The sequence below is a fragment of the Arachis stenosperma genome, chromosome 4 (genome assembly GCF_014773155.1).
Source record: "Arachis stenosperma cultivar V10309 chromosome 4, arast.V10309.gnm1.PFL2, whole genome shotgun sequence".
Classification (NCBI taxonomy): Eukaryota; Viridiplantae; Streptophyta; class Magnoliopsida; order Fabales; family Fabaceae; genus Arachis; species Arachis stenosperma.
In genome coordinates, this window is record NC_080380.1 from 8,534,110 (window position 1) to 8,606,198 (window position 72,089).

Consider the following 72,089-nt stretch of genomic DNA (forward strand, 5'->3'; position numbering starts at 1 on the left):
AGTCTCTAAAGATTTTAAAAGCATACATTTTAGTTTCCAAAAAAATTATTACACAAATCAATTCCTAATATTTTTCTACATCAAACATAATAATTTCCCATCTATTTTTTAGCATGACTCACTAAATTCTTCAAGTATTTATTAGGAAAAAAATATTAGTAAATATTATAATCAAATTAATTTTTAAGGCTAAATTAAACCTATTTGGTTTCTAATATGGTATTTTTTCAAAAAAAAAAATGATTGAACTATCCTCACTACATACACAATTTCAAATCCAACAACAACAACAAAGGTTGAAACTATTTGATATTTGTATATTTAATATAACTTAACTTGGTGTGATAGCTAGGAATTAAGTATAATAAAAGTTATTCTTCTATTTTCACTTGAATCTTAACTTGATCACCAAATTATCAATTAACTCAAAAAGCTAACTAAATTTCTATTTCATAATTAGACTAAGTTAACATACACATCCATGTGGCACATACATATATTTTTCTTTAATTTATAATGTGTGCAAAAATCATGTTATCAAAAAAAAGTGTCAAATTAACAACTTAATTGCATATGTATAATGTCAAATTGTCAACAAGAATCCGACAATATCCTATTTTAAAAAAATAGTAGTATTAAAAGAAAATATTTTAATTTGGATTTCAAAATATCATTATTTATCTTACTTATTTCCAACGAAAAGAATGTGGCAATATGCTAGTGTCATCATCCGCATTCACAAAGCTATGCTAATAATAATAAAGATTGGCATATAGTAAAAGTAAAATGAATCGGAGAACTATTATGCCTGACAGAAAACAACGTTAGAAACTAATCTATCTATTAATTTTTCTTGGGGACTAAAATGTTCGCTTTTAAAATTCTTAAAGACTAATTTGAGTAATTACTCTACTGAAAATATACGGTAAACTAATTTGTCTATCAGAATAAAACCTTAAAAATTAATTTTTATATTAATTTTTTTAAGACTAAAATATCCGCTTTTAAAATCTTTGAAACTGATTTGGGTAATTACTCTAAATAATAAATAGTACATTTATCCCCATTAATATCAATTACATTGGGGAGGTTTGAAATTGGTGGAAGATCATCCCTCAAAATTTTAAGGAAAATACATAGGTAGGGAAGAAAGGAGATTCCCTTTGCTTTCTATTATGGTTATTTACTCAAAGTTTTGTCTTGATGGTCTACAGCCATAAAAATCAACGCTATTTTGAGCAGCATATTGCTCTCACTATGAGCCTCCTATCTTATGTTATAACAGTGACTACTTATGCTACAGCATAATCTGAGTACGGCTCAATAATAACTATTAAATGTTCATGCCATTAAAATCTTCCCAAAAAAATATCCCATGCTTATTATTAATCTACATGGGAGAACAACAATTATAGTGTCATCTGAATTGGAAAGAGAAAAATCTTATGCTTCCAATAAGTCGAGCATATCAGAAATCTTGCTTGTGTAAAAATCAGGGTGAATATTATTTGAAGGATCTTGCAGAGCTGATTGAGTTGTGCAACCTGTTACCACAACAACAGTAGTTGTAACATTTCATGAATGACTTATGTGGTTGAGTTAAGTGTATGCAAAGGTTATCAAACTCAAAGAGTTCACTTAGGTAAATTTGAATCATAAAACTCTTGTAAGCTCATAAGAGTATGAAATCTAAACATGTAAACTCATGAGAGTTTATGATTTAATACAAGTGTTTGATAACTTATGAGTCTATGATGCAGAAAAAAAGGTAAGTTCCCTTACCAGACAGAACAAGAAGAGTTTTGCAACCAGCATTCTGTCCAAACAATATATCGGTATCTAGTCTATCGCCCACCATGCACATCTTGGAGCAACTTACGTTGAATCTGCTTGAAAGAGTGGGTTATATGCTGAGGAGGGAAAAGTAAAACAAGAAAGTCCCTGACACCAAAATCAATTAATTCAAGCATATTTTAACTCTTACTTCTGGAGTAAAAACTCCATCATAAAGGTTGATGGTTTTCCAACTACTATAGGCTCCTTCTGGGTTGATCCACACATAGCAGCAACCATACACCCAGCACCTGAAATCCAACTTTTAACCATTATGGGGTCATACAATAAGATAACAAACTAATTCCACTATGTGAGATAATGGAATCAGAGATAGAACCAGGCCATTCTTGCCAAGCAGTCATATGTCCAACTGCATCACGGTTGGTAGCAATGAAAAGGCATCCCGGATTCTCACGTATGCAAAGGGTTCCATACCTATTAGATGGAATTTGAACATCACGGTTAGAAATTAAAGTGGATAGAACTAATTCTACCATCGAAATCGAAGAGCATTTTGGGGAATATCAATCAATATATGATCAATCTATCTTGTGATGATAATATTAATCGGGAAAAAAAATGGTATTGATATTGTATATACTCCTTCAGGAGTCCATATGTTTAGTTCTTTAAAACTTCTAAGTAATCAAACGTTCTGAATTTGAAATTTCAAATAGTCTGGAACAATATAAATTAGAAGGTAATGCTGAAAAGAAGAACAAGCGAAAATGTTTTCTTACTGAAGCTTGTAATAGTTAATGTTAGGATCAATGCCAACCACTACAGCCCCAACCTGCAAGAGTGCACTCCTCAATCCTCAGTTAAACAGAAGCATAGTCTCAATGAAGATACTCAAAGAACAATGGGGAAGATGTTACATTACACTCTTATCGTGTTCAAAAAAGATGTTCTGCTTCAGGTCCACTGTTTTATTGGCATCTGCCTGCAATTATTGAATGATTTAGCAACAATAACTTGGGAGACAATCTTGTGATTCTCAGCCCTCTATTAGTGTCTTGTTTTTGAAACATGCATTGTCAATTTGGCATTAAGAAAGTGTAGCCAAAATAGAGTTGAATATGATCACATGAATCAAACTGTTAGTGTAAGGGTTTCCTTTGAAACAATACATACATGCACAAGAACATTCTTTGATACAATTTTACTGATAAATCTGGGACATCAGAATTTATTGTTTTTAGCTATCACTTAGCCGTCAAGTCAACCTTTAGTCTAGTATTCCAACAACATTCTTTATTCCATACTTTTAGGCTTAGTTTGGTAAAGCTTTACTTTTTAAAAAGTGTAGCATTCATGTTTGGTAAATCAAATTAAAAATGACTTTTAATAAACACAAGTAGCAATAATTACATTTGATAAAATTGTTTCTAAAATTTAAAAATACTATAAAAGACATAAATTTAAGTGCTAAATTTGAAAATGAGTTAATATATAAAGTTATATTAAACTTTTAAATTTTGAAAAATACAAGCCAACTTTAAAAAGTTACTCCTTAGTTGCTTTCAAAAATACTCTAATCTTTTAAAAGCTGCACAAGTATATGGTCTTTCTAATTTACCAAACACAAAATGAGGAATTTGTACTTTTAAAAAGCATAAGCACCTCTTCGAAAAGCTTTACTAAACCAAGCCTTAAACATTGATGGCGAAAAACAATAAATTCTGATGAGCTCTAGCATTCCTCGATCGAAAAATCAAAACTTCTACAAACAAAAGATATGAGTATGAAGATGAACATAACTTACCGGACCACCGAAAGCATTGAAGCCAGCAAGGCGCAACTCCTCCAGTATACCATCCCCACCAATTACATAAACCTGAACATTGAGAAGAACATGAAGCAGAAAGGAAAAAAGAATAGATATTGGAATATGAAGGAAGCGAACCTTGTTTTGAGGAGGGAAATTGTAGAGCTTCAAGTACATGGCAGCTGCAAAAGAGGAGGAGAAAATCTCATCCTACAAAAGAGAGAAAGATGAGGAAATGAAATGAAAGAAGAGGAGAGTGAAGAAGAGAAGAGTGAAGAGTAGAGAGTACCGGGGAAACAGAAATCCCTAAAAAGTGAAACTTGAGGGCGTACTGAGCACGTGACTTGAGGGAGTTGTTGGTGACGAAGACGAGCTTCTTGCCCTTGGAACGAAGAAAGTCGAGGGTTTCAGAAACGCCGTCGATGAGGTTATCTCCCTTCCAAATGACGCCATCGCAGTCGAAGAGGAAGGTGTCCACGGAATCCAGCAGGTGAGTCAGATTCTCACGTGATAGAACCTGGCAACTGTTCATGCTGCTGCTTCTTCTTCTTCTTCTTCCTTCTGCTTTCGCCTTTCTTCTTCCTACTATTGGCTGCTTTCTAGTTTCTTCTCTTCTCTTTATTTACTCACGTGCTAAAAATATTTCTTTTCTTTAATCTCATTCACTCACATGTATATTTTTTTATTTTTTAATTCTAAAATAATTCATTTTCAAAAGACAAAATTAGAAAAAATGATAAATGACTCATGTATTTGATATAAAAGCTATATATAAAGAAGTATATCATTTTTTTAAAATAAATTTAAAAAATAATTGTCTCAAAATTTAATTTTTAAAGTTTTGAAAAAAGAATAAATAAGTTCATTTTTTGATTGATTGTGACTCTCATTGTATAAAAAATCTCAAATTTATAACCTCATAAAAAGACTATACCATTTGAATTATAATTCATTGATAACTTATTATTTGACACTTAATTATAAAATATATAAACTAATTATTTGATACTTAATATATAATAATTTATTCATGACTTATTATTTGACACTTATTATTCATGACTTATTATTTGACAATTACTATTTTAATTATAAAATATATAAACTAATTCGATACATATCAGAGATTAAATTACGTAGATTAATCTCTTATTCATCATATTTTGAATGTAGCATTAAATTAAGTTTGAGTATACTATTTATAAAGTTCAGTTATATTTTTTATGCAATTTGATTATATTATGTGATTACGAGACTATTCTATATTTTTATACAAATTATTAATTGGTGATTAGTTTCTATTAATTTTGCATGATAGTTACTCATTTATGACTGATCTATTTATCTCCAATAATAATAACCTATTAATATTTAAAAAAGTTATTTGAATATTAAAATCAGTTATCAATATATTTATGTATAAATACATACAACATATATTTATATTTTAATATCTATTTTATATTAATAATTAATTTTAATAACTAATTAAAATGTACACTTACTAATTACTATAATTGATTAATATTACTATTTGTTTTATCATCTCTTTAGTGCTTTAACATATCTCTCCTCTCTTAATTAGTCAATGAAAAAATAAATAAATAAATAAATAACCCTCACAAAACCAAGCTATCTAAGGCAATATTGTAACACTTTGTGCCATAGTATTATCTTAACTTAATTTTTCCTTGTATTGTTATAGCACCAAATTTACTTCTTGAATAGAAGACACCAAAATTTGCCACAAAATCATGAGAACGTACAGAAGAAATTATTCTGTCTACCACTTGCAATGACATAATAAAATCATAATTATGGTTATTATTATGAATTATAAATTTTAATCATGCTTACCCAAACATTAATCTCGGTGATTTCCAATTATCATGATTCATGCATGATGAAATTAATACCCTTGTGTTCTTTTTTTTTTTTGTGTATTCTCTGGGTTCTTTATTGGGCTAAAACTTGGATCCAGTAATAAACTTGGCCCATATTTAGATTGGGCAACTTCTAGCCTATTAAAAAAGGTTCTGAATGGCCCACTATTGTACCCAAAAAAAAAGGGTCTGAAAAATGCATACCAAAAAAAGTGCTTAACAAAAACAAAGTGATTTTAATTTGTCCTATTTTGTGGAATATTCTCAAAATATGCTGTGTCATAATAAACTGACTTCTCTGAAGCTTCACCCCTTAGCACAACAATAAGGCCAATAATAAGTTAATAACATTTAAAGATTTAATGTAATAATGTAATGTAATGTGTGTCTATAATTACTCACTTCACATGGTGCCAAAACTATATTTTACCTAGCTACCCATATACCTAGCTAGAAAGTAATAATAATAAAATAATTATAACTTGTCAGTCTTTGACAGCCAAATAATATTGCAACACCCTACATGACCCCTTCTATTATATTATTTTTTTTCCCTCTCACTAAAGAAAAGAAAAAGCCTCATTATTAATTTTTTTCAAGCTAAACTCAGTATGTAATTAAAAAACATGAAACAAAGTTTTCAATATCATATTTGGTCCACATTTTTTTTCTTCTTTCTCTTTCTTTCTTTACCAGACAGATTACAGGTCAAATGGGATGAGAATGATGATAAGTCTTAGAAAAGGACATCAAAGAAAGAAAGAAAGAAAGAAAAGAAAGGTATATGACTATATGGACCTTGTTGCCATGCCCAAAACCTTGAGTTTTCTTATTAGGTAATAGGTTTTTCTAAGCTGAGACAGAGTACTAATTTTGAGTTGTAGTTCATTCTTTTAATTATTTTTTTAATTTTTTTATATGACTAAAAATTTAAATATATATTATTTTTCAAAAAAAAAAAAACTATATTCTGCTTTTCATTTGGTGCATGGTATAAAGAGATTTTGACATCTAAAGAAACTAAAAAGTGAAGCCAAAAAGTGAAGCTAGCAGCCAAATCCCACATATCCAAAGTGTTTTTTTTTTCTCTCTTTCTATAAAGCACTTTTTTTCCTTCTCTTCTCTGCTTGGTGAGGTTATCAAACTCTGAAGAATCAGACTTACCCTCTTGAGAGAATATATTCCCTTGGCTTGTACCAGTTAAAAAACAAAAAAGATTCAAATTTTGTAGAGACCCAAGTAAAATAAAAAAACTTTGTAAATTATGTTTGAGTGGCCCAAGGCTCACATGCATGCCACATGTCAAAATCCAGTTGTACTTGTTCTGCCATTGGTTGTTGCTCTCATATCATTTCAGTGTGTACCAGTAATAATATTTAATTTAATCATATCATATAGTAAGTATAAATAATAATGAGATTAATATTATTGGGGGTAGAGGACCACTTCATAAAAATTATATATATATATTTTTTAATTCAAAAAACAACAAATAGAGTTAGCATATGCATGTGGGTATGGAAGGGTAAGTAGCTCAAACCTCTATGTATGGAGCTGTATGTAGATCTACTTTATTTATTTTTCTCTTATTACTTAATTTTAACTTTTCTAATTGTTTATGCATTTTTGTTTAGCATTCCCATATGAATCTTTGAATGAAGTGAAAATTGAATGAAGGGTAAGTAGTGGCATTCTATGCAAAATCAAAAGCTTTATGTATGCTCAACTTTGCATGGGTTTTTAGAAGGCCACAATAATAATGTGTCCTAAAAAGGTCAAAAAGGGTTTTTTCATCACACATTGGTATCACATAGGAGTATTATTTTATGAATTTTACTAACTTGTGTCTTGTCTTAAAGATATAGGTTAAGAACACTATAAAAAATATTTTATAAAAATTATTAAAAAATAAATATTTTTATATTTTTAATATATTAAATATATTAAAAATTTTCTATTATTATTTTTTTAAAATATATCTTTAGGATATAAATTAGCTAAATTCTTATTTTAATTAGAAATTAAAAAATATTTGGTATACATTGTACTAAAACTTTTAAAATTTGCTTTGATCTTCCATTCTCATTAATTAATACTAGTATTTTGATTCAAATGCTCAAACTCAAATGCCATTAGCATCACCTATACTCTAAATTGAAATGATTTTTTAGTTAATTATTATTAGAAAAAAGGACAAATCAATACCTGACTTTTTGGTTTGTGGACATTTAAGTTTTCGAAAAGTTAAAAATACATTTAAGTCTTTGACATATCAGTCCCTGAATCTAATTTGTTCAATTTTAAAAACTCTCTCACATGTGCATCCGTATCAACCAGGTCAGTACAACGGGAGTTACATTTGATTTTTTTCGTTAAGTCTGATAGACTCAAATGAACATGAGAGATAATATATTTAAGTTTTAAAAAGATCATGAACTTGAATATATTTTCAAATACTCGAAAACTTAAATGTCTGTAAATCAAAAGGTTAAGAACTTATTTATTATTATTATTATTATTGTTATTATTATTATTATTAACATAAGTGTTGATATAATGATAGAAATACACTATAATTCAAGAGATTGTGATCTTTAACAAAAAAAAAAAAAAATAAATAGATGGTACCCTTAAAAAAGATTCTAACTACAAGTTTCACAAATAGTTCTTATTACAATATTCTAAAAAGGATGATACTCTTTACACTTATCAAATAAAGAAGGAAAAAGACTAGAAAAGTTTCACTAACGATGATAACTACAATATGGAATTCTTGCTAGACTAGTTATTATTAATTTATTAATTACCTAAGTTTTTCTCTTAGTAGTAGCTAGTAAATTAAAATGACTATATATGGCTTTAACAATAATGGTTATTATAACTTTGACCATATATATCAAATAATTGAAAAACAAAAATAGCTGTCCAAACAAAAAGGAAATCATCCAAATAAATTCAATGTTACTTTTGAAAGGAATAATTAATAATTGTAAATGGATTGAGCAACTTAAAACCCCATGATACAAAAGCCGACCCTATTTTTGTGTTTTAGAAAAGGTTCCTTATAATAAGTTTGGTTCCACTCACTCTCAAGACATCACATGTATTATCAAAACCTAGAAAAAAAAAAAAAGGCAAAGGTATCAAAGGAAAAATCTTATCATCATTCAACATTTTATGATAAGGAAAAGAGCCTGTCTATAACAAAGGATAGAATTGGTCCAAATAAAGTAGTTATGTTTGACCCTCCAAAAAAAATATTAAAAAGAGAAAATTAAAGGGGTCTATTAATAAAGTATTAATAAAAGATGAAAAAAAATAAAGATAAAAAGACAAATCGATCTCTGATTTTTTTGTTTGTAGACATTTAAGTCTTCGATCTTTTTAAAATCTAAACATATCGATTTATGAATATAATTTGTTATTTAAAAAAGAAATTTATGTGTGCATTCATATCAACTAGGTCAATATAACGAGAGTTATGTTTGATTTTTTCGTTAAATCTAACAGACCCAAATAAACATGAGGGATTAATATATCCAAATTTTTAAAAACTTAAATGCCTACCGATCAAAAAATAAAAGACTTATTTATCTTTTTCTCAAAAATAAAAAAGCAACTTAGAAAACAAAGTGTCTGTTTTTAGAGAGGGAAAGGACCATAGAAGCGTGAAGTGCCCTACTTTGCTTTTTGATTGGGACCAAACCTTGGTTTCTATATATATTGGGGAGTCAAAATCCAAAACCCAATGATTCTAAGGTTACAACCCCTTAAATTGAAGGACACATAAACCTTTTTCCCTTCTTCAATTGCCCCCATGCATGTGGCTGAATGACTCCAACCAAATCAAAAGAAATAATGTTTATGCATGCACACCACACTTACAATCAAACAAACGTTGGTAAAATAGAGCCATAGTCAAAGGTTGATTTAATTTATTGTCGTTTTTGGGACACTTATTAGATTCTTAGTTTGTTACTCATTTTTTTCCCATTTGGTGCTAAATTCATTATTTCCCTTTCCCCCCTTTAAATAAATGATGGAACTTATTAACACCATGAGGTGGAGTTAGTAACACTCTTTAAAAAACGTTGTTTAACAATAAAAAAATATTACTTTAATTTTAACAATAGTTTTTAAAATAGCATAATCATTATAGTTACTATAATATAGTCATACTAAAATGATCCTTTAAATTATTATATATTTTTAGTTAGTGCAATGAACTCAACTTGTTTGCTTAGCCCTCTTCCATACATATCTTACCCTAGTTGTCACACCAAAAAAGAAAAAATAAATAAATAAATAAAAGGGGGAGAAAAAGAAGAATGACAAGAAGAAGAAGAAGAAAAGGAATTTGTGGAGAGGGAGATATATTTTGATACTTTATAGAAAGAGAGATATTTGGATTACATATATAAAGATTAAGACCAAGTTGAGAAAATGAATTTCAACCACCTTAATTATCATTATTTATGAGAGTTCATACTCATTTGGGACCAATACACAGTTGTCCTAATTCTCTTATCTTCACACAAAAATAAAGCCCTACACTCTTAGAGTATAGACCACTTCCCTTAAAAACACTCTTATCTATATGGACATAATGTTAGGATTTGAACCAATTCAAACCATAGGGATGAAATTCTTTTTTCTTTTTTTTTTCTTATTATCAAAGATGGAAAGATTTGAACCTGTGACTTTTTAGATGAGTATAGAGAGATTATGTCATTTGAGTTATAATTCATTAATTAGCTCGTTGCGAATGAGTTATAATTCAAATAAAATTTTTATTTATTAATTAATAATGCGATATTAGTATATATTTTATGATATTAATATTCTGTGAAAAACTTTATCAATTGAAAACCCTAATTTTAGGATTTCAGTCAAATTTAGTCGAATTAATGGAATTCCCAATAATAAGAAAATAATTGAAATGCTAATAATTTATTAATGCAAGCTAAAAGGTCTCTCTTTCTCACAAATTAAATAATAGGGTTTGAGTGATCCAAATGGTATCCCTAGTCCCATCATAGCAATTAGCAATAACAAAGGGTTGGGCCCTTCATGGCTAGCATTGTGAAGACATTGAGAATAACAAACGTAATTGCTTGGTAGGGATAATAATACTACAAAACATGACTACAACAACCTCAAATAGACCATATACTTTCCTACCATATACTATACACTATATATTATTGGAAGAATTTTACGATTCTAGCTCGGTATTCTAATAATTTTAACCTTTCATTTCGATTATAAAAAATATATATAATATTAAAAATATTATTCATATATTAAAATATTTATATTTTAATATATATTTTATATTAATAATTAATTTTAGTAACTAATTTTAGTATATATGTAGTATAATTATATATATAAATTAAAATTAATGAATAAAAGTATTAAAATATTAGTATTTCTAGTATATTTTTTTTGTTATATTAGATTTTTCCTATTTCACAAAGGGGAATTGATTGATAAATAAATAAAAAAATAAAAAGGTATAAGTTGGTTGTTTTCTTTTTGGTACATAAACATAATAATCAAAAGCTTTAATGGGGGATAGAAGAGGTCCACCAACAAGAAACTTAAAATGTAATTATGGATGATTCAGTGAGTAGTAATATATACACTTCCATTTCTCATTTCTCATTGGATCACTCCAAAACATTCATTCTCCATCCACCCTTACACCATTTTATTCAATGCAAATGGAAACAGGGCACCTATTTTAGGCAACCAAAATTCTTCATGTCGGCTTTAATTAAGTGATGTGAATTTTTTCATGTAATAATAATAATAATAATATACATAAAAATAAATAAATAATTTGATTGTTATGTATTTTAGGGTAAAATATTTTTGTATTAATAACATCTAATTATTATTGTCATATTAACATTAGTGATGTAAATAATTTTATTAAGATAATAATAGATATGGGAAGTAACAGATTTTATCAGATATGACCATGTATACAAATTAAACCATAATAATTTTACTTTTTATTTTTATTTTTTTTGGAAAAAGTTATTATCGTCATATTTAGATTTGAAGCGAGAATATAGGATAACATGCATGGTTACTGATACGTTATCTGTATCCTCGGTCACCCGGCATACTCGGCATGCAAGCACTTTGAGGCTGACATTGCACTAACCGCCCAATAAAGCTCGGCACGAGCACAGATAAGCTCGGCATCATTCATTCGAACAAAAAGACACGTGCATCACAAAGCTCGGTCCCGTATCAACCATCCGAAAATTTCGGCCCATGATCAGGACCGAACGGCATTACTCAACTGAAGATAAGAAACGTGATCAGATAATTCACAGCACCAAAACAGAATAAATCTTAACTGATCTATAAACTAGGACTCACCCACTAACGGGTAGAAACTAACTCCTATAAAGCATAGCTTACACTAGACTAAGTCTCAGGTTCTATCACTCTCAGTCTCTTACTCTTTACTCTAAACTCATTTCATTCATTCGCTTTGAATCACTACTGACTTGAGCGTCGGAGTATCTTGTGCAGGTATTCCCGCCGCGGTGTTTGATTCCGGCCGACGTAAAGCTCTTCCCCTTCACCGGCGACCTGCTCGGAAGTGCTTGAGCTCGGCCTCCAGTGTTCGGACGAATCAGTTACAATACTTACAATCTAGTAGATGCCCTACAAATAGAATATTTGTACTCTTTTTTTTTTTCATTTCTTTTAATTTCATGATTCTTGTCATACGTTGTGGCTCTTGTCGATAAATAAAGCCTCAATACTTTAGCCAAATTTTATTATTCAAATGGCAAAGTTGTCAAGTCATACATAAATAAATAAAGTAATACTTGTTGCTTGGAAAATTTCTTCATGTGTTCACCTGGTTAGAATCTTGAACACTTATATATGTAGTATTATTGCTTAGCTTAGACAAATCTCCACTTTTTTTTTGGGGGGGTGGGGGAGGAATAAATTTAATATAACAAGTGCCATCCACATAAATAATAATATATAATTTTTTATCTCCTTGAATTGTAAGCTGCCCTTTTTTAAATTTAAGAGAAAAGAACAAATCCATCTTTCACTTTTTAGTTTATAAATATTTAAGTCTTTAAAAAATTTAAAATATATTTAAATTTTTTATTTTTTTAAAATTTAAACACATCGATCCCTAAATCTAATTTGTCTCATTTTAAAAATTTTTCTATGTGTCCATTCATATTAAGGTTGGCAATGGATAGAACATGGTAGGATTTAGACTCTACTCGCGAATTGAAAACTTTTTAAAAATTATACTCTATTATATTCGCGGGTTGAGAATTTTCCAACTCTAACCCTACCCGCATCTTAAAGTTCTAAAGCATATCATACCCGACTCTACCCGTAGAAAAATAACAAAATTTTTAAACAAATATAAAATTCAACCATTCTAAATTTCATGCATATTAATAAAATAGAAAATAACAAATTAAGTTCAAATTAAAATTAAAAACAATAAAATTTTAAAGAAATCTAACATAAAATTATAAATAATATGATCATCAACTAGTTTAGTGGTTATTTCAAGTTTTTATAAGAAAAAGATAGATTTCTTCATTACGTAGATAACTTTTACATATACATTATATAATATATTAGAAATGCGGGTAGAGTAGGGTAGGATATACCCTGAACCCATACCCTACCCTACTCGTACCGTACTCTACCCTACTCTCAGCGGGTTGGATAGACAATCCTATCTGAATGGGTTGCTCCGGGTTGAGTATCCCGAGTAGGGTATAAATTGTTAGCCCTAATCCGTATGAATCAAGTCAATACAATGAGAATTACGTTTGATTTTTCTGTTAAATCTGACAGACCCAAGTGAATATGAGAGATCGATATGTCTAAATTTTAAAAAATCAAGAATTTAAATATATTTTTAAATTATCAAAAATTTAAATATCAACCAATCAAAACATCAATAATCTATTTATCATTTTCTTCAAAATTTAATTTTCCCCTTGGGAAGAGCTGAACTCAGAATAAAATAAAACTGAAAGAGGTGTAGCATCAACATATATTAAACCAAGAAAAAAAAAATGAAGGAAAGAAAAAAAATTAAAAGAATTATTTGGGCAAAGGCATGATAGACAAGTGCAAGACTCAGAAACTGTTTAGTGACTTGGACCCCTGTTGGTCTTGGAGACAAAAAACCATTGAAGTTTTTGTATATTGAAAATGATGAACAAATGAACAAATAAAATGTTATTTTAGTTGATTTCTCAGGTGGATCATCGGCTTATTAACATATTCTAATAAATAAAAGATGAGGCGAATTTGATATTAAATAGTACAATGATAATATGTTCTTAGAATTAGTGTTTAGTGAGTTGCTGAATACCTATTAAAACATATGAATAAGTCATTTATTAAAATAATCTTTATAGAAGTAGTGAAATCTTTAGTTCATCGATTTATAAAATAAATTTTAAATTAGAAAATTTAAAATATTTAATAAAAAAATATTTTATATTAAATGATCAAGATTATAAATAAATAAAAATATTTCTATTAATAATCAATAAATATATGTTATATTATTATAATTTAAACTAACAAAATAATTATCAATAACATATAAAAGTATTTTTTGTTATATAAAATAAATAATAACTTATTTTTATTGTTCAAAGAAGTATATATTTTATAAATAAAGAAAAAAAATTATAATTTAATATTTGTCAAGAGAAAAAATGATATTTTTATTTTGTTGCAACTTTTTTTAACTACAATAACAACATAAGTCGCATTTTCTCTCTCTCCTCTCTATTTGTTGATTAAATATTGCACGAAGGAAAAAAGGTTTTTATTGTTTACAATGTAAGAATATTTAGGCTTTTTTTTTTTGCCAATGAAAGTGAAAAAAGTGATTTACTAAAATATTATAATTTTTTTAGTGTTTTTAAAAATTATAAAAGGTATATAAATAGAAGAATTTAATTTTTATACTTTAAATTTTTTAAATTTTTAAAAATAGAAATTGAATCATCTCATTTTAAAAATGAGATAGTGTGATTTCTATATTTCCCAAAAAAATGAAGAATTTTATTTCTTTATTCCAAATTAAATTGAGATTAACACTCTAACCATTTATAATCTAAAAAGATATTGTTGTCAATTTAATATAAAAAATATAAAAAAACTTAACCAAATGACCATATATAAATAATAATAATAATAAGTGATTTGTCTGAATTTAAATTTATGTTGTAGGAAAAAGAAAAAATGAAAAGAAAAAGCTAGACTTTACTACCTTTGACCCTGATTCTCTCTCTCTTGAATGTGCCTAATAGTCCAACACAGCCATGGGAGCGAGCAAGCAAGCACCTTTCTCTATCTCTCTCCCTCTTCAACTGCTAAAGCAACGTAGCTGAGTGAGTGTCTCTGATCCCACTTTGAATTTTGTTACTCTCTTCATTCTTCTTCTTCTTACTTTCCCTTTTTACCCTCTCTTCCATTGCATTCTCCTTCTTCTTCTCTCTGCCCCTACCTTCTCCTAACCTCTTACTCCTTCCCAAGTTCCACTTTTTCGCATCTGGGTCTCTCTCTTTTCCCCCGATCTGCCTCAGATTCGGATCAAAATCCATTCTTTATTCCCAATTCACTCCATCATCTAACTTACTTTCATCTTGCCCCTCCTTACGGTAATTTCCCCCTTTTTTTCCATCAAAAATCTGTTTTTGCCCCCACTCAATTGGGGTGGCTAATTTGACTAATACCTTGCTTTTTTCTTTGCCTACCCTTTGTTGTTATTTAAATTTGATTTTTGGAATTGATTCTTATCTTGATGGTTGCTAATCACTGTTTAGCTTTACTAAAATGATTATGGTATGTATATGCATGCAGCTTCACAGCTCAAGTTTTCTTCTTTCTAGGGATTCATGCTTTCTTAATTTGCTAACTCTGTTCTTTGGTACTTCTGTCACTGTTGGTTTCATGGATAATATACCATGTGGGTTCACTCAGAAGGAGGTTATGCTGTTATGCTTTTAACAGTTTTAGCTATGTTTATATGTTTGGATTCATACCTATCTGTGCTTCAGTTGAATGTTTCACTGATTAATGGATCTATTTGTTCCTTGTTTGATTATGTGAGCTACTTTTGTTCAGATTTCAATCATGATTTATAGACTGTGTTTATCTGTGTACATGTTATTTGTTAAACTGGTTACTTTTTTGCACAGCATACTTGGTGACATAGCTGAATCTTTTTTATGATATTGATGCTTCTGATAGGTTGCTTCTTTGTGGGAAGACATAAATGGATTTTCAGCCAAGGGTTTTGTCAATTTGATCTCAATTGAAACTCCATAGGATCTCTGATGGACTCGAAAAGTACTGCTAGAGCTCTCCCAAAACATCATCACAACACAACGAAGACGGGCAAACTGGAGCCGACTGCTTCCGAAGGTTCTTTGAAGTCTACACAGAACACAACGAAGAAGGATACTGGGGAGATTCCGGGAAGCAAGAACTTGGGAGCTTCGGTCCAGAAGGTGTCTGCTGAATCCTTGAGTCATAAACTTGCTGCTGCCACTATTGGTACTTCCTCAACTGTTCTTGCCAAAGCATCTAGAGAAGCGGATCACGGCATTAATGAGAGCTTAGGCTCACTGGAGAACTCTGCTGATCAAGAGAAAAAGATATCAGAATATGGAAGTGTGAAGAGCAGTTCTGTATCTGCGAAAGTTAGTGATGGGGCTAGCAGTCTCGCAAAGACAAGTGGGAGTGCTAAGATCAGTGATCGAGTCGACTTTGTTGAGAGTGGTAAGAGCAGTATCTGCAGAGGAAGTACAAGCAGTGATGTGAGTGATGAGAGTACTTGTAGTAGCTTTAGCAGCACCGTAAACAAGCCCCATAAGGCCAATGACTTGAGATGGGAAGCTATCCAAGCTGTTCGATCTAGAGATGGGGCGTTGGGTTTAGGTCACTTTAGACTGCTGAAGAGGTTGGGTTGTGGGGATATTGGGAGTGTATATCTCTCTGAGTTGAGTGGAACTAAATGTTATTTTGCAATGAAGGTAATGGACAAAGGGTCCTTAGCGAGTCGGAAAAAGCTACTTCGTGCTCAGACAGAACGAGAAATCCTGCAATCGCTGGACCATCCCTTTCTTCCTACTTTGTATACCCATTTTGAGACGGAGAAGTTCTCATGCTTGGTAATGGAATTCTGCCCCGGCGGAGACCTCCATACACTGAGGCAGAAGCAACCAGGGAAGCATTTTCCTGAGCAGGCAGTAAAGTATGTTTAACATGAAAACTCAATTTTGGTTTATTCATATTGGTTATTGTTCATACTTTCATTTGTTATTTCAATTGCATGTCAGTTTTTATATAAGCTTTAGTTGATCTGTTGGTACTGCTTTAATTCTCTCCCATTAGAAACTAACGGGTTCTGCAAATTTTTGTTAAACATTGATTTCTCTATCTTCATGAAACATGCGGTTGGTTGAGACTTAAAAAAGATTTATGGCTCACAATAGAATATTGAAACAAATGAATACATTATCGTTGTTTGCCGATTCAGGTCCAAATTATACATTCATTGTAAGTTGTCTCCTAGTAATGTGCTTAGTACAATAACTTTGGAACTGTCATGCTTGCATGAAGAGTGTGTTTGGGATTAGGGTTAGGGTTTCGTTTACCTGTGGGTCTGCATGCATGCATGCATGTTTGACCTTATTTGTGCATGTTAATTATATGGATGGTTGCTTATTCCAGATAACATCAGTATCAATTTGTTTACAAGGTTGTGAGCACCTTGAATTATTTCGAGTGTCTTCAAACTAATTGTAACAGTCACCAAGAGTAAACCAATTTTTGGAAGCTGGCTTGTGGAAGATAAACTAATTACGAATCTTAGTTGTCATTAATAGTGAAGCAATAATTTAGTCAGTGCAGTGCTGATGACTTGTGATTGTGCCTTTTTGTTTTGGTAATTTGTTTAAGCTGGTGAAGATTTAATTTAATATATAGTGGTAATGAAAAGGCTAATTTCCTCTGAACTTGCAGGTTTTATGTGGCGGAGGTCCTACTGGCTTTGGAGTACCTTCACATGCTTGGGATCGTCTACCGTGACCTTAAACCGGAAAATGTCTTGGTTAGGGATGATGGTCATATTATGCTCTCTGACTTCGACCTTTCGCTCCGCTGTGCTGTTAGCCCAACTCTTGTTAAAAGTGCGTCCATGGATACCGAGCCTCTAAGAAAGAATCCTGTTTATTGTGTCCAGCCAGCATGTATTGAGCCGACTTCCTGTATCCAGCCATCCTGTGTCGCTCCTACTACATGCTTTTCACCTCGGCTCTTTTCTAGTAAATCAAAGAAGGACCGGAAACCCAAAAATGAAATTGGCAACCAAGTGAGTCCCTTGCCGGAGCTCATTGCAGAGCCTACTGATGCTCGGTCTATGTCATTTGTCGGAACCCATGAATACTTGGCACCTGAGATCATTAAAGGCGAAGGTCACGGAAGTGCAGTTGATTGGTGGACTTTTGGCATCTTTCTATATGAGCTCTTGTTTGGTAAAACTCCTTTTAAGGGATCCGGGAACCGAGCTACATTGTTTAATGTTGTAGGTCAGCCTCTGCGGTTTCCTGAAGCACCTGTTGTCAGTTTCGCGGCGAGGGATCTCATAAGAGGGTTGCTCGTAAAAGAACCTCAGCACAGATTGGCATATAAACGAGGTGCTACCGAGATCAAGCAGCATCCCTTTTTCGAAGGTGTGAACTGGGCATTGATCCGCTGCGCTACCCCACCTGAGATCCCCAAGCCTGTAGAGTTCGAGAAGATACCTTCCCCAGCCTCGTCTGCCGGCGAAAAGGCCGTGAATCACATGTCAATAGCGAATCAGAAGGGTTCGGATAATTATCTGGAGTTTGATTTCTTCTAGATATAGACAATATTGATTGCAAGAATGGTTTCTGTTAGGTGGGGGGTTGGAGGAACTGTTTTTCAATGTTTCAGGAACAGATGATGAGGAATTGTATGTTTGTTTTTGTTGGCTATTTGCAAAGTTTCAAATTTGTATGGCATAATCAAAATGCATGGCTTCTCTCTGTCATCTCAAAGGCATAAAAGAAGGAACTTGAGCTGTGATTAATGGTGGTGATGATGGTAAGCATGAAACTGTGGAAACTCAGCCACATGGGCATCCCCCAAAATTCTGTGCCCATGCAGACCTGAAAATCAATGCTTGATTTGAATGCTTTTATTTCCTTTGAAAACATGAGTGTCATGTTTTTGAAAAATGACAACTTTTTTTTCTGCCTTGGAACTCATCATTGCCGAGAATCTATTTCTCATTACATGACACTCATGTTTCTTAATCTAAAGGAGTATCTACATCCAATACAACAAGAATTGATGTTAAAAATTTAAGGAACTAAGAAAGGTTCATATCATATATCAAATTCCTGGTCTAAGTCTAATAAAGAAAAAAACTTCCTACACTTTAATGCAATCTTTATTTAATATCTTGTTATTGAAATCTTGGTCTAAATGCCCTCATAGAATTGTGCATAAGACGTGTAAGAGGAACAGATTCAATGGATTCATCTTCTTTTTGTGAAACTCTGTAGTTGGTAACATCATTAGAGGGTCATAAAGTGCAAGGATTAATTGATGAAAGGATTAAACTTGTCAAACAGATTAATAGAATGAAATAGTTGTTTAAGATTGCACAAGTCAATGAACTTTGAAGAAGCAGTTTCCTTTTGCCTTTCTCTTCTGTCAAGTAACTGTCAGCATACTCCTCATTCACAAGAGTCCTTGGAATTTTTCCAACTACCATTAAACATTAAGAAAAAACAGAGAAACATCAAGAAGACAAAGTCATAGCTAGTTACTTTCTTTTATTAATTAAGAATTGAAACAACCGTTTTGTTCGTTAGTTGAATTTAGCATTCTTTATCAATCAAAAAGTCAGTTTAACAATTAAAGTTGGTAGAAAATTTTGCATCATAAACCAATAAAACTCTTGTATTCATGACATTCCTTGTTTCTAACAATAACCTATTTTTGTTAGGGACTAATGTTTTCTATGTTCGCCAATCTTATTTGAATCTTAGTTGAGATAACATGAAAAATTGTGCAAATATAATTTCTTTATTTATAATTTTGTTAGTCTTTGTTTAAAATAGTATGAACAAGGCAAAATTAAATCATTTGGTCAATTCATGTGTTTATTAATATAAGACTAAAAAAGATATACATGAGAAACGAAATTATACTTCACATGTCAATAAGTAAAAAAATAAAATAAAATTAAGAGTTTATTACTATTGTTATTTGGGCAACAACTGTGACAATAATAATCACATGAATTTGATTTTAGGTAAAAAAAAAAAAAGGTTAAATTTTTAGGTTGCTGAGGTGTAAAGGAATTAAACCTTAGGATTTCCGAAAGGTTAAGTTTCTGAAAAGACAATTTTATTTTCCATATGTTACAACTTTTCTTCATCACCTGTGATCATTTACATGAAGCAAAATTATTAATATATATATATTGTCTGGTTTAAACTATACCGTGTATTCTCTTTAAAGTTCTAATTAAGCTAAATCTATATTATTCGTAACGAAAATGTCTAGTAATTAAAAATATTAATCGTCAATGAGTTATAACTCAAATGACATATTTTCTTTATATTTACTTTAAGAGGTTGTGGGTTTGAGTATCTCTATCTTCGATAAAATAAAAATATTAAACAAAAATAGCTTAAATTTATTTTATTTGGCGTTCATTAATTGTCGTTAAAATTAATAAATGCTAAATAACACAAGTTTAAACCAACTTGAATTGATTGAGTGGTCATAAATTCATTCATTCGCTTAAACAAATTTTGAGAATTCGAGTTCTACCTTATGCATACAGTAATTCATTGTCCAACAACCAATCTTTAAATAAAATTCAAATTTGTAACAAATTAAAAAAAAAAAAGAAAAACGGCATGAAAGAGCATCATTATGGCTGTATTTGTTTATAGAGATAGGACACAGAGACATAAAATCGTGTTTGACAGAAGAGATATAGACAGAAACAATATGTTCAAAGACACTGAATTAGTGTATTTTGTGTCAATCATGACATGAAGGACACAGAGACAAGGGACACAACTTATTTTTATTTTTTCTTTCATTATTATTGTTAATTTTTTATAATTATATTTTTTATCTCAAAATTTTTGAATGAAAAAAAATGAGAATAAATTAAATTTTCATAATTTGTTCTAGTTTATCACCAAACAGAATACAAGAACATAAAATTTTATATCTCTATCAATCAGTGTCTTGTCCTTTCCTGTTTTCCGAAACAAACGCAGCCTATTAGAATTAATTATTAATATTTACCTCAGACAAACTTTAACTACTTGCATGTATCTACGTTGAACAAAATTTGTATGGGAAATTGAGAGGTTCGTTCTTCAAATAGACCTGATCTATTATATATTATATTAATAATTCATTTAAATTAAACTAAAGCTAATATAAAACTTAATTATATATATATTTTTTTCTTTGAGATCAGCTGATCATCATGGATGCATGCACGTTTCTTTTGTTTGGCTGCACCTATCATAAGAAATTAACTAATTTTAATAATCATATAGTTATTCCTTTCAAGCAAGAACAAAAGCTAAAGTCCACACGAAAATTTTAGCGGTAATATGATAATAATTGAGTATCTATTGTATTTCTTTATTAATTATAACTACTTTATTATCAATATTATTGTCTTTTTTAATAAAAATCTTCTGTCACTCTAGAATTATTACAATAATTAAGAGATAAGTTAAAAATATTACGATAATTTCAATATATTGATAATATCATAAACTTTGACCAACCAACTAAAATTAGAGAATATATTTCAAAATTTAATAAATACTTACAAAAAACAAAACTCAAACCTGCATTCATATAAGATACACATTACATGACCAATCTTTATAACCAAATTATAAATCATTTTTTCATTCCATAATTTGTAATATTCCTATATAGAAATTATACAATAATAATAATCATGACATAGTAACACAGAATGGAATGAAATTGAAGAAGTTTGGCTTAAAAGTTAAAACAAGTGCATGAAACAGAATCTTTTTTGAGAGGCTCTTTATGGGGCATGGAAGTGGCATGAGGAGAAGGAGAGGGTGATCCTGAACCTAACCCTGATCCAGTTATGTTTTCACTAATTTCCTTCCCTTCACACACAATTCTCACCTTGCACATTTCTGGTGCACTCTGAAGTACTTGATCTGCTATGCCATTCCCTTTTCTTGATCTTAGTTTTCTGTTCATCCAAAATCTTATAAGTGCAACTTCCATTTCACTCCCCTATGTGATCTTTGATAATTGATTGAAAATTTTTCAAATATTTCTGAAATATCAGTGCTATAGTCATTTTAACGGTTGATTTCAATTAACTTATATTATATGTATTTTTTATAATTGATACCGACTATTAAAATTATTAGAACACTGATATTCTTAAGTAATTACATGTGATTAGGTTATATAAAAGAGTAGAATTCCAAATTTATCTTCAAATATTTTTTGAACAATCACTTTGATCACTAACCTTTACAATTTAAAATCTTAATGACTAAGGAGTAATGTAAAATTGTGATTTATAAAAAATTGTACCTTAATTGGGATTTGTTGAGTCCAAGAACAAGTTTTGTAATATGAAGAATGGGGATCAAGTCCAATATAGCCTTTGCAACAAAATCACTCTCAATGAGAATGGTGTCCACCTTAACCTTGCAAGCAGAACAAGTTTGAAGGAACTTGTGAAGGAGGTTTCTTCTCTTGGCTCTTTCTTGGGCCATGTAGCTCTCTACTTGCTCACCACTCACTTGGCTCTTTGGGATCATTCCCATTCCCACTGTCATTGCAGAAACAACAGCTAGTCCCAAATACACACTATTTACACATTGCTTAATTATTACAAATTTAACTATCTATCTATTAAGCCTTTTAGCATTTACATTCTAATAAAATACCTGAAAAATATTTATGTATGTTTTGGGGTATGAAAAAGTCTAGGGGTAGCAACTTTTGTGTTTTGTGATCAGTACTTAACCATAAAAAAAGTGAGTGATTTCTTACTATTGGATCTAATCTCACACCATTAAAAACACTATTGATAGCCAAACACAAAAGTTGCTGGTCCCTTAGCACACCTCGAGAGTATATCCACTTTTCAATAGAGCTATTGAAAAAACGAGTGGACGGGTTCTAATTAACTTGCCACGAGCAGCGAGTCAAAATTAAAAAATGAGTTACTTTCTTTTTAGTAGACCAAAGAAATGATAATTTGATTTGATTTGTCCGAAATGATGAGTTAAATAGGTTAATTTTGTTTTTAAGTTTTTTTTTTAAACTAAACTACAAAATATATATTAGATGATTTTGACATTTTGTAACTAATATCCATGCAAGCTGAGAAATTATCACATCATTTTTGTTGTTAGACTTGTCATTTTTACTGACAAACCAAACCAGCTTATTTTATATAGTATTTGAATATTAATATATAAAAAATAATGCAATGCAAATTCAATATGTTGAAAACAATGCAACATCTTGAAATAATCTAAAAGTATTCTTCATGATGGTTGACTTTTGTCCTTGGAACTCACATTCTTGCTTCATTAATGATTGTACAAGCTAGCCAAGGTTTACTGATCTAAATTAAAGCTCATCAAACTGAGAATTCAATCTTCAGCAGTCTTTTATTGACTTAGGCATCATTTTAAGCTCACAAATTAAAATTGGTTCACAGGTGATGTTGGAAAAACAAACTGTGTTTATTAGTACTTTGTTTCAATCAAAGATTCAACAATTTTCTATATATGTCCATGAATATTTGATACTTTACTATTAAAACAAGGATCATATATTTCTGATCTTAAACCAACTTAGTGGTTAAGGTCTCAACCTCACTTATGTAGGACCAGGGCCTCAAAATCTTGCACCATCTACTATTCACACACAGACAAACTAAAAAGGAAAAAAAATTGATTTATTTAAAGCATATATATTTTATGTTTGTTACTGAAATTGAAAAGATTGATATGATAAGAAGACTAAGGTTTTAAAATAGAAAAAAGAAAAAAGAGAGTGTTTGACTTACATGGATTTGGAATGTGTTTGATCTCAGGAAAAACATGGATGAGATAAAGCATGGTAGATGAGGTAGTAGCCAAGTTCTTGAGAGTCCATGTTAGAGCTTCCATGCTTGTCTCACTCTTACCAACTGCTACATAAACACTTTCTTCTTCCTCACTACTCTTCCCTTCACTAATTCTTGACATAGTCTTAGGAGCATCATTATTAAGGTACAATTTTGATGTCTTCATGTCTTGTTCTTCTTCTTCTTCTATCTCTACTATCTCACTACTACTACTAGTGATGATTCCATAGTAGTCGCTGAACATTTGGGAACTTCCCATGGTGGATTTAGCACCTTCATCTGATGATGATTGGTGCATACTATGCAAGGACTCTGTTAATAATGTTGCAGAGGACATGTTATTATGTTGAAGGTTTCAGAGAAAAGGGAAAAGAGAGTATTGGTGTTACCAATGCATTGGTGATGATGATGAATTTAGATGTTGACTTGTGATATTGTAGCTTTGCTATTATAGAAATAATTCAGAATTTCAAACACCAACTTTGACTTTTGAGTTTTTTTTTTTCCATTTTTTATTTTTCAGAAAATTATTGTGCTATGCGTGTTTTATCAACAAACAACAATGAAGTCTAGTTGATACTTTAATAAATTTGTCCCTCAATTTCATTTCTAGTCTCTTTGCAAATAAACACTACCTCAAGATATATCTCATTATTATAATATTTAAATATTTTTATCTACTAATTTATTTTCTACTTTCTCAATTTTGGTGGAGGCAAAAAATTTTTGAAAAGCCAATGATTTAGATTAGTTGAAATATTATGATTCGTCCAAAAAGAAAAAGAGACCTTGAATTTAAAAATCTTAGAATTTTAGAAATAGTAATGCTATACTGTAAAAAATTAGAGTATTATTTTTTTGAGGATGAAAGAACATATTGGAAAAGGTCAAAAAATTGTTGAAGAGGAGTAGAGGACCTTAACTGAACTATGGACACAGGAGAAAATATTTAAACTTTTGAAAATTTTTGGTTGTCTCCTCTATGTCTTTTAATGATTTCTAAAAAATACCAAATATATAGGCTACTTTTAATTTAGTTTCAAGAGTTAAAAGACTTAATTATTGAAAATAGGAATTGAAATCAGAATCTCATTCTAAAATTATTTTTCGAAAACATTGCAAATAGGATTTTGTCCATTAAAATTATTGGAGTAGTGACAAATTGCAATGTGATTTGAATAAATCCAAACATTATGATATTAATTAAGACTGGCAAAACTGGGCACTAGGGCCAACTAAGCCTCTGCCGTCTGACCTCGAATCACAAACAACTCCGTAAGCTGACCGTATGTCGACTTAACCAGGGCGGTTACCGGAAGATTTCTTGTACCCTTTAATACAGAATTAACATACTCAGATATATTGGTCGTCATGTGACCGAATTGTCTGCCACCATCCTGGTGCTGAGTTCATTTATCATACTCTATTCTGTTTGCCCAGTCACACATCGCCGGATTCTCAGTCCTCATGATATCAAACCAATAGTCAAACTCTGCCTTGGTCTTTTGATGCGGAATTTATAACCCACACTTACTAACCGGTAAGTGCACCGGGTCGTACCAAGTAATACCTTACGTGAGTAAGGGTCGATCCCACGAGGATTGATGGATCAAGCAACAATGATTGATTGATTGGATTAGTTAGGCAAGCAGAAATTGATTTTGAGATGTTCAAAAGATTTAAGTTTGAATTCAAAAATATCAAAAGTATAGACAATTAAATAAATTGAGAATAAAATATGGATAAACAGTTAAGGCTTTAGAGTTATCTATTTTTCCAGATTAACTTTTCTTACTAACTATTTTAATTATGTAGGATTTAATTTATGGCAAACTATATGTGACCAGGGACGGATTTATGTTGAAGGGAGTGGGGGCAAGTGCCCCCAGTGGAATTTAAAAATTTGTTAATTAATACATAGTAAAAAAATTATTTGCCCCCATTATATAATCAAATTTGACCCCACAATAAGTAAATTTCACTCATTAACATCAATGATAAAAAAAATAAATAACAATTCAAAATTCAAATGAATTTGTTACAATAACATTTAAAGAAAAAAGAGTAAAATAATTATAGATTTGTTATTTTATAATTGTGACTAATAAATAAATTTAAAATTTAAAAAATATGTTTGTATACTCAGTGAATAGTACTGTTATGCTGTGTATATATATTATATATATTTGATTATTTTTTAAAATAGAGGTAACTACTAATTTGATATCTAAAAGATTTAGACGCAGACAAAATAATCGTTAAATAATTTGAAAATTGTGATAAAAATAACTAACAAATATTATATTTATTAAAAGTGACAAAAAAATATTTTAATATTTAACAAATAATATATCATTTAATCTAAATATTTGATAGTCAATAGAATTCAGCCTAATATTTTATTATATTTGATTATAAATATATAAAATTATTCTGTTAAATTTATTTCAAATTAAATAAATTATCTTATTAAACTAATTTTAATATTAAATTAAAAATGACTAATAAAAATATTAATTTTATATTAATTATTAAATAAAAATGGTTAAATAAATAATAATAATAATAATAATAATAATAATAATAATAATAATAATAATAATAATAATAATAATATATAAGAAATCAAAATAATACTGTTTATTCATTAATATTTTTTTTAAGTTAACTTTAATTTTTTCTGGATAACATCAGTTGAAAAAAAATTTAAATATGAATATTATAAAGAATCGATTTTGTAATCGTATGAGAGATAAATTTTAAATGATTATTTAACGACATATATAAAAAGAAAGACATTTGATTGTATTGACAATGAAAAAATTATTTAATCTTTTTAAAATATAAAACCTAAAAAATGAAATTTTAAATTATATATTATTATTTAAATTAGGGTTAAGTATGATTTTGGTCCCTAACGTAGGGGCCAAAAATCGATTTCGTCCCTCGGCTTTTTTTTGCTTCAAAAAGGTCCCTGAGGTTCCGGTTTGTTTTAAAATCGTCCTTTTTACCAATTATATTTTTTTTATTACCAAATTACCCTTTATTAAAAAAATTATAAAATAAAATAAATATAAAATAAACAAAAAAAAAAAAAAAAAAGAAAGAAAGGGGGATAGGATACAGAAGGGGGGAGGGGGAGAAAGAAAGGGGGGGGGGGGTGAGAAAGGTGGGGGGGGGGAGGGTGGAGGGTGGAGGGGGGAGAGAAGAAGGACGTCATGCCGCCGCACCGCCGCCGCACCGCCGCTCGCCAACCCCACCGCCGCACCGCCGACCCCCCTTCTTCTTCTTCTTCTTCTTCTTCTTCTTCTTCTTCTTCCCGCCGCCCGCCGACTCCACCGCCGACCCCACTGCCACTTCTTCTTCTTCTTCTTCTTCCCCACCGCCGCACCGCCGCCCGCTGTCCGCCTCTTCTTCTTCTTCCCGCCGACACCACCGCCGAGCCGTTGTCCGCCGCTCGCCGCTTCTTCTTCTTCTTCTTCTTGTTGATTCTGGGTTCTTGATGATGATGATTTTCTGATTCTGAGTATATTGTTGTTTGATTTTTCTAGATTTTTTGAATTCTGGATTTTGATGAGGATGACAATAATGATGTTGATTTTCTGATGTTTTGGTTTTTCTGATTTTCTGATGTTGATTTTTCTGGATTTTCTGATGTTTTGGTGTGATGGATGCTGGTGATGGAGTGACAGTGGATGAGGGGTGGTGGTGGTGGTGGTGGTGGTTGTTCTGATTCTGAGTTATGATGATGATGATAATGATGATGGTGGTGGTGGTGGTTGTTGTTCTGATTCTGAGTTCTGGTGGTGGTGGTGGTGGTGGTGGTGGTGGTTGCATAATTTTGGAGAAGAAGGGAGAATTTTGGGGAAGAAGGGATAGGGGCATTTTGGTCCGAAGGACGATTTTAAAACAAACCGAAACCTCAGGGACCTTTTTGAAGCGAAAAAAAGCCGAGGGACGAAATCGATTTTTGGCCCCTACGTTAGGGACCAAAATCATACTTAACCCTTTAAATTATTATTTTAATATTTTAATTTATTGATTAGATAATTTAAAGACTAATTATATTTTATAATAACAAAGTATAATTATAAAAATTATTATCATATTATGTATATTTTGCCCCCACTCACAAAATTTTCTGGATCCGTCACTGTATGTGACTAGACCCCAATTCCTTAGACCTTTCTAGTCTCCTCTAAAGTTCATCAACTGCCAATTCCTTAGTCAATTAATTCCAATTAGAGGGTAAAAATCAATTTTCAGTTTTCATGCCACAAAAACTCTAATTACCCAAAAATAAGGGGATTATATGTCACGCATCCCGTTAAATCCAAATAATTAAAATTTAGGAGAATATGTTTTCAAGCTGTTGTTCAAGTATAGAGCTTTTCCAAGTTATACAATAACTCAAATAGAAAGAGGGTCATACTTCCGTTCCACCCAAATTCATAACATAAAGAACGAAAACAATTCTTAAATATAAATCCAAAACATAAATTAAAATAGAAAAAGTAATAAAATCAATCCATACAAATAGACAGAGCTCCTAACCTTAACAGTGGAGGTTTAGTTGCTCATAGAATGTAGAATGTAAATTTGTATAGAATTCCCTAATAGAATCCCTCTAATCTAGTCTAATCTACCTAATAGGAGAGAAGTCTCCCTTTTTATAACTAATCCTAATTAATTTAAAATCAAAAATTAAAAATAATATCTTTTCCTAAAAGATAAGATTTGAATTTAAATTCGAATTAATTAACAGATCTTCAGTTGATGGTTGGGGACCACTTGATTTGTCCATTCTGCAGCTTCTAATCTGTGTTTTATGGGCTAAAAACTGGGTCAAAACAGCCCAAAATTCGTAACCAGCGTCATTTGTATTTTTGCAGATCGCGCATGTGACGCGTCCGCGTCGTCCACGCGTTCGCGTCATTTGTGCAGATTCCAGTCCACGCGTTCGCGTCAAGCACGCGATCGCGTCATTGCGATTTCTCCATTCCGCGCGGTCGCGTGAGCCATGCGTCCGCGTCGGTCTTCGCTGGTCATCTCTTTGGTTTCTTCTTATTCTCTGCAGAAACTTCATCAAATTCCTCCGAATGCTACCTAAAATAAATAAAATTGCACAAAACTCAAAATAGCATCCATAGTGGCTAAAATATAATTAATTCTTAATTAAACTCAACAAATTAGATGCAAATTCACTAGAAAAAGATAGATAAGATGCTCACGCATCACAACACCAAACTTAAACTGTTGTTTGTCCTCAAGCAACCAAAACTAATATAAGCTTATGATGTGAATTTGCATGAGAATGAGAGTTCGATTAAGCTCATGTTTCTTTTTATAGTGGGGTTTATAACTGTAATCCTGAATAGGTTTGGCATCTCACTCTCCTTTGAATCAAGAATGTTATTGTCATTCAGAATTAGAATCCGGATGATATTATGAATTCTCTGATCTTTACATTTCAGTTTAATCCTTAAACACAGTAACATTTACTTTAATTTATTTTTCTTTGGTGCTTTGCACCTTGAGCCTAGCCGTGACTTTAAATGTTTTGTCTCAAGAGTTACTTGACACAGAAACACCACAAGCACTTAACTGGGGAACTCTCTTTGAGTTCTGATTTTTCTTTCAATTACTCTTAGATAGTGGTGCTCAAAGCCTTTGGCATACTCTATTAAACGCACTTGGTCTCGACTCTAAGTGTTCTGTCTCAAGGATTACTTGACACAATCACACCACAAGCATATGACTAGGGAAACAACTCTTTGAGCTTTTAATCATGTCTGACCTCCCTAGTCATTGATGCTCAGAGCCTTGGACCTTGCTTTTATTATTATTATATTTTTTTTATATAATGATTTTTTTTGCTGTTTCTTTTGCTTCAAGGATTAAATTTTTGTTTATTTCAGAGAAGTCATAATAATTCTCTAAATTCCTGTTCCTTATACATCAACATCCCTTGATTCAAATTCAAATATGCACTGTTCATATCATGCATTCAAAAATTACAGAAAATACCACCACATTTAAGTAAATAAGACTATTCTTAGAATTAAACTCAATTTCTCATGCAATACATCACTTCTTTTTTCTTTTCTTTTTAGATTCAAGTTCATTGAGTGGTACATGAAACATCTTTTCAGCATTAAAGCAATTAAACGAAAACTAATCCTAGGATTCTAACTAATAAAAGATCATGCAACAGACAAAGTAAAATAGCAGAAAACCGAAACATAACATAGAAAAAGAAAGGAGAAATAAAAATGAAAGGAACTCAACCACCTTAGTTATCCTAGCTGTCGTTTTATTCTTCAGGTTGTGCTCCTTAATGAAGATGATTCGCCTCCCTTTTGGTGCCATAGGAAGAGATAGAAAACCCTTAAGCGAAGCGTCAACACCAAACTTAAAGGTTTGCTTGTCCTCAAGCAAACAAAACTGAAAATAGAAAGAGATAAATATTATGAGGAAAGAAAAATAAAAGGATAAAAGAATAAGAGAGAATTAGGATTGGGAGAGAGAGAGAAAGAAAACTGGGTGGCGAGCTAGTGTGGCGCAAGCAACGCGAACGCGTGGGGCACGCGTTCGCGTGATTGCGTTTTAGTTAGTTGACGCGGTCGCGTCGGTCACGCGGTCGCGTGACCCATGTTATGCTTCAGGCGCGAGTGCAGCCTCGCGCCTGCACAACTCTCTGTTCAAATTTAAATATTTGCCAATTTAGGGGTGACGCGATCGCGTGGAACATGCGATCGCGTGAGCGGCTTCAGAAGGGAATGACGCGGACGCGTCGGCGACACGTTCGCATGATAGGGATTATGCGTCTAGCACCAAGCCAGCACCACTCCAGCACAATATTTGGTTGTGCACGCTTTTTACGTCGAAAAATCAGGGCACACGGTCATGTGGGTCACGCGGTCGCGTGGGAGGCTAATATTCCCACATGACGCGGACGCGTCGGCGATTCGGTCGCGTGGGGCGATTTGTGCCACTGGCACGCCTCCAGCCACGCTCCAGCGTGACTCTCTGTTTGTTTTTATTTTCTCCCCTCTCCTTGCGACGCAGACGCGTCGCTGATGCGATCGTGTCGCGTGGCTTTTTTTTTTAAATATAGCTTGAGGTGTTCGGTTCCTGTGTTAAAAATAGCTGTATGATCAGAAAATTAGTAAGAACTCAATAAAAATAAAATAAATGAGAAAATAACTAAGGATACGAAAAAGAACGATCATATCACGGTGGGTTGTCTCCCACCAAGCACTTTTAGTTAAAGTCCTTAAGTTGGACATGTGGTGATCTCCTTGTCATGGAGGCTTATGCTTGTACTGATCCAGGAATCCCCACCAATGTTTGTAATTCCAATAGCTACCGGGATCCCAAACCAGGCGTATAACGCCTTTGAGAAAATTGAAGCAAGTGACAAGGCCACAAGAGAGTTGATTTTGGGGATGAATTCCAGGGTCCCAAATCTTGCTTTTACGTCCGTCTTCTTGTGGATCACCATTATTTCCACCTAGTGGCAAGCAATCTGAATTCTCACAGAGACATCTAAACAACCTTCTAGACCCATTCAAATTAGCTCTACACCAATCCTTGCACTTTAATTTGGAGCATGCAACCATATTGAACCTTGCTTGAAAACTCTTACCACTAACCATATTCCTCTTGCTCTTAATGCCACAAAGAGCTCTAAGTTGACCATCCGTCTCAAGTAGCCCATATTCAAGTGGGAAAGTAAGGATTAAGGGTAGAAATTTTATCCACTTGAATGTTGTATTGGATGGTGATGGCTTTGGGAGATGTCTTGCAAGCTCCACTCCCTTGTGTTCTTCTTTGAATTCTTCTACCTCTTTGCAAGCTTTCTCAATTTCAACCTCTTCCTCTTGGTAGCTTTCTTCTAATTCAATCTCTTTTTCATTACTTACCAAGGACATTGGAGGTTGTGCATCTTCCTCTTCTTCTAATTGCTTGCTTATTTGGCCCATTTGCACCTCCAAGTTTCTAATGGAGGCTCTGATTTCCTGCATAAAACTCATCATCATCTCCCAATTAGGATCTTCTTGGGATTTAGAGTTTGCCTCTTGAAGAAGATTTTGGGTGTTGATAGCTGGGACTTGCATGCCACCCATCTGTTGAGTAAGTAGATTTAATTGCTGAGTCATAAGCTTGTTCTGGATAAGAATAGCATTCAGAGTTTCTACTTCCATAACACCCTCCTTTTGAGAAGCCTCAATATCTGATGGTGGCTCTTGATATGGGTAGAAAGATGATGGTTCTTGGTAGTTGAAAAAACTTGGAGTACTGAAGTTTCTTTGGTTTTGGCTTTGCCAACCAAAATTTTGATAGTTCCTCCATCCACCATAGTATGAATCACTACTTGGATGCAAGTAGTAACCCATGTGATCTCTTTCCATTATTTTTCCTTAGCACAAAACACCAAAAAAGATTAAACGCACCATGTGGTAAACAGGAAAGTATAGAAGAAAGAACAGAATTCAAAGAATTAAAATAAAACTACTAGGAAACACCAAACTTAATTTCAAAAAATAAAAAAAATTTAATAAAATAAATCAAAATATTTATTTTATTTTATTTTTTTTTTGAAAATTAAAATTTAATAAATTTTTTTTTATATTATTATTATTATTATTATTATTTTAAATAAGTAATAAAAGAGAAAGAAAAAAAAAATTTTAAACGAAACAGGAGAAGGGGGACAGGGGGTTAAACGAAAAAGGAAAAAAATAAATAACGTAAAGAAAAAGAAAAAAAATTAACGTAAAGTAAAAATAAAAAAATACCGTAAAAAAAAATTTTCTCTTTTTTTTTTTCTTTCGAAAATTTAAAGCAATTTTTTTTTATAAAATTAAAAATAAATTTTTTTTCAAAAATATGTAAAACAAAATTTTTAAATAAAATTAAAACTAAAATGCCTAATCTAAGCAATCAAACAACTAATAGTTGTTAATCACAATCAATCCCCGGCAATGGCGCCAAAAACTTGATGTGGAATTTATAACCCACACTTATTAACTGGCAAGTGCACCGGGTCATACCAAGTAATACTTTACGTGAGTAAGGGTCGATCCCACGAGGATTGATGGATCAAGCAACAATGATTGATTGATTGGATTAGTTAGGCAAGCAGAAATTGGTTTTGAAATATTCAAAAGATTTAAGTTTGAATTCAAAAATATCAAAAGTATAGACAATTAAATAAATTGGGAATAAAATATGGATAAACAGTTAAGCCTTTAGAGTTATCTATTTTTCCGGATTAACTTTTCTTACTAACTATTTTAATTATGTAGGATTTAATTTATGGCAAACTATATGTGACTAGACCCTAATTCCTTAGACCTTTCTAGTCTCCTCTAAAGTTCATCAACTGCCAATTCCTTGGTCAATTAATTCCAATTAGAGGGTAAAAATCAATTTTCAGTTTTCATGCCACAAAAACTCTAATTACCCAAAAATAAGGGGATTATATGTCACGTATCCCGTTAAATCCAAATAATTAAAATTTAGGAGAATATGTTTTCAAGCTGTTGTTCAAGTATAGAGCTTTTTCAAGTTATACAAGAACTCAAATAGAAAGAGGGTCATACTTCCGTTCCACCCAAATTCATAACATAAAGAACGAAAACAATTCTTAAATATAAATCCAAAACATAAATTAAAATAGAAAAAGTAATAAAATCAATCCATACAAATAGACAGAGCTCCTAACCTTAACAGTGGAGGTTTAGTTGCTCATAGAATGTAGAATGTAAATTTGTATAGAATTCCCTAATAGAATCCCTCTAATCTAGTCTAATCTACCTAATAGAAGAGAAGTCTCCCTTTTTATAACTAATCCTAATTGATTTAAAATAAAAAAATTAAAAATAATATCTTTTCCTAAAAGATAAGATTTGAATTTAAATTCGAATTAATTAACAGATCTTCAGTTGATGGTTGGGGACCACTTGATTTGTCCATTCTGCAGCTTCTAATCTGTGTTTTCTGGGCTGGAAAGTGGGTCAAAATAGCCCAAAATTCGTAACCAGCGTCATTTGTATTTTTGCAGATCGCGCATGTGACGCGTCCGCGTCGTCCACGCGTTTGCGTCATTTGTGCAGATTCCAGTCCACGCATTCGCGTCAAGCACGCTGATGAGCGGATAATTTGTACACTTTTTGGCATTGTTTTTAGTATGTTTTTAGTATCTTTTAGTTAGTTTTTAGTATATTTTTATTAGTTTTTAATTAAAATTCACTTTTCTGGACTTTACTATGAGTTTGTGTGTTTTTCTGTGATTTCAGGTATTTTCTGACTGAAATTGAAGGTTCTGAGCAAAAATCTGATCCAGAGACTGAAAAGGACTGCAGATGCTGTTGGATTCTGACCTCCCTGCACTCGAAGCAGATTTTCTGGAGCTACAGAAGCCCAATTGGCGCGCTCTCAACGGCGTTGGAAAGTAGACATCCAGGGCTTTCCAGCAATATATAATAGTCCATACTTTGCCCAAGATTTGATGGCCCAAACCTGCGTAGCAAACCGGCCTCAGAAATTCCAGCGTTAAACGCCGGAACTGGCATAAAACTTGGAGTTAAACGCCCAAACTGGCATGAGAACTGGCGTTTAACTCCAGAAAACGTCTCTACACATAAAAGCTTCAATGCTCAGCCCAAGCACACACCAAGTGGGCCCGAAAGTGGATTTTTCTGTCATTTACTCATTTCTGTAAACCTTAGGATACTAGTTTACTACTTATAGGACCTTTTGACTTGGTAATCAGTACGGAATGCGACCTTATGACATTGTACACCTTTTCTTCCACAGCATGAGTCTCTAAACCCCATGGTTGGGGGTGAGGAGCTCTGCTGTGTCTTGATGGATTAATGCAATTACTACTGTTTCTCATTCAATCATGCTTGCTTCCATTCTAAGATAATACTTGTTCTTAATCCGGATGAATGTGATGATCAGTGACAATCATCATCATTCTCAACTATGAACATGTGCCTGACAACCACCTCTGTTCTACCTTAGATTAAGTAGTTATCTCTTGGATTCTTTTATCGGAATCTTCGTGGTATAAGCTAGACTGATGGCGGCATTCAAGAGAATCCGGAAGGTCTAAACCTTGTCTGTGGTATTCTGAGTAGGATTCAATGACTGAATGACTGTGACGTGCTTCAATCTCCTGAAGGCGGGGCGTTAGTGACAGACGCCAAAAGAATCACTGGATTCTACTCCGGTCTGATTGAGAACCGACATATGGAATGCCGTGCCGTGACAGGGCATTAGGAATCGTTCCAATGAGAGGATGGGAGGTAGCCACTGACAACGGTGAAACCCTACACACAGCTTGCCATGGAAGGAGACTTGCGTGTTTGATGAAGAAGACAGTAGGAAAGCAGAGATTCAGAAGATGGAGCATCTCCAAACCTCAACCTATTCTCCATTACTGCAAAACAAGTAACCATTTCATGTTCTTTTGCTTTTCACAATCAATCCCGATAATTTCTGATATCCTGACTAAGATTTACAAGATAACCATAGCTTGATTCAAGCCGACAATCTCCGTGGGATCGACCCTTGCTCACGCAAGGTATTACTTGGACGACCCAGTGCACTTGCTGGTTAGTTGTGCGGGATTGCAAAAGTGTTATTGCAATTTCGTGCACCAAGTTTTTGGCGCCGTTGCCGGGGGTTGTTCGAGTTTGGACAACTGACGGCTTGTCTTGTTGCTTAGATTAGGACTGTTTTATTTTTGTTGGTTTAGAGTTTTTTTTTTTGTTGAGTCTAGTTTCATATTTTAAGTTTGGTGTCATTTGCATGCTTTTGTTTTTCTTTTTGATTTTCGATTTTTGCATGCTCGTAGTCCCTTTTTGATTCATAAAAGTTCTAAGTTTGGTGTCCCCTTTGTGTTTTTCCTTTAAAATTTTCGAAAAAAAAATAGTGTTTGATTTTCTAAAATTTTAAGTTTGGTGTCATTTTGTGTTTTTCTCTTTCCTCTTTTTAAAAAAAAATCAAATCTTTTTCATAAAAACTTTTCAATCATATCTTCTTAATTGCTGTTTTCAAAATCTTTTTTTTTACTAATTGATTCAGTTCTCAATTTGCTTTGATCTTATTTTCTTTCTAATTTTCGAAATCTTATTTTATTTTCCTTTTGACTTTCGAATTTTTATTTTAAATTTCCTTTTTGTTTTTATTTTTATTTTTCGGTTATTTCAAAAAAAAAAAAACAAACAAAATTTATCTCTTTGCAATTGTTATCATTTCCCTTTTGTCCATTATGGACTTAAGTGGAATTAACCAGTCCAGAAGGACTCTAGGGTCCTATGCCAACCCCAATACAGCTGCATATGGGAGTAGCATCTGTGTACCTCCCATCAAAGCAAGCAGCTTTGAGCTAAACCCTCAACTCATTATCATAGTGCAGCAAAATTGCCAGTATTCCGGTCTTCCAGAGGAAGAACCTACTGAGTTTCTGGCACAGTTCTTACAAATTGCTGACACAATACATGATAAAGAGGTAGATCAGGATGTCTACAGACTGTTACTGTTTCTATTTGCTGTAAAAGATCAAGCAAAAAGGTGGTTGAATAACCAACCTACAGCAAGCATAAAGACATGGAAACAGTTATCAGAAAAATTCCTGAATCATTTTTACCCTCCAAAAGGATGACACAGCTAAGGCTGGACATCCAAGGCTTTAAACAAGAGGATAATGAATCCCTTTATGATGCCTGGGAGAGGTATAGAGGTATGCTCAGAAAATGCCCCTCTGAAATGTTTTCAGAGTGGGTACAGTTAGACATCTTCTACTATGGGCTTACAGAAAAAGCTCAGATGTCTTTAGACCACTCAGCTGGTGGATCTATACACATGAGAAAGACAATTGAAGAAGCTCAAGAGCTTATAGACATTGTTGCTAGAAACCAATACTTATATTCTAGCAAGGAATTCGTTCCACAAGAAGAGGTCATGGCAGTAGTCAATGATCCTGATCCTCAAGAACAGATGAATGAGCTTAATCAACAATTGCTCCTGATGACAGAACAGTTAGCAGAATTTAAAGAAATGCTCCATGATACTAAGGTTGCTAACAAGAGCATAGAACTGCAGTTGAATCAAGCAAAACAGCAAATATCTAAACAAATAACAGAAGAATGTCAAGCAGTTCAACTGAGGAGTGGGAAAACACTGAATGCCACTGCTCAAAAGAGCAAGAAGTCAATTAAGGAACAGTTGACAGAGGATGACCAAGCCACTGTTCAAAATCCCTCTGAGGACAGTAAGAGCCCAGAGAGGAATATTATTGGCGTTCAAACGCCAGAAAGGGAAGGAAAGTTGGCGTTAAACGCCCATTCCTTGCCCAATACTGGCGTTCAAACGCCAGAACAGGGAGGAAAGCTGGCGTTAAACGCCCATTCCCTGCCCAGTTCTGGCGTTCAAACGCCAGAAAAGGGGGAGAAGTTGGCGTTTAACGCCCAAACTTCATCCACTCCTGGCGTTCAAACGCCCAAGGAGAATCAGGCACCTGAGAGTTCTGATGATTATCCCCCTAACAAGGCCTCTTCAGCCATTTCTGTAAGGAATAAACCTGCAGCATCTAAGGTTGAAGAATATCAAGCCAAGATGCCTTATCCTCAGAAACTCCGCAAAGCGGAACAGGATAAGCAATTTGCCCGCTTTGCAGACTATCTAAGGACTCTTGAAATAAAGATTCCGTTTGCAGAGGCACTTGAGCAAATACCCTCTTATGCTAAGTTCATGAAAGAGATCTTAAGCCATAAGAAGAATTGGAGAGAAACTGAAAAAGTGTTTCTCACTGAAGAATGCAGTGCAGTCATTTTGAAAAGCTTACCAGAAAAGCTTCAAGATCCTGGAAGCTTTATGATACCCTGCACATTAGAAGGCGCCTGCACCAAGATAGCCCTATGTGATCTTGGAGCAAGCATCAATCTAATACCTGCATCCACTATCAGAAAGCTTGGGTTGACTGGAGAAGTCAAACCAACCAGGATATGCCTCCAACTTGCTGATGGTTCCATTAAACACCCATCAGGCATAATAGAGGACATGATTGTCAAGGTTGGGCCATTTGCCTTTCCAACTGACTTTGTGGTGCTGGAAATGGAGGAGCACAAGAGTGCAACTCTCATTCTAGGAAGACCTTTCCTAGCAACTGGACGAACTCTCATTGATGTACATAAAGGGGAAGTAACCCTGAGAGTCAATGAGGATGAGTTCAAGTTGAATGCTGTGAAAGCTATGCAGCATCCAGACACACCAGAAGACTGCATAGACGTTGACATTATTGATTCTTTGGTAGAAGAGATCAATATGGCTGAAAGTTTAGAATCAGAGCTTGAGGACATCTTCAAAGATGCTCAACCTGATCAAGAAGAACTAGAGGAAGTAAAGGAATTTTCGAAAATTCCTCAGGAGGAGGATAAGCCTCCCAAGCCTGAACTCAAACCATTACCATCATCCTTGAAATATGCATTTCTGGGAGAGGGTGACACTTTTCCAGTGATTATAAGCTCTGCTTTAAATTCACAGGAAGAGGAAGCACTGATTCAAGTGCTAAGGACACACAAGACAGCTCTTGGGTGGTCCATAAGTGATCTTAAGGGCATTAGCCCAGCTAGATGCATGCACAAGATCCTGTTGGAGGATAATGCCAAACCAGTGGTTCAACCACAGAGGAGGCTAAATCCAGCCATGAAGGAGGTGGTGCAGAAAGAGGTCACTAAATTACTAGAGACTGGGATCATTTATCCTATTTCTGATAGCCCCTGGGTGAGCCCTGTCCAAGTTGTTCCCAAAAAGGGAGGCATGACAGTGGTTCATAATGAAAAAAATGAACTGGTTCCCACAAGGACAGTCACAGGGTGGCGCATGTGTATTGACTACAGAAGGCTCAATACAGCCACCAGAAAGGATCATTTTCCTTTACCATTCATAGACCAAATGCTAGAAAGACTAGCTGGCCATGATTATTACTGCTTTTTGGATGGCTATTCAGGCTACAACCAAATTGCAGTAGACCCTCAGGACCAAGAGAAAACAGCATTCACCTGCCCTTCAGGCGTGTTTGCCTATAGGAGAATGCCTTTTGGTCTGTGCAATGCACCTGCAACCTTCCAAAGGTGCATGCTCTCTATCTTCTCAGATATGGTAGAGAAATTTCTGGAAGTCTTCATGGATGACTTCTCAGTATATGGAGACTCATTTAGCTCCTGTCTTAACCACCTATCACTTGTCCTGAAAAGATGCCAAGAGACTAACCTGGTTTTAAACTGGGAGAAATGTCACTTTATGGTGACTGAAGGAATTGTCCTTGGGCACAAAATTTCAAGCAGGGGAATAGAGGTGGATAAGGCAAAGGTAGAGGTAATTGAAAAATTACCACCACCTGCCAATGTTAAGGCAATCATAAGCTTTCTGGGACATGCAGGATTTTACAGAAGGTTTATCAAGGATTTTTCGAAAATTGCCAAACCTCTGAGTAATCTGCTAGCTGCTGACACTCCATTTATCTTTGATAATGAGTGTCTGCAGGCATTTGAGACCCTGAAAGCTAAGCTGGTCACAGCACCAGTTATCTCTGCACCAGATTGGGCATTACCATTTGAATTAATGTGTGATGCCAGTGATCATGCCATTGGTGCAGTGTTGGGACAGAGGCATAATAAACTTCTGCATGTCATTTATTATGCCAGCCGTGTTCTAAATGATGCACAGAAGAATTACACAACCACAGAAAAAGAATTACTTGCAGTGGTTTATGCCATTGACAAGTTTAGATCCTACCTAGTAGGATCCAAAGTGATTGTGTACACTGACCATGCTGCTCTTAAATACTTACTCACAAAGCAGGATTCAAAACCCAGGCTTATCAGATGGGTGTTGCTTCTGCAAGAGTTTGATATAGAAATAAGAGACAGAAAAGGGACAGAGAATCAGGTAGCTGATCATCTGTCCAGAATAGAGCCAGTAGTTGGGGCGTCCCTCCCTTCTGCTGAGATTTCTGAGACTTTCCCAGATGAGCAATTATTTGCCATTCAGGAAGCTCCATGGTTTGCAGACATTGCAAACTATAAAGCTGTGAGGTTCATACCCAAAGAGTACAGTTACATGCAGAAAAAGAAATTAATTTCAGATGCCAAGTACTACCTTTGGGATGAACCATATCTCTTTAAGAGATGTGCTGACGGAGTGATCCGCAGGTGTGTACCCAGAGAAGAAGCACAGAGGATCCTATGGCACTGCCATGGATCACAGTATGGAGGACATTTTGGAAGTGAGCGAACAGCCACTAAAGTCCTCCAATGTGGCTTCTACTGGCCTACTCTCTATAAAGATTCCCGAGAGTTTGTGCGTAACTGTGACAGTTGCCAAAGAGCTGGTAACCTGCCTCATGGATATGCCATGCCTCAACAAGGGATATTAGAGATAGAGCTGTTTGATGTATGGGGAATTGACTTCATGGGGCCATTCCCACCATCATACTCAAACACTTACATTCTGGTGGCAGTGGACTATGTATCTAAGTGGGTAGAAGCAATTGCTACACCCACTAATGATACTAAGACCGTACTGAAATTCCTCCAGAAGAACATTTTCAGCAGATTTGGCGTTCCCAGAGTGCTAATCAGTGATGGGGGCACTCATTTCTGCAATAAACAACTATACTCTGCTATGGTCAGATATGGAATTAGCCACAAAGTGGCAACTCCGTATCATCCACAGACAAATGGGCAAGCAGAGGTCTCTAACAGAGAACTAAAAAGAATCCTAGAACGGACTGTAATGGCCCGAAGAAAGGATTGGGCAAAGAGCTTGGATGATGCTCTGTGGGCATACAGAACAGCATTCAAGACTCCTATAGGCACCTCTCCATACCAATTGGTGTATGGGAAGGCCTGCCATTTGCCTGTGGAACTGGAACATAAAGCCTACTGGGCAACCAGATTCCTAAACATGGATGCACAGTTAGCTGGTGAAAAAAGACTGCTCCAGCTAAATGAGCTAGAGGAGTTCAGACTCAATGCCTTTGAAAATGCAAAAATTTATAAGGAAAAGGCAAAGAAGTGGCATGACAAGAGATTGTCAACCAGAGTCTTTGAGCCAGGACAGAAAGTTCTGCTCTTCAACTCTAGGCTCAAACTGTTTCCAGGAAAACACAAATCCCGTTGGGGGGGGGGTCAATATGTGATTACAGGAGTGTCACCATATGGATATGTTGAGCTTCAGGATATTGATTCTGATAAGAAGTTCATTGTTAATGGACAGAGAATCAAACATTATCTTGAAGGAAACTTTGAGCAGGAGTGCTCAAAACTGAGACTAGAGTGATTCTCAGTGAAAGTCCAGCTAAAGACAGTAAAGAAGCGCTTACTGGGAGGCAACCCAGTCATTAGTAGGTTGTATGATTTGTTCTTACAGAGGCAAATATCAAAAAATGAAGGAATTCACAGAGTTACAGAAGGATTCAGCTCAAAAAGCAGAGAAAATGAGCTTACTAGCGAAAAAACGCCAGTAAGGTGCATTTTGGGCGTTAAACGCCAGAATGGGTACCATTCTGGGCGTTTAACGCCAGTAATGGTACCATTCTGGGCGTTAAACGCCAGAATGGGTACCATTCTGGGCGTTTAACGCCAGGTGTGCAGCATCACTGGGCGTTCAGAAAAACGCCCAGTGAGGAAGGTTTTCTGGCGTTTAACGCCAGCCAGGGTACCTGGCTGGGCGTTAAACGCCCAAAAAGGGTGCCAAGTGGGCGTTAAACGCCAGAATGGGTGCCATTCTGGGCGTTTAACGCCAGAAAGGTGGGGGGACCACATTTTTGTTTTCAACTCAAATTTTTTCAAACTTTCCTCTTTTTACCCATAATCTTCTGCATAAATGCACTTCAACCTTTCATCATTCACTTTCAAATCTTCACAAATCAAAACCATTCTTCAAATCTATTTCAAAATAATCTCAAATCTTCTTCAAAAACTCACCCTTTTCTCAAATTTTTCAAAATCTTTTCAAATTTCCTTTCAAATCTCTCTTTTGTTTTCGAAATTCTCCTCCCCCCACTCTATAAATGAACGTTCCTCACCCCTCCTTCCTCACACCATTCGAATTTCCTCTCTCTCTCTCTCTCTTCTTCTCTTTCTTTTCTTTTTGCTTGAGGACAAGCAAAACCTCTAAGTTTGGTGTGCTTTTCCGTGATCACTAAGCTAAGATCTATCAAGATCATGGCTCCCAAGGGAAAACAAACCAACTCAAGAGGAAAGAAAGAGACTAATCCAAAGAATCTTTGGAATGAAGAGAAGTTCTTAACCAAAGAACATGAAGACCATTATCACAAAATAATGGGTCTGAGGTCAGTGATCCCGGAAGTAAAATTTGATCTGAAAGAAGATGAATATCCGGAGATCCAAGAGCAAATTCGAAACAGAGGTTGGGAAGTTCTGACCAATCCTGAGACAAAGGTTGGAAGGAACATGGTTCAGGAATTCTACTCAAATCTGTGGCTAACAGATAAGCAAAGAATGACTGGAACCGCTTACCATACCCACAGAACCATGGTCAGAGGGAAAGTTATGTACTTCCATCTGGACAAAATAAGAGAAATCTTCAAACTACCTCAACTACAAGATGATCCTGATTCCTTCAATAGGAGGATGGTGAGAGTAGATAAAGGTTTGGATCAAGTTCTAGAGGACATCTGCCTCCCTGGGACTAAGTGGATAACCAATTCAAAGGGTGTCCCAAACCAACTCAAGAGGGGAGACCTCAAGCCAATTGCAAGAGGTTGGCTAGACTTTATTGGGCGTTCCATATTGCCCACTAGCAACCGTTCTGAGGTCACCATCAAGAGAGCAGTGATGATTCACTGCATTATGCTTGGAAAAGAAGTGGAGGTTCATCATGTGATTGCTTGTGAGATCTACACCATTGCAAATAAGAATTCCACTGAGGCCAAACTGGCTTACCCAAGCTTGATTTTCTTGCTCTGTAAAGAGGCTGGGGTGAAGATGGGAGTAGATGAGTTCATACCCATTGAACACCCAATCACCAAGAAGTCAATGGAAGGACAAGTGCAAGACAACTCCATCAAGAGGAGGGCGCAGGAATTCCTCCCTGAATTCCCAAGAATTGACTACTGGTCCAGCCTAGAAGCATCTATTAACAAGCTGCAAGAGACTATGGAGCAACTGAAGGAAGAACAGCAGAATCAGAATTGCATGCTCTGCAAATTGCTGAAGGAACAAGAGAAGCAGGGGCGTGAACTCCAAGAGTTGAAACGCCAAAAGCTCTCCTCTCAAGCTGAGGGAGCATCCACTTCTCAAAATCAAGGTTGTTGAGTCCTAACTCTGTGAAAACCTCTATCATTAGGAGCCTCTGTTTTTCGTTTTTTTTATTTTCCTTTATTTTGTTTTTATTTTTCGTTTTTCTAGTCTCATTCTATATCTATTTTTGAGTCTTGTTTTTAATTCATAATTAATAAAATTAAAGTTATGCCTTAAAGTTATGAATGTCCTATGAATCCATCACCTCTCTTAAAAGAAAAATGCTTTAATCACAAAAGAACAAGAAGTACAGGGTTTCAAAATTTATCTCTGAAACTAGTTGAATTAGTTTGAGGTGGTGACAATACTTTTTGTTTTCTGAATGAATGCTTGAATAGTGCATATGTCTCTTGAATTTGTTGTTTTTAAGAATGTTAAATTTGTTGGCTCTTGAAAGAATGAGGAGAAAGAGAACTGTTATTGAGGATCTGAAAAATCATCAAATTGATTCTTGAAGCAAGAAAAAGCAGTGAATACAAAAAAAAAAAAAAAATTTCGGAAAAAAAAAGAGAAAGGAATAAGAGTTGTGATCCAAGGCATTAAGAGTGTGCTTAAGAACCCTGGATACCTCTAATTGGGGACTTTAGCAAAGCTGAGTCACAATCTGAAAAGGTTCACCCAATTATGTGTCTGTGGCATGTATGTATCCGGTGGTAATACTGGAAGACAGAGTGCTTTGGGCCACAGCCAAGACTCAATAAATAGCTATGTTCAAGAATCATCATACTTTACTAAGAGAATCATTAACATTATCTGAGTTCTGAGTTCTCATAGATGCCAATCATTCTGAACTTCAAAGGATAGAGTGAGATGCCAAAACTGTTCGGAGGCAAAAAGCTACTAGTCCCGCTCATCTAATTGGAACTATGTTTCTTTGATATTTTGGAATCTATAGTATATTCTCTTCTTTTTATCCTATTTTGATTTTCAGTTGCTTGGGGACAAGCAACAATTTAAGTTTGGTGTTGTGATGAGCGGATAATTTGTACACTTTTTGGCATTGTTTTTAGTATGTTTTTAGTATCTTTTAGTTAGTTTTTAGTATATTTTTATTAGTTTTTAATTAAAATTCACTTTTCTGGACTTTACTATGAGTTTGTGCGTTTTTCTGTGATTTCAGGTATTTTCTGACTGAAATTGAAGGTTCTGAGCAAAAATCTGATCCAGAGACTGAAAAGGACTGCAGATGCTGTTGGATTCTGACCTCCCTGCACTCGAAGCGGATTTTCTGGAGCTACAGAAGCCCAATTGGCGCGCTCTCAACGGCGTTGGAAAGTAGACATCCAGGGCTTTCCAGCAATATATAATAGTCCATACTTTGCCCAAGATTTGATGGCCCAAACCTGCGTAGCAAACCGGCCTCAGAAATTCCAGCGTTAAACGCCGGAACTGGCATAAAACTTGGAGTTAAACGCCCAAACTGGCATGAGAACTGGCGTTTAACTCCAGAAAACGTCTCTACACATAAAGCTTCAATGCTCAGCCCAAGCACACACCAAGTGGGCCCGGAAGTGGATTTTTCTGTCATTTACTCATTTCTGTAAACCTTAGGATACTAGTTTACTACTTATAGGACCTTTTGACTTGGTAATCAGTACGGAATGCGACCTTATGACATTGTACACCTTTTCTTCCACAGCATGAGTCTCTAAACCCCATGGTTGGGGGTGAGGAGCTCTGCTGTGTCTTGATGGATTAATGCAATTACTACTGTTTCTCATTCAATCATGCTTGCTTCCATTCTAAGATAATACTTGTTCTTAATCCGGATGAATGTGATGATCAGTGACAATCATCATCATTCTCAACTATGAACATGTGCCTGACAACCACCTCTGTTCTACCTTAGATTAAGTAGTTATCTCTTGGATTCTTTTATCGGAATCTTCGTGGTATAAGCTAGACTGATGGCGGCATTCAAGAGAATCCGGAAGGTCTAAACCTTGTCTGTGGTATTCTGAGTAGGATTCAATGACTGAATGACTGTGACGTGCTTCAATCTCCTGAAGGCGGGGCGTTAGTGACAGACGCCAAAAGAATCACTGGATTCTACTCCGGTCTGATTGAGAACCGACATATGGAATGCCGTGCCGTGACAGGGCATTAGGAATCGTTCCAATGAGAGGATGGGAGGTAGCCACTGACAACGGTGAAACCCTACACACAGCTTGCCATGGAAGGAGACTTGCGTGTTTGATGAAGAAGACAGTAGGAAAGCAGAGATTCAGAAGATGGAGCATCTCCAAACCTCAACCTATTCTCCATTACTGCAAAACAAGTAACCATTTCATGTTCTTTTGCTTTTCACAATCAATCCCGATAATTTCTGATATCCTGACTAAGATTTACAAGATAACCATAGCTTGATTCAAGCCGACAATCTCCGTGGGATCGACCCTTGCTCACGCAAGGTATTACTTGGACGACCCAGTGCACTTGCTGGTTAGTTGTGCGGGATTGCAAAAGTGTTATTGCAATTTCGTGCACCACACGCGATCGCGTCATTGCGATTTCTCCATTCCGCGCGGTCGCGTGAGCCATGCGTCCGCGTCGGTCTTCGCTGGTCATCTCTTTGGTTTCTTCTTTTTCTCTGCAGAAACTTCATCAAATCCCTCCGAATGCTACCTAAAATAAATAAAATTGCACAAAACTCAAAATAGCATCTATAGTGGTTAAAATATAATTAATTCTTAATTAAACTCAACAAATTAGATGCAAATTCACTAGAAAAAGATAGATAAGATGCTCACGCATCATCTTCGCATAAACAACATTCACAAGTAAACGCTTTGCATCCATGCCCTTGAAACTAAGTGAGAAGTTAGCTGCAACATGTCGAATGCAAAATGCTCAATACGCATGAGGGGGTAACCACCCATTATCAGGTGCCTCAAGTGCAGTCTTGATGCAGTTGTGCCTATCCAAGATGACTAGTATCCCCTCTTGCGGAGTCACATGTTGGCGCAGGTTGGTCAGGAAGAAAGACCACGACTCCGCATTTTTCCCTTCAACGTGACTAAAAGCAATTGGCAAGATGTTGGAGTTTCCGTCTTACGCGATGGCCAGGAGCAACGTCCCACCATATTTGCCATACAGATGAGTACCGTCTATGCTGACCAAAGGCTTGCAATCTCGGAAGGCTTCAACACGAGGAGGAAATGTCCAAAAAAGATGATGAAAGTACACGGTGGAATCGTCAACTTGATCACCGACTCCAACCGGAGAAGTCTTCAACAAGGCAACCGCACCCTCCATGGTAGACCAACCAGGCCTTCCTGTAACTTGGCTTGAACCCGTACATTGCTTCGGTAGCTTCCTGTAGCATATTTATCGATACCACCACATCGACTCGAACCAGAGGAAAGATCTTCGCACACATGATAATCAAGCTGTTGGTGGTCACTGAATATCGATGTAGCCAGGCATGTGTGTGGTCCGTTGTACCGTCAAACCTTCCAAGTACTCTTTCGCTGCCGAAGGCTGATGCAAATCATCCACGAGCAACCTTTACCAAACTCCTTGCACCTCCCATGATACTTAAGATGATCCGACTCCATCAACCTGTATTTGACACCACGGCGAATGCTGTAATCCTTTACACTCAAAACATCTTCCTTCTTATTTTGGAAAGATTGGCCAACTTGAAATTCAACTACAACATTTTCCTCGTGCAATCTTTGACCCGCAAAGGTTGGAACTGTGTTCGGTAGTTGACCGATGGCTTCTAAGTGCCGGAACCTAACGGCACCTGACCTGTTGCTGGGTTTGTCCGAATCTCAACGTCACTGTCCCCACCAATTTCAACAGGCTCATCATCCGAATCATCCTCTCGCATCGCATTTTCAACCCAATTCGGTTTTTCCCTCACGTCAAGCATCTGGACTTGGACGGGCTGAAAAAACTACCCCAACTGCACCAGCTGGACGATTAGCTAACAAACAATCAGGTGCAACGACAGGCATCAAGGTAGAAGTACCATCCATCGTAGTCGATTGAGGTTCGGCGTCGATGCCCCAGAACTATCGATGCCATCTTCCAACTTCGCAAACAATTCGTGTATCCTCACTTCCGGAAAACTCCGGCGACAATGAAATAACACCTGCATATCTTCATCGGATCCCATAACAAATGTTTCATATTTCACACCGGTTGACACAATCACACAAACGCAATAGGAATATTGTAGAACAGCTTCTTCTCCGACTTTATGTCGCACACGCCCAACTTCTGCAATATATTGGTTTTCAGATCTAACAGTGTATTAGATGACCTGATAAAAACACTCGGTGGTTCTCTATCGGTAAACTTTACACTGTGACTGTTACTCTTTTTTATTTTTCCAAAGCAATGCACAAACACTAAAAATCTCTCCTCACTCTCCATTCTAAAGTTTTCAATGAAAATGACATATTACACAAATAGTTGGGTATATATAGGCATTTTCGAAGTTGCCACGCCCTTCATAAACTGCTGCAAGGTCTCGCAGATTACGCTTGCAGCTTATCTCTTTATAAACTACTACAGGGTGTAGCAGTTTATGTTGTTTCAGCCTTTGAACGTAAACCGTAACAGAATGTAGCGGTTTACGAGTTAATGGAATCTGCGACAGGGTGTACAGTTTATATACAAATTGAAAAGTTGCAAATGCGTATGATAATTTGTAAAGTAATTGCATAAGCTTTCTTTCCAATTGTTTTGTTTGCGTAAATTGTCCTAAAATGTATTTTGTTACTAATTTATAGGCAAATGAATTTTTTAAAGAAAAATTAATTGGGTGTTTTATACGTGAAAGTAAATTTGATGATGTATAATATTTTAAGTTTTAGAATATTTTTTGTTATAATAATTAAAAATTTTGACATTTTGATTGTTTGAAAAATGTTTGCATCGATAATGAATTTTTAGAATTCAAAGTAATTAAAACAATTTAATAGACAAACATATTAGTTTTTAATTGCATATATTGTTTGTTTATTAATAAAATAAAGACACTAAATAATAATTTAGCAAATTATTAAAATTTTGCTTGAAGAAATAACACGAATAATATATATATTCTTTTGACTGTATTTTACATAATGAAAAAGTTCTATTTATTAAAAAATAATACATAATTGCTAAAATAAAAGTTCTCTTTCACACCGTTGTCAGTCAAGTTCTTTTTCACACTTTTATCGTGTTCGTTGAGGTAACAACTTCCATCTTCATGTTAATCCTTATCCTCCTCGTATTGCTTCAGTTTCTTGCGTTTTTGAATTGCTGACCATATATAATCACATGCATTCCTTCCGGCGTTTTTAATTTATTCACTTTATCCTGTTAAAAAAATTATATAGGAGTATGAACAATCACAACTAAGATTTGATGAGTTTGGGGGGTTGCAAGTTCATATTTTCAATATAACTAGGAAAAAAATAAAAAAATATGGCCTCTGATTCATTGAATTATTTTTTGATTTAAAAAGGTTCCATTTATGTAATTAGTATCGTACATATATCTAATGTTATTTTCTATACATAGTTAGCATGATGCGTCAATTACTACTGGTACTTGTAAATTTAGGTTATTAATGAGTGACATTTAAATTTAGTGCTCCAGATGAATTAATGCTAAGTATTCAACTTTTGATGTTATGAGTAAATGGTTCCTCCAAAGCCAAATGTATTTTTCTGGTGTTCAATTCATATAGTTGGAACAAATTCTATTAAGGGTGTGTTTGGATTTGCATTAGAGGAGAGAATAATGCGTTTGAGTTTCTTGAACACTTCATCTTCATGTTTAAAAATATTGTTATTCTCTAAACACAGAAGTGATTTCTATCTTCAACCCACGTTTATCAAAAGCTACAAATTCTAGTTTTTTCGTTCACCTTCCCATGTTAAATTGAAATTTATGTTCTATGTACCAATTATGTCCTTCATTATTTATATGTTTATTTTTTTATAATATTTTTTTCTAATACTCTCTTATGCATATTATTATTTTTTATGAAATTTTTATTTTTTTTGTTTATATGAGTTCTTTTACAGTTATTGTTATTTCTTTTTTTGTATAGAATATTTTTTTACTTTGAATTATGATTCTATAATCCTATTAGAGTACTAAAGAATATTGAGAAAAAAGAATGTTAAAATTTATTTAAATATTTAAAATAAAATTATAAGATAATATAAAATAATTATTTAAATTTATGTCTTTTTTTATAATTTTTCATTTAAAAGTGATTTTGAATAATGTAATCCAAACAATATTTAGTTTATTATAATCCATTTTGAATAAAAATTACCAAACATAAAATATATTAATACTAACTCACCTTTTATCAAAATCAATTTTATAAAATTAATTTTATACAAACTTCTGTTTGCAAACGATAATCAAAATACACTTAATTCATATGTCTGGTTGAATTGTAAAAATGAGCAACTGAAATATAACGAATATAGCAAAAATTTATAGCTTAAATTTTAGGCAAGCCAATGACTCTCAAGATTCAATTAAATAAATCAAATATGCATATTAAACTGCGTTTCATCCCACATTATTTTCAGATGTATTTAAAAGATATTAAAAGATATTATAAAATTAACACAAATAATTTTAGTGTGTATTAGGTTTTTTATTTTGTAATTTTTCTTTTTAACTTATTTTGGGTATGATTTAACAAAATGTAACAAAACTGGACATATAATATTAAAACCCAAAAGGGATTATTATTATTGGACTGGAAATGGTTGGGTCTATTATCCAATTCCATACTCTTACTTGACCCTGATCCATCACCGGTGAAAAATATGCCACCAGGCTCCATCTTTGTGAGTGTATGTTACTTTTATTATCCAATTCTATATTTATTTGTCTTTATGCGTTTATGTTACTTTTAACTTTTCACTTTCTGTAGTAACCACACCTGTACAAGAGAGAAATCAATATTACAAAAATTATATACTAGTAAATAATACGAATTCAACAAATAATGTAAACCAATCTTTACTGTTTTATCCAATTGCGTTAATTATATCACTTGTAAATTATTATATTAGTCTGAGATTAATTAATATTTTTTGGCAAACTACATGTGTTTATACAAAGATTTTAAAATGCCAAAGAAAGCTCACTACACGAAAGGCACAAGAGTGGAGCCACCACGTCAGCAGCCTCCAGTTGCACCTACTGCGTCTTCAACATCTGCTGACGATGATTGGCTCATCCCCCGCCCCCCAGTAATGGTGGGGTCTCCGCAACGGCTCCTCTCCAACCCTTTCGTTCGCCCCGGAGCGAACCAAGACCTGAGCCACGGACCGCTAACGGTATACAAGTAACGAAACCGTGCAATGAAGACATAGACCCGGAGGCAAACGAGGTAGATTCGTTTGACGAACACATTGACAGGATGTTTGCTGTTTCTGATGCTGAAAAGCGCAAAGAACGAAAGACTACTGAATTTTGGGATGTTGATCTCATTGGTAACAAGTGTTGAACCATACGACTTTTTAATTAATTAGCCAATGATATTGTTATGTTTCTTACATGTTGGGCACATTAGACACACAAATAAGATTTTTTTTTATATAGATTCTGATGAATAGTCAAGCACGCTAAAATGAGTGTGAGGGAGGCTATGGAGCGCTTTCTTAATGGTAGGCAAGATCATACTGAGGTTCAACGAGGAACTGCAAGCAATCGGAGATGGAGGTGACCTGTTGAGTGGCATTCTAGGAGCGATAGGTTCTAATTACAACAAATTTTCTATTTGTGAGAAGAGTTAGGCAAAGCTGTAGGGCAAAGACAGGGCTTATGATGATTGCATAAAGATAATGACTTTCGGCATTGTTTAATCATATAAAACCTTTCAACTTACAATTACTTACAGTTGGACATTGTCATCGCAGGAGATATTCCACTTTCAGTAAGATAGCGGTGGTAGAATCAAGAAAATATTTTTGCAACAAATGGGGATGTCCTGGAAGTATACAAGGGGGAGGCTGTATGACTCGTATTACAAATCAACTTTGACACTTGAGTAGAATCTTAACAACCGCTCGGAGGGAATTTCTAGAGAGTATTGGAGGTGGTTCATTGATTATCGTAATGATCCTGCCACAAAGGTACCCCATTTTTTAAGTAGCCATTGTCCTTAATCCACCTAGGATCCATATAAACGCATATAATACCAACTAATTTTCAGTCTTAGAGATTACTTTATTGCATTCAAGCTTTTTTGGAGTTATATACATTACTTTTCAAAGAAAGAGAAAAAGAATGTATATATAAGTAATACACCAAAGTAAAAGAGAAATATAAGAACATTTAACTATTTATGGTACACTCGTATGTATTCATTTTGTGTCTAACCAATGTCACTGTTGATAACATAAATAGGCAAAGTACAAGCAAAACGCGCTGAATCAAAAGAAGCAGTTTTACACGCACACTGACGATTTTAAAAGCTTGGCTAGGGCAAGAAAAGATGAGGTAATATAAATTTTTAATCAAGTATAGATGTCTATCATTGTCTCGGATAATCCTCTATATTTTTAAGCAAATCAATCTTTAGTTTTGATTTATAAGGAATTGACAACTGATGCTGATTTCCAAAAAACAAATGCGGGAGCTATTAAAATAAATTTACTATTTAGGTATAATTAATTACTCAATCCTTGTAAAATAAATGGAGCAATCATTAGACTGTTAACCGATTGAGGTAAAATAAATTGGTTGGTATGTAGTTTGGGTTTATTTATAGGAAAAAAGAAAACAAAATTATTGGAGAAAATTAAATAGGTGAAACTTATGGTATAAACTGTATTGTCACAGTCACAAAAATAAGAGAGGAGAGATGGTAGGAGAGAAGTATGGATCCTAAAGTACAAACGACGTGATGACACTTACATACACGAAGAAGCGCAGAGGATTGGTGTAAGTACACTTAATCAATTATTATGGTACATGTTATTTTTAATTATTAAAATGTCTTGAGTATGCTATATTCCTAGTATGATTGTGTATTTTTATTTACGTCTGCAGAAAAAAATATCTGAGATTGAGCAGCTAGATAAAACTACGAGAATATTGTCTGAAAATGATTTCCTTGCCCAAGCTCTCGGTAAAGAGCGCTCGGGTAGAGTGCGTGGCATAGGTTTTGGGCTGACACCAAGTCAACTCTTTCGTTCAAGTTCGCAGCCGCCAATGGATAGAGCTCAAATAGAAGAGGCTCAAAGGATACTGTTTGAACTACAGGCAGAAGTGACGGCCGAGAAATTGAGAAAGAAGGCGGTAGAGGATGAAGTAGCAACAGAAAAATTAAAAAGGAAGGCAATGGAGGATGAAATAGCAGCAGAGAAAATGAAGAGACAAGTATTAGAGAGTGTGCTGAGTGATGTAGTCCAAAAATAAAGTCGGGAGCTGCCACCAGACATGGCTGCACGGATGAATTCTTTGGATGGACATGGTGGGAAATAGAAATTAGGATATATGTGATAGTTTAATTTTCAGTATATGTTTTGTTTATGTTACTATGCAGCATTAATTATTAGCTAAATACTTTACTTTTTTGGATGACTATTGAAATATTTTATTGATATTACAATAAATATGTTAGTTTTTTTGCAGTTAAATATTCTTGAGTTTTTTGCCTGCAATATAAAACTTTAAAGAGCAACAAAAAGATTTTTAAAATAAAAAAAATACTCCATACAATTAACAAATACTCCCAAGTTAATTAAATAATCAAAATAAAATTTTAGAATTTATAAAAAAAAGTGCGCGTAAATAAAAACTTTATAAACACGTTGAGCAAATAGCGACGGTTAAAATACGTCGCGAATAAGCTGGTTAAATCTCTCTTGGTGATATAGCAGCGGTTAATAACCGCCTCTAAACCAACCGACGCAAAATAATTGATTTGCTGCCGCTGAAAATCGTCGCAAAATGTCATCTCTATCCCCTTGTATTGTTGCTGGTGTTATGTTTAGCGGCGGTTTAAAACCACCACAAACCGCCGCAAATCGACATTTTAACTGCTGCTAATCTTCGTTCTTGTTGTATTGTAATTGGGTTATACACAAATACATCATAGATGAAGAAGAGCTCGTTAGGTGTTACGATATTAAAATATTTTCTTTAAGTAACATTTTTTTTAAAAAAATTACTATTTAAATATTTTCTATACTCTATATTGTCATTCATCACAAAAAGAATCATGTCTAATGAAATAGAAACAAGTAATTTAAATATGTACTAAATATTAAGTTGGGATAATTATATAAATAAAAGAGATAATTTAAATATTAGATGAATATAATCTATTAATATATAGAAGGAATCATCTCAATAGTTGATTTTATTTTTATATAACAACAAATTTATTTATGTATTTAATTTTTTTATTAGTTAAAATATGCTCTAAAAATGAGTCTAATTTTTAAATATTTACTCTTTGAATATGATTAAATATATCGATTATGTTACGTGTATACCAAAATTAATCATTAAAGTCAATCATCAGTATAAAATACATGTTAGAATATAAATACATATTGAAAATAAATTAAAATATACATGTATTTATATATAAATATATTAGTAGCTAATTTTAATAACTAATTTTAATATACAAATAATATTTTCGTATAATAATAAAAAAAATAATCTCTCATTTCATATAATATGTAAAATAACTTTATAAATTTTTTTTATTCATAGATTACAAAATTAAACCATAAAATAAATTTACGAAAACAACCCGCACTTTCGCGTGGGAGACACACTAATGTAAACTAATAAAATAAGAGGGAGCGAATATGAACCACCATTAATAGATGAGATAACAAACGTCAATAATCAATCATCGTTAGCACAAGATTATAATAAGTATGTAGTTTCAATAATTAAACTAATAATATGGTTGTTATTAGAAGAAAGCAGCAGCAGAACATAATATAAAATGATTAAAATCTATTTGTATTAGTCAACGGTTGACCGAAACTACGGCCACACGTCACTCATCACGATTTCAAAAGAAAAATTTTTAAGAGAATTTTTGCGATCAAGCGATCTTTTTGACCAAATCAAACGACATTTCTTTTCTTTTGATTTCTTTCGTAAAATAACCAATGATGATATAATTGAATAACGGTTTGTCTTCGGTAGAAGATTGAACATTTCTCAGTATATATATAATTATTTAATTTTTTTTGTTAATTTAAATTAAAAAAAAAATAGTATGATGACATGTATGTAAAAGTGATATTATATGAAGATGGAGATATAATAATATTTATTCATTCCCATATATAATTAATGAGAAATCTCTTTAAAAATAAAATGAAAAAAAAAAGGTATTCAATAGAAGGCTAACATAAGAACTAAGAATAAATACCAAGTTGTGCTGAAAGACTATAGGAGGTTTTGAATATTAATTAGGGTTGAAATCTAGTTGTATTGAATTTTCACCAAACAGCTTGGGATGCAATAAAAATGTGTCTCATTTTGTATATACAAGAGTGACGGATCCAGAAAATTTTGTGAGTGGGGGCAAAATATACATAATATGATAATAATTTTTATAATTATACTTTGTTATTATAAAATATAAGTAGTCTTTAAATTATCTAATCAATAAATTAAAATATTAAAATAATAATTTAAAGGGTTAAGTATGATTTTGGTCCCTAACGTAGGGGCCAAAAATCGATTTCTTCCCTCGGCTTTTTTTCGCTTCAAAAAGGTCCCTGAGGTTCCGGTTTGTTTTAAAATCGTCCTTCGGACCAAAATGCCCCTATCCCTTCTTCCCCAAAATTCTCCCTTCTTCTCCAAAATTATGCAACCACCACCACCACCACCACCACCACCACCAGAACTCAGAATCAGAACAACACCACCACCACCACCATCATCACCATCATCCTGTCACTCCATCACCAGCATCCATCACACCAAAACATCAGAAAATCCAGAAAAATCAACATCAGAAAATCAGAAAAACCAAAACATCAGAAAATCAACATCATTATTGTCATCCTCATCAAAATCCAGAATTCAAAAATCTAGAAAAATCAAACAACAATATACTCAGAATCAGAAAATCATCATCATCAAGAACCCAGAATCAACAAGAAGAAGAAGAAGAAGAAGCGGCGAGCGGCGGACAACGGCTCGGCGGTGGTGTCGGCGGGAAGAAGAAGAAGAGGCGGACAGCGGGCGGCGGTGCGGCGGTGGGGAAGAAGAAGAAGAAGAAGTGGCAGTGGGGTCGGCGGTGGAGTCGGCGGGCGGCGGGAAGAAGAAGAAGAAGAAGAAGAAGAAGAAGAAGAAGAAGAAGGGGGGTCGGCGGTGCGGCGGTGGGGTTGGCGAGCGGCGGTGCGGCGGCGGTGCGGCGGCATGACGTCCTTCTTCTCTCCCCCTCCACCCTCCCCCCCCCCCCCCACCTTTCTCGCCCCCCCCCCCCCTCTTTTTCTTTCTTTCTCCCCCCTCCCCCCTTCTGTATCCTATCCCCCTTTCTTTCTTTCTTTTTTTCTTTTTTTTGTTTATTTTATTTTATTTTATTTTATAATTTTTTTAATAAAGGGTAATTTGGTAATAAAAAAATATAATTGGTAAAAAGGACGATTTTAAAACAAACCGGAACCTCAGGGACCTTTTTGAAGCGAAAAAAAGCCGAGGGACGAAATCGATTTTGGCCCCTACGTTAGGGACCAAAATCATACTTAACCCTAATTTAAATAATAATATAATTTAAAATTTCATTTTTTAGGTTTTATATTTTAAAAAGATTAAATAATTTTTTCATTGTCAATACAATCAAATGTCTTTCTTTTTATATGTCGTTAAATAATCATTTAAAATTATCTCTCATACGATTACAAAATCGATTCTTTATAATATTCATATTTAAATTTTTTTCAACTGATGTTATCCAGAAAAAATTAAAGTTAACTTAAAAAAAATTAATGAATAAACAGTATTATTTTGATCTTATATTATTATTATTATTATTATTATTATTATTATTATTATTATTATTATTATTATTATTTAACCATTTTTATTTAATAATTAATATAAAATTAATATTTTTATTAGTCATTTTTAATTTAATATTAAAATTAGTTTAATAAGATAATTTATTTAATTTGAAATAAATTTAACAGAATAATTTTATATTTATAATCAAATATAATAAAATATTAGGCTGAATTCTATTGACTATCAAATATTTAGATTAAATGATATATCATTTGTTAAATATTAAAATATTTTTTTGTCACTTTTAATAAATATAATATTTGTTAGTTATTTTTATCACAATTTTCAAATTATTTAACGATTATTTTGTCTGCGTCTAAATCTTTTAGATATCAAATTAGTAGTTACCTCTATTTTAAAAAATAATCAAATATATATAATATATATACACAGCATAACAGTACTATTCACTGAGTATACAAACATATTTTTCAAATTTTAAATTTATTTATTAGTCACAATTATAAAATAACAAATCTATAATTATTTTACTCTTTTTTTTTTAAATGTTATTGTAACAAATTCATTTGAATTTTGAATTGTTATTTATTTTTTTTATCATTGATGTTAATGAGTGAAATTTATGGGTCAAATTTGATTATATAATGGGGGCAAATAATTTTTTTACTATGTATTAATTAACAAATTTTTAAATTCTACTGGGGGCACTTGCCCCACTCCCTTCAACATAAATCCGTCCCTATACAACCCTACTGTACCCCTATATATATATATATATATATATATATATATATATATATATATATATATATATGTGTGTGTGTGTGTATTCGCACTTTGCAGCCCATTATTATTTACCCAAGCTAACTCTAAATTTTCCTTATTATAATTATATGATCACAATCTTTATTTTGGATAAAGAGTGCAATCGTTTAAAATGACGTAGCAATATATATAAGGAGTCCTCCAATTATTTGTTGACACTTAAATACTATGGAGTTTTTTTTTTACATTTTAATTAGGTGTTGTTAATCACCATAAATAAACTAAAGTTAAGGTAAATACTTCGAAGGTCATAATGGAATAATTTTTTTTTTTTTGGTTAGAAAACATGAAAAAACAAACAAATGTTAGTACATAATGGATGAATGATGAGGTATACTTAAGGTTTTGTGGTTTTGTGGTCATTAGATAAATAATCATACTTATCTCAAATGAAAATTTAATGACCCCAACCAAAGCTACTCGTATTCTTTAGGTAGTGTTTATTTTAAGATATTGGGATGGAGATTGTGAGACTAGAATTTAATATTATGTTTATTAGTTTAGAGATTGATATTAAAATTTCAGTCTTTATTCTTAAAATTTTAATATTTCAGTACCTTCAAAAGTGGAGATACATAGGATTGAAATTTTTGAAAACAGAGATTAAAATTTTAATAACATTTTATACCTAAATTACCTTTATTTTAATTAATTAATTCTAATTTTATCTTTTGTATAAATTAAATTAGAATTTTATTTTTATTTCAGTCTCTATTTTCTATTTTACACCAAACACAATACTAAAATTTATTTCAGTCTCTATTTCTCTATCTCAATTTTGCGGTCTCTGTTTCTCTTTTAAATACTACCTTATTTATTAGTTGGTTCAGCTGGTAGCCAGTAACCACCCCTGGCCACTACAGCTGCGGGTAGAAGATACACAACCTATATATAAATATATACTTATTCTTTTCCTTTATTAAAAATATGCATGTAACTTCTTTTTATTATTTTTCCCACTAGCGTGTTTAGTTCGTTATTATTTCTCTTAACTCCTTCATAGATGTATGCAGTGGCAGAGCTTAGTTCAGACAAGAGGTGGCCATGACTCCCCTAAATTTTTATTAAAAAAATTAGTAATATTCTTTTAAAAAATAAAAAATAGTTCAGTTGGCTCAAATATTTTATTATGACTTAAAATACTAAAATTTAATCTTTATCTCTTGCTTTTATTGCACAATAATTTTTAGTTTTAAACATTTAAAATATATTGGATTTGGAATGAATTGAGTGTATTCGCATTTCGCAACTCTCTATTCAATAAGCAACACTCCCTTTACCTTTGAGTTCAAATATAAAAAATTATGTATTTTTTATTTATGTAATTTAATATTATTTTATATTTTACCGTTTATTTAATTTAATTTTTTATATGATAAAAAATATTAGAATATTCAATAAGTATTGATATTATTGTATGTGTATAAATTGATAAAAAATTTCAATGAATATTATAAATTTTAATATTTGTCATTCTAATTTCTTTTTTACATATTTTACTGGATATATATTCAAATTTTTATATAAAATAGTCATAAAAAATCAAAGAGTTGATGATGCATTTTTTAAGAGGAAGGCTAATATTCAAAAAGAAAAACATATAACTTTTATAATATCAACATTTGTAGATAGTTCTTCTACTTTAATGAATCACGAAAAAAGTAAGATACAATCTTTAAAAGTTTAAAGAGTTACATCTGATGAGTTTGACCTTAATTCTTTAGAACGATACCCTGAAAAATGGTTTCAAATTTGGCAATATTACCCAAATCAGAGAGATGAGGTTAGACGAGCTTATTTTAAATGAGATTCATATCAAAAACATCTTGACAATTATCTTCTATCTGACCCTTCTCAAAATTTCGTTTCAAGCTCCGCCACCGGATATATGTATTATAACTAAGCTATTTATTATCAAACTTTTCACATACATTAGTCAAATTAACTCTTACCAAACTATATTTAGTGTGATTGAAAGAGACTCCATTACAAATTTGTAATCTAGCCTCTTTCAATATTTTAGGCCAAGTTTGTTGAATTAAAATCTCTTCTTTCAAAAAAAGAATAATTCATATACACCGGATTTTTCCCTCAAGTAGTATCTAATTGTTAAATATGTTAATTATAAAGTTATCAAAAAATTTCAATAGTAGATATTATAAACCTGAAGATTTTTGCTTAAGCAAATTGCTTTTTTTTTTGAAAAAAAGATAAATAGGTCTTTAATCTTTTATTCTGTAGATATTTTTGTCCTTGATTATTGAAAAATACTTTTAAGTTCCTGACCTTCACAAAATTTGGACGGATCAGTCCCTGACGGAATATTTTGGACGGATCAGTTCTTGACGGAGGCATTTGGACGGAGGGACTGATCCGTTCAAATTTTATGAAGATCAGAAATTTAAAAGTATTTTTTAATGATCAAGAACAAAAATATTGGCGGGACAAAAGGTCAGGACTTATTTGTCCTTTTCTCTTTTTTCTTTTTGGTCAACGCTTAAGCAAATTGCTAGGTAAGAAGACCGTACAATGTATGAATCAAAACATGGGCTTCTAGCCCATTGTATTGTTTGAGGATATCCCCACTTTCGGCTGAGCCATGAATCATATGGTCCAACATAAAACCTGATAGATTTGTAGAGAGAGAGAAAATTAAATTAAAAAAAATTATTAGTAGCTACTTAATGACGATTACAATTTACATATCACATGACTATTATTACGTGGACGATGGTTATATAATTTTTATGTGTTACTAAAATTAAAATCATAATTTTTTATATTCTTAAAATTAAAAATATTTTCAAATATTAAAAGAGCTGCGTTAATTTTAGAAATTCTTTTAACTAAGGAAAGCTTAGTATTTAGATGTAAAAGATGTCCTACAAGTATTGGTTTAAAAAGTTTTAATTTAGAATAAAATATTATTTTTGTCTTTAACGTTTAGAGTAAGTCACAAAATTGTCCCTAACATTTAAATCGTCTTATTTAAATTCTTAACGTTTTAAAATTGTCTCAATGTTGTCTTGTTATTAGGGATCTGTTAATAGTATTGACGGCGAGACGAAATTGAGACGATTTTAAAACGTTAGGGACTTAAATAGGACGAAAACGTTGGGGACAAAAACGATACATAAAAATAAATTTTAATTTTATCCTTCAATAATATCAATTTTTTACGGTACATAATTATTCATTATTTCTTAACCACATCTAAGTAAATTAAACTTAATCACATTACTTTTATTCTAAATAAATTTATTTTTTTATAATTTTACATTTATACTCTTAGATTTTTACCCAATTTGAAATGTTTGTAGAATGACTAGTACATAAACTTGCGAAAAAGAAAAAAAATTATACATATACAATAAAGTATAAATTATACCTTTTGTCTCTAATGTATCGAAATTCTTTAATGTTTAAGAGTAAAAATTTTTAAAAGTAAAATTATAAAAAATAAATTTATTTAGAATGAAAGTAATGTGATTAAGTGTAATTTACTTAGATGTGATTAAAAAGTAATTGAATAACTATGTACAATAACCACTCTATCCCATAAGGCCTGAGATTTCTTATTCCTCATGACGTTTGCCGACACACCTAGGTTTAAACATATATGCGACATAAGTAGTAAGTTAAAACTATAATCCGTGGCGATAAAATTTTTTAACTTTTCCAAACAATAAGTTTTGGTTAATTAATTAATCACGGCTATAGTTAATTTTTTATTTTAAGACTAGTCACATCTTGTAAATTTATTAAATTCATTAAGTGATAAATTAGTAAAGAAACAACCCTAAATACATCGTCAATCGATTAATACATGATCACAATTTTTATTGTCAAACCAAAATCTCCTTGCTATATGTTAAGCCAAATTAAGGTTTTAACTATCCTTGTATAAAATCATAAATTAACCCTAAATTAAATCATTAGTTCATTTCAACCCATCAATGTTAACCATGGCTAAGAATAAAAATAAAAGAAACCTACCATTTCCTTCTTTCAATTCCCATGGACATCACCCTCAAACCATAGTTACACCACTTAGTTAATTAGTTAGTGTATGCTTAGTCATTAGTGCTGAATACAGGTGTTACTCTATCCTCCTACAAGAGCTACAAAACATATATATCAGCTTACACCTATCCCATCCTTCCCTTATTCAATTTCTCACAACACAAGTAACCTGATTCAAAGAAGGGAGAAGGAGAGAAGATCGAAAGCAACCCCAACAGAGAGCACAGTTTGCATGCAACCATCTCCAACCCTTTCGACTTTTCTAGGAGCTTGAAACAAGGTAGCTCTCACCTTTCTCTATCAACCCTTGCTGTTTTGAAACTCTTCACTAGGTGAGCTAGCTTCGATTCCTTCCCCTCTATTCAATTCGGTTTTCACCATTACCCAACAACCCAACCTTGTCTTTTCTTTCAATTTGTGTAGCTCAATGGCATTTTATCAAACCTCTCTGAACCAGCAAACCACCTAGTTTAAGGAGGTCTTGTAGCTAAGAAAGTGAGCTTAGGAGCAAGACATATCAATTTTCGACATCACCAAGTAAGGCTTAGGACAATTAGACAACTATTTTTGTATCTGTACCTGTGATGAGAGTAGATAAAATATTATATGCTTGATTGATGATAAATGAGGCTCTAGTATGTGTTTGAATGATGGTTAGGTTATATGAATTGTATGTTTGACAAAAATGCAGAAAAGTGAATTTGGGTTATGAATGTGTGTTTGTAAAAAGGGGTAAATTAATGAGTGTAACTTCTTAGAGCTATGTTGACCATGCTAGCAACTTTAGTTAGTCAAAAGAAAGGTAAAAGTATGATTTTAGATGAATTCTAGGCTTGAACATGAGATTTGGTATATGAGGTTGTTGGAAATACATTTTCCAGAATTTCTGCAAAATCTTTATAATTGGCAGCAGAATGAACGATTTTCTGGGAGCAGTCTAGACATAAATTTTAGATGAATATATTTTTCTGTAAGACTATAGTATGTTTTAAATATTCCATAAAATTTCAGAAAATTTGGCCAAGTGATTTGGAAGATATGAATTTTTGAAGTTTAATAGTTGCTGCATAATTTTCTAGTTTTTTGGTTTTACAATACCGACTTTCAGACGCTATAACTTTTTATTTAAAAAAAATTTTGAGTTTCTCCAAAAATTGTTTTAAATATTTATCAGTCTATTTTAAGTGAGAATAAGTTTCAAGTTCATATCTATTTTGTAGACTTAGATAAGTCTTTTGGAAGATGGGTTGTTTGCTACAAATTCTGAACTAATTCATAAACATAGGGCACCTCTTCCAATTGATAATTAATTATTCAAATGAAGTGATATGAACCTGAAATTTATGAATTTTTTAACTTGGGAGTGTTAACTGTAATTCCACCAAAATTTAGAAGCAACGGATTAGAATTGGAATTATTGTGGAACTTATAAAAAATACTGCTGCTGTTTGTTTTTTTAAAATTTTGTAAATGTAGTAGCAGAATTCTAAATCTTGTAAAAAATTCAATTCTAATCCAAATTCAGCAAAACCTAACTTAAATTGAAGATCAAGATCTCTAAAGTTACCTTACCAAGAAAAATAGGTCATGCATAAGTATTTACAATACAAGAAGATTTTAGATTGAACATGCTTAAGGAAATGAAAAGGGAGGTAAGTTGCCCTAGGAAGGGTTAAAGTTAAAAACAATAATATTGAGAGATAAAGAGAAGAAAGAAGAATGAGGAATAAGGAACGAAATAAAAGTTGAGAATTATATTGAATGGGTCTTGTGCCGAACTGCTAATGCGAAAGTGCCCGCCTAATGGATAGCTTGAGATTGCTAATGCGGGAATGTTCGCCTAATTGATAGCATTGTTCTTTACTGTGATACACATTGAACTGTTATTATAATGAGGCCTAATTGACACGGGTAACCATGATGCCAAGGTGTTTAATTGACACAGTAAAGGGACCATATTCGGGGTTCACTCTGAGTAACGTCGGGTTGCGGGTGGACAACCGACGCATGAGCTCATGGCTGACACTAGGAACTGGCATGCATCATCTTGTTTGCGCATATGTATTTCTTGTGAATTAATCACTGCTATTTCCTGCTTATTTATGCTATTTACTTGTTATATGTATATTTGTGCCTTGAGTCTCTGTGCTTGTTCTTTTTCTGTTTCACGACAACTTAGAGTCAAAGACCCTAGGTTCCCCTTTTTCCTTGCTGAGAACTCTAGGTTCTCCCCCTTCTTTCCTTTCTTTTTTCCCTTCCTCAGATGGGTTCGGTAGACGGGTCAGTTGAGTTTCGGATTTCGGTATATCGCCCATGTTTCGACCCCGGCATGTCGTACGTATTCACTCTAGCTGAAGACCATTCCGGAGATCGACCTAGCTGACTTTTTTACTCTTTTTGGTGATCTTAGTATTACTTTCCCCTCACTTTTGTAGTACTTTTAGAGGGGTAGGACATCTTAGTAGTTTGGTTCCAATTTAGGAAACCCGTGTGAGGGTTGGGACTGACTTCTTCTTTTGTATCTGTACATATAACTTGGTGATACTCGGCTTTTGATAGATGGCATGTATCGTTAAACTTAGCTCATGTGTATATTTGTATATTTATATATATGTTATATCTACTATTTTGTGTTTTCCTACATCATAACTTTAAAGAAACTAACCTTGCGAGCAACTAACGCTAATCCACGAATAATAGTTTATTCACGATTAAACCGATAAAGGCTTTTATTAAAATTTGTTTCAAATTTGAGTCTAGATCTAAGTAGGCCCTCACAACGAGTAACACCTGAACATTTGGCATTGGTCATGACGTGTGAAAAGTTGGGGTGTTACAAGTTGGTATCAGAACAGTTTGTCCTTTGAGTCTTGGGACGGACTGTCTATGCTTCCTTTCATACTCTGAATCTTTTATACCATGCAGTTAGGATATTTTTGTAATATATTCTGCATGAAGGTCTGTGAACATCCATTGTAGTAATATTAATACTTAATTTTGATATATTAAGATTGATCACCTTAATATTAATTATTGGGTATTTGATAGGACTCAAATAGCTGCGAATAGGCGAGGATGCCCTCGACTGGGAGGAACAAGTGAGGGAACTTTCCCTGATGCAGCGCCTATTCTTGAATTCGTAAACGCTATGGCCGCTGCTGTACGTGAATCAGTAGCTACTACTAACCGAGCAGCTGAACGTCTTGATCATTAGAATGGAGCTGAAAATAGCCATGAGCCTAGACATGGAAATGAAAATGGCGACGAAGGCAAAGGTGGACGTAATGATAACCAGCCCATGACTTTAGCTACTTTCTTGAAGATAAATCCGCCTCAATTCCATGGGGACACTAATGCTACACGAGCTGATGACTGGTTTAAAGAAATAGGACGAGCAATGTGAGCCCAACAAGTCCCTGAAGGACAGCGAGTAGAATTTGCTGCTTACATGCTGAGGAATGACGCGCAGCATTGGTGGTAGGGAATACTCCAACTACTAGGAAGAGAAGATACTGACATCTCCTGGGAGGAATTTTCAGCTGAATTTTATAAGTATTTTCCTCAGTATTTTCACACCGCTAAGGAATTTGAGTTGCTTCAGTTGAAACAGGAAAATATGACAGTCACTAAGTACACTCGCAAGTTTGAAGAGTTATGCCGGTTCTCAAACGTTTGTCAAGGAGCACCAGCTGCATATGAGAAATGGAAGTGCATCAAGTTCGAAGGAGGACTTAGGGAAGAACTGTTAGCTCATGTGGGTCCAATGGAAATCCAGAATTTTGCAGAATTAGTTAACAAGAGCCAACTGACGGAAGAATGCATAAGGAAGCTGGTGGCAGCCCGAGCTAACCAAAAGAACGTTTCATCAAGGGACTTCCATCGTAACCTCGCCCCTCAAGGAAGAAACTTCAAGGTAACTCGACAGCCAGACCTAGGTAAACCACCCCAATCGACCCAACCAAAATTAATATGCGTCGTGTGTGGAAAGAATCATGAAGGCAAGCCCTGTTTGTTGAAGTCTGGGGTTTGCTATAATTGCAGAAAGCCCAGACATATAGCCAAAGAATGCATACGACGAAAGCCTGAATTTGGTTCTCCTAGACAGCAACAGCAAGGAAGGGTGTTTGTTTTGGATGCGAGAAATACTACCGAAACCGATCCCCACACTCGAGGTAACGACATTTTGGGAGCAAAATTTTCTTTAGGGGGTAGAATGTAACCATCCTACCCTATGAGGTCTGAGATTTCTCATTCCTCATGACGATTTCCGACACGCATAGATTTAAACATATATGCGGCATAAGCAATAAGTTAAAACTATAATCCGTGGCGCTAAAACTTTTTAGCTTTTCCAAACAATAAATTTTGGGTAATTAATTAATTACCGCTATAGTTAATTTTTTCTTTCAAGATTAGCCACATCTTGTTAATTTATTAAATTCATTAAGTGATAAATTAGTAAAGAAACAATCCTAGATACATCGTCAATCAATTAATACATGATCACAATTATTATTGTCAAACCAAAATCTCCTTGCTATATGTTATGCCAAATTAAGGCTTTAACTATCCTTGTATAAAAATTTAAATTAAATCATTAGTTCACTTCAACCCGTCAATGTTAACCATGGCTAAGAATAAAAAGAAAAGAAACCTACCCTCTCCTTCCTTTAATTTCCACGGACATTGACGAATGGATTTTTGACGGTTTAGAATTTCACAAATGAATTCTCGTTGCAAGTATAGTCTCTAAACCAATCGCTAATCCTTTCATACAAAAATTTGTTTGTCACAAGTACAAACCCCTAAAATCTATAAACCGAAGTATTTAAACCTCGGGTCGTTCTCCCTAGGAATTACAATAAAGTGTCTTGTTATTGGTTGTGAGTTATTTTGGGGTTTTTGATATGAAGCATGAAAAGTAAATGGTAATGAAAACAAACTAACAACTAACAAAGCTCTTGGCAAGATGTGAGAACTAGAAATCCTATCCTAGTTACCATTCTCAATTGTGATGAGAATTGTTCATTGCTACCACTTAGTTAACCTCTAACCATGGAGGAAAGTCAAGTGGATGAATCAATTTGATTTCTCAAGTCCTAATCAACTCCTAAAGGAATGACTAGCTTTAGAGGCATTCAAATCAATGAGCAACTTCTAATTATCAATCAACAAGGGAATTAGATAACTCAAGAGTCACTAATTACTCTACCTAGGCCAAGAGGAACAAAACCTACGCTAAAATCCAAACAAGCATTTTATTAAACACTTGGTAAGCATAAAAGAAAAAAACATAGTAAATCAACAACAAGAATGAAATCTAACAACAATTATTGAAAGGAATTAACAACAACAATCAAAGGAAACACATTTATTATGAATTACCTTGAATTGAATTGAAAGAGAGTAAAAGGAGCAATACTAGATCTATAACAAAATGCAAGAACAACATAAAGGAAATTGCAATAAAGGAATGGAAGAAGAATCAATGTAACTACAAGGAATTGAGATGTAGAAGTAGAAGAACATGAATCTAAATCTAGATCTAAGAACTAAACCTAATCCTAATCCTAGCTCTAGAGAGAAGTGAGAGCTTCTCTCTCTAAAACTCTAAACTACTCCTTTAACCAAACTAATGACTAAAAAGTGATTCTTGGTCAAAAGTTGATGATGCCTTCCCCTTAATCCTTCATCCTTTTATTCCTTTCCCTTAGCAATTTGGCGCCAAAAATGGGTTCAGAAACCCTCTCAAATCGCCAGGCACGTGTTGCATTAGTGAGGTCATGTGCCATCATCGGCGCGTGCGCGCATGGTACGCGTGCGCGTCCTTGGCCTGTTTCGCAATGTGCGCGCGAGCGCCTTGTGCGCGTGCGCGTGCATGACTGACTTGCTTCTTTGACGTTTTATGCTTCTCTCCACTTATTTGCTTTCTTCCTTGCTTCCTTTGATCCATGCCTAGCCTATTTCATCCTGAGATTACTAACAAACACATCAAGGCATCTTATGGAATCAAAGAGGAAATAGAATTCATCAAAATCAGGCTTAAAAAGCATGTTTTTATACTTAAGCACAAATACGGGAGAGATAACAAAACCATGCTAATTCCTAGGCTAAATGTGACAAAAGGTTATCAGAATGCTCTAAATTCAATACAAAACAAACCGTCAAATTGGGGTTTGTCAGACATCACCCTCAAACCATAGTTACACCACTTAGTTAATTAGTTAGTGTATGCTCAGTCATTAGTGCTGAGTACAGGTATTACTCTATCCTCCTACAAGAGCTACAAAATATATATAGGGGTGGCAAAGCGGGCCGGCCCGCCCCAATCCGTCCCGTCCCAATCCGCCCCGCCCCATAAACGGGGCGGACCGGCCCGTCCTGCCAACTAAAATGGGTTCAAAATGCTAGCCCACCCCGCTTTATGGCGGATTGACAGATCGGCGGGCTAGCCCGCTTGACTCTTTTATTAAAAAAAATTCAATAAAATTAACCAAGAAATAATAATTAAAAAATCAAATACAAATAAAAAATAGTAAAATTACAATATAATTTTTTAACTTTTTTTTTTTAATTTTTAACTTCAATAAAGTTGTTCAAAATAATATTTGTCAATAGAATCATCTTTATTTTAAAAAATAAGTCACATAATTTGAGAATATATACGAAATTGTAAAATAAAATAAATAAAGTTAATAACTAAAAGAATAATAAAAACAAAAAATGAAAAAGTTTAAAATTCTATAATTATTAATTTTATAATAGTAATAACTTTTTTATTTAATAAAAAAATAAAAAATGAAAAATTTCGGCCCGACGGATTGGCCCAATCCGACCCGCCAAAACCCGCCAATTTGGCTATTTTTTTTAATTTGGCGGACTCCAAATCCTAGCCCGACCCACCTTTTTAGTGGGTTTAGCGGATCGGTCCGACGGACTCGACCCGTTTTGCCACCTTTAATATCAGCTTACACCTATCCCATCCTTCCCTTATTCAATTGCTCACAACACAAGTAATCTGATTCAAAGTAGGGAGAAGGAGAGAAGACCGAGGGCAACCCCAACAGAGAGCACGGTTTGTATGCAACCTTCTCCAACCCTTTCGACTTCCCTAGGACCTTGAAACAAGGTAGCTCTCACATTTCTCTATCAATCCTTGCGGTTTTGAAACTCTTCAATAGGTAAACTAGCTTCGGTTCTTTTCCCTCTGTTCAATTCGGTTTTCACCATTACCCAACAGCCCAACCTTATCTTTTCTTTCAATTTGTGTAGCTCAATGGCATTTTTCCTAACCTCTCTGAACTACCAAATTGCCCAGTTTAAGGAGGTGTTGTAGCTGAGAAAGTGAGCTTAGGAGCAAGACATATCAATTTTTAACATCACCAAGTAAGGATTAGGACAATTAGACTACTATTTTTGTGGCTGTACCTGTGATGAGAGTAGATAAACTATTATATGCTTGATTAATGATAAATGAGGCTCTAGTATGTGTTTGAATGATGGTTAGGTTATACAAATTGTATGTTTGATAAAAATATAGAAAAATGAATTTGGGTTATGAATGTGTGTTTGTAAAAAGGGGTAAATTAATGAGTGTAACCTCTTAGAGCTATGCTGACCATATTAACAACTTTAGTTAGTCAAAAGAAAGGTAAAAGTATGGTTTTAGATGAATTCTAGCCTTGAATATGAGATTTGGTATATGAGGTTGTTGAAAATACATTGTGCAGAATTTCTGTAAAACTTTAGTGTGTTTTGAATATGCCATAAAAATTTCAGAAAATTTGGCCAAGCGGTTTGGAAGATATGAATTTTTGAAGTTTAGTGGTTGCTATAGAATTTTTTGATTTTCTGGTTCTACAGTACCGACTTTCAAACGCTATAACTTTTGATTTAAATAGAATTTTGAGTTGCTCCCTAAAGAGTTTTAAATATTTATTAGTCTATTTTAAGTGAGAATAAGTTTCAGGTCCATAAATATTTTGTAGACTTAGATAAGTCATTTGGAAGATGGATTGTTTGCTAGAAATTCTGAACTGATTCATAAACACAGGACACCTCTTCCAATTGATAATTAATTACTTAAATGAAGTGGGTTTTTAAAATTGGGAATGTTGACTATAATCCCACCAAAATATAGAAGCAATGGATTAGAATTGGAATTATTGTGAAATTTATAAAAAATACTACTGTTGTTTGTTTTTCTGAAATTTTGTAAATGCAGTAGCAGAATTTTAAATCTTGTAAAAAATTCAATTCTAATCCAAGTTCAGCAAAATCTAACTTAAATTGAAGATCAGGATCTCTAGAGTTACCTTATCAAGAAAAATAGGTCGTGCATAAGTATTTACAACACAAGAAGGTTATAGATTGAACATGCTTAGGAAATGAAAAGGGATGCGAGTTGCCCTAGGAAGGGTTAAAGTTAAAAACAATGATATTGAGATATAAAGAAAAAAAAGAAGAATGAGGAACAAGGAACGAAATAAAAGTTGAGAATTATATTGAATGGGCCTTGTGCCGAACTGCTAATGCTAAAGTGCCCGCCTAATAGATAGTTTGAGATTGTTAATGCGGGAATGTTCGCCTAATTGATAGCACTGTTCTTTACTGTGATACACGTTGAACTGTTATTATAATGAGGCCTAATTGACACGGGTAACCGTAATGCCAAGATGTTTAATTGACACAATAAAGGGACCATATTCGGGGTTCACTCCGGGTAACGTCGGGTTGCGGGTAGACAACCGACGCATGAGTTCATGGTTGGCACTAAGAACAGGCATGCATCATCTTGTTTGCGCATATATATTTCTTGTGAATTAATCCTTGCTATTTTCTGCTTATCTATGCTATCTACTTGTTATATGTATATTTGTGCCTTGAGGCTCTGTGCTTGTTCTTTTTCTGTTTCACGACAACTTAGAGTCAAAGACACTAGGTTCCCCTTTTTCTTTGCTGAGAACTCTAGGTTCTCACCCTTCTTTCCTTTCTTTTTCCCCTTCCCCAGATGGGTTCAGCGGACGGGTCAGTTGAGTTTCGGGTTTCGATACATCGCCCATGTTTCGACTCCGGCATGTCGTACGTATTCACTTTAGTTGAAGACCATTCCGGAGATCGATCTAGCTGAATTTTTTTACTATTTTTGGTGATCTTAGTATTACTTTCCCCTCGCTTTTGTAGTACTTTTAGAGGGGTAGGACATCTTAGTAGTTCGGTTCCAGTTTAGGAAACTCGTGTGAGAGTTGGGACTGACTTCTTCTTTTGTATCTGTACATATAACATGGTGTGATACTCGGCTTTTGATAGATGGCACGTATCGTTAAACTTAGCTCATGTGTATATTTGTATATTTGTATATATATTTATATATGTTATTATCTATTATTTTGTGTTTTCCTACATCATAACTTTAAAGAAACTAACCTTGCGAGCAACTAACGCTAATCCACAAATAATAGTTTATTCACGATTAAACCGATAAAGGCTTTTATTAAAATTTGTTTCAAATTTGAGTCTATAGCTAAGTAGGCTCTCACGACGAGTAACACCTAAACATTTGGCATTGGCAATGACGTGTCAAAAGTTGGGGTGTTACATGTACCGTAAAATATTGAGATTATTGAAGGATAAAATCAAAATTTATTTCTATGTATCTTTTTTGTCGCTAATGTTTTCGTCCTATTTACGACTCTAACGTTTCAAAATCGTCTCAATTTTGTTCCTCTGTCAATTCTGTTAACAGATTTCTAACGGCAGGACAACATTGAGCCAATTTTAAAACGTTAGGGACTTAAATATGATGATTTAAACGTTAGGACAATTTTGGAGACAAAAATAATACTTTACTCTTTAATTATTATAAGAATTTAATTTTGATATATTATCAATGTAAAATATATATAATTTTATAATATTATTTTAATAAAAATAATAACTTTTATTTTAATTATATAAATAGTCTTCAAAAAACAAAAGTAATTAATGATTGTATAAAATATTTTATAAATTAATATATCAAAATTAAATATTAAAAAAATTATATTTACTATTTAAATATTTTTGTTTATTTATAATAATATACTTAAAAAGGATTTTAAGACATTTCATAACGAGACCAAAATTCTTATATACGTGTCAGTGTGTCACTGTTGTCATGGACCGATCAATATCAATGTGATAACTTCAAAAATCATAACCAAGCACAATAAGTAGAATTTTAGGTAACTATACGTGAAATTGAAAACGACACCTTAATTATATAAAAAAATCTTATATATACTTTTTTTTGAGTATTTTTAAATATTTTATTTTTGGTATAAAAAATAATTGATATAATATATATATATATATATATATATATATATATATATATATATAATAACATAAATATTATTTTCTAATTAAAAACCCACAAAGCGCGTATACGCATACACAAATTAAATTACCATAAGTCTCTTTTACGAATTTTTTTTCTTTTTGAAAGATAAAGTGTCATTATATTATATGTGCTCCATATGCTTTTTATCACCTTTCCTATATGCATGCATGACTATTGCTACCATTACTTTAATTTAGAATAATGTTTCCTTAACATGATAGTAAAGGTGAAAAAATTGCCATTCGAACTTATTTTGTGTATATGCTGATTTTTTTTAATTTTATTAAACAAATTGTCTACTCTAAAATTTTATTTTCACTTTCTTATCGCTTGTTTTTTTTCTCTTTTTTTTAATTATTTATATTTTTCTATGGCATCCAACCTTAAAAATAATTTCAAATAACAAGAAGGATGAAATTACATAGTTTGTCATCAGTAATCACAAATAGTTTGCAATTTCTTCTTTTTTTAGTATTATTTAAAAATTTGTTATTCATTAATAAATTACTGCATATATAAAATAAAATTTAAATTTTTAATATTTATTTAAATAAATTAATAAATTAACTATAATTTAAAATAAGTTGATTATTTTTTCATTAATTATTATACTGTACTTGTATATAAGTTGATTGTCAATTAAGATGGTCAAAAGTTTGCAAGAATTAGTACAAATCACAAAAGCTAGTTGGTGAAAAAAGCCCCATTTACAAAAAGCCCCTTTTACAAAAAGCTTACCTTCATAGATTGATGATCATGCATTCATGCGTCTTTATCTTAAAAAAAAAATTAAGACTCA

General features: G+C 33.3%; 4 protein-coding genes across 5 annotated transcripts; 2 read left to right on the plus strand and 2 right to left on the minus strand.

Moving 5' to 3' along the window:
* Positions 1–1,075: 1,075 nt before the first annotated feature.
* LOC130974543 (phosphoglycolate phosphatase 2) lies at positions 1,076–15,122 on the minus strand. The gene is made up of 10 exons (XM_057899418.1): positions 14,982–15,122; positions 3,894–4,220; positions 3,743–3,814; positions 3,602–3,673; positions 2,720–2,779; positions 2,577–2,629; positions 2,174–2,271; positions 1,985–2,084; positions 1,783–1,886; positions 1,076–1,544 (listed from the first exon to the last, which is right to left on the minus strand). Exons 1-10 carry the CDS (start codon positions 15,120–15,122, stop codon positions 1,444–1,446), a joined length of 1,128 nt encoding a protein of 375 aa, XP_057755401.1. The 3' UTR covers positions 1,076–1,443.
* On the plus strand, positions 14,742–18,598 carry LOC130973840 (serine/threonine-protein kinase D6PKL2). Of its 2 annotated transcripts, none has more exons than XM_057898518.1 (3): positions 14,742–14,909; positions 15,772–16,777; positions 17,548–18,598. In XM_057898518.1, the coding sequence occupies exons 2-3, from the start codon at positions 15,858–15,860 to the stop codon at positions 18,425–18,427; spliced, it is 1,800 nt and encodes a 599-aa protein (XP_057754501.1). In that variant the 5' UTR covers positions 14,742–14,909; positions 15,772–15,857; the 3' UTR covers positions 18,428–18,598. The 2 variants fall into 2 exon arrangements, with proteins under 2 accessions (XP_057754501.1, XP_057754500.1); XM_057898517.1 differs by lacking the exon at positions 14,742–14,909 and adding an exon at positions 14,916–15,179.
* Positions 18,599–21,431: 2,833 nt separating this feature from the next.
* Positions 21,432–24,166, minus strand: LOC130973039 (U-box domain-containing protein 54). The gene is given in 4 exon segments (XM_057897411.1): positions 21,432–21,694; positions 21,697–21,829; positions 22,183–22,423; positions 23,675–24,166. Coding segments are annotated over 4 exon segments (813 nt in total). The 5' UTR covers positions 24,072–24,166; the 3' UTR covers positions 21,432–21,652.
* Positions 24,167–54,898: 30,732 nt separating this feature from the next.
* Positions 54,899–64,123, plus strand: LOC130974544 (uncharacterized). Its single transcript, XM_057899419.1, has 3 exons — positions 54,899–54,986; positions 63,670–63,763; positions 63,958–64,123. The coding sequence occupies exons 1-3, from the start codon at positions 54,899–54,901 to the stop codon at positions 64,121–64,123; spliced, it is 348 nt and encodes a 115-aa protein (XP_057755402.1).
* The last annotated feature ends 7,966 nt before the right edge of the window (positions 64,124–72,089 follow it).

What these genes read in the sequence shown, in the direction of transcription:
- LOC130974543 (XM_057899418.1), bottom strand. Translation starts at nt 15,122, where the DNA reads ATGGATTTTGATCCGAATCTGAGGCAGATCGGGGGAAAAGAGAGAGAC. An exon ending in ATTTCCCTCCTCAAAACAAG is followed by an intron (nt 3,674 to 3,742) that starts GTTCGCTTCCTT and finishes CTCAATGTTCAG; the next exon opens with GTTTATGTAATTGGTGGGGA. An exon ending in ATGGAGTTTTTACTCCAGAA is followed by an intron (nt 1,887 to 1,984) that starts GTAAGAGTTAAA and finishes TCTTTCAAGCAG; the next exon opens with ATTCAACGTAAGTTGCTCCA.
- LOC130973840 (XM_057898518.1), top strand. Translation starts at nt 15,858, where the DNA reads ATGGACTCGAAAAGTACTGCTAGAGCTCTCCCAAAACATCATCACAAC. An exon ending in TTTCCTGAGCAGGCAGTAAA is followed by an intron (nt 16,778 to 17,547) that starts GTATGTTTAACA and finishes CTGAACTTGCAG; the next exon opens with GTTTTATGTGGCGGAGGTCC.
- LOC130974544 (XM_057899419.1), top strand. Translation starts at nt 54,899, where the DNA reads ATGCAACCACCACCACCACCACCACCACCACCACCAGAACTCAGAATC. An exon ending in ACCATCATCACCATCATCCT is followed by an intron (nt 54,987 to 63,669) that starts GTCACTCCATCA and finishes ATTTGAGTCTAG; the next exon opens with ATCTAAGTAGGCCCTCACAA. An exon ending in TACAAGTTGGTATCAGAACA is followed by an intron (nt 63,764 to 63,957) that starts GTTTGTCCTTTG and finishes GGTATTTGATAG; the next exon opens with GACTCAAATAGCTGCGAATA.